Genomic DNA, 59,878 nt, shown 5'->3' on the forward strand with positions numbered 1-59,878 from the left:
TAGTACTTGTTTTTCTGCCAGGGAGTCCTGAATAATGTAAACATATGATGATGAAGATAGTGAGGAGAGACGTGAGTCACTAGACTCTTATGTGCCTGAAGGAATACTTCATAAACAGCTCATAAATCCACCTGTAACCATGCAGATTCCTAGTTGGATCATAGGCCAAAGGAAGAATGGAAGTTGATTGCCACCATGTGGTTAAGTGATGCAATCACACTGAGTAAGCTGGAAAACTCAGTTTTGTGTGAAGGCTCTTCACACTATAATTGTATTTTATTGAGTCATTGTGAAATCATGGGAAAAATAAGGGAATAAAATGTTCGCGAGACCTTTATAGAATATACACATCTGTGACTAACTGTGCTAATGAGACATAACTACCAACTCCTTTAACTGCTTTCTCCCTCAACCATTACATCACAATATTATAGTATATTATTTATTTGGACAAGAATATGACATTTGATGGAATGATATCACATTGACAATTGTATAACTGAACTCTGTAAGGAAATGGTGGAAACAGATGTGCCATAGTCATTTTAAAAAGGTGTATCTTGAAGATGATGCCAAGTTTCGATGTTTTCACTTTACATAGATATTGGGTTGCTGATAACGATATATTGATCCTGATTGGTAGGTTGTTATTTATCTAGCCATTAGAGTCTTAAACTCCATTTAATATTTACCATATACACTCCCACTCGCTTGCACTACAGAATACATGTTTCAAATATTTCTTATTCCACGTCTTATTATTGTAAACACAGTTTCATTTGTATGTGTTTTGAATGACGACAAAGTGTGCCTTGTAAATGTAACCCGAGGCTGTTTAAACTCAAGCTTGCCTTCATTTTTTTGCCAGGGAATTCCTCACACGGCAACAGATTAACTCACTAAGAGTTTGTTGGTATGTTTGTTAAATTATAAAAGAAACACGGTGTTGTAACGATCTCTCAGCTGCAGCAGAAGAAGGTTACATCAGACACATTTAACAATAAAATCAATCTATACCAGCATCATCTGTACTAGAGAGTATAAGCCACATCCTCTTGGGATTTCAGGCACACCGCTCAATGCAATGACCGTGTTTTACATCGGCAATCTGTTACAGTGGGATCTCCCCTGCTTCAATCCCATGGATGATTAAGCGTGATAATTAAGGTTTTTGGACATTTTCCACAGAGGAGCAGACGTGGCAGCTGGTGACATTCATGCATTCCCAAACACAGAGGAGGGAATTACAATGAGGCCTCCATTCATTTCAGTGATCACAAAGTCTGGGCTTGGCACCAGTTCAAAAGCAGTCAAGCTGTTGTTGAAAAGGACTATTTGTGGCACGCTTTGTAGGCAATGTACCTTGATCTATTTGGGGAGTTATAAAAGCCATAGAAAGTAGCCAAATATTTGTTTTTTCCAGCAGGGATTTTCACCTTCAATTGCCAAGGAAAGACACCATGGAAATCAAATTACTTGTTTGATATTTTAGTAAATATCTCTAATGCATTACATAACGTTACACATATTATTACTGCTTTTATAGCCTTGTTGGCTTGGTTATAAAAGTGTACTTACTGCTTCGATACATTGCAGACCTTTTTTTATTCTGCAATACAGAACCAGAAGAAACTTTCAGAGGAACCTCTCCTAAATCCTGGTTATGTTTATAAAGCCCTACTCCTCCTTGAAACAACCTGAACTGTAACTGTATGTTAATTATAAAGTAATAGAAGAAGTATTCAGATACTTTCTAGCAATACCAGATTACATTGCTTAAAGGTAGGGTAGTAGGTAATTCACTTCAGAAACACTTTTTGTTATATTCCATGGAATACTCTTAACATCCCGATAGCAATGAATACATTAAATGCTTTGACAATAAATACATACAAATATTTCATCTGTGGAAGCCGTGGCGCTGTAAAAAGCTAGTCCAATTATCTGCCCCGGCCCGCGGCAGATAATTGGATGGCCTACCTGCCTGTCAGCCTTCCATCTCGTGCACAAACTTATCTCGTGCCCTCATTGGTCATGTGCGGGTTTGTGTGTGTTGGAGGAGGGGCTCTGTAAGGAAGTCTGAAGGAAGGGGCAGATTTTTTTCGGTTGTGTACTTTCAAATTCTAGCTTACTCAAACTGGTTTCTCCATTCTTACCTACCCTACCTTTAAGTGCTGTATTTTCAATTCCCCCTCAGATAAGTTAGTGTCCTACCTGTGGCTGCGCAGGTTAAGAGCAGGCTGTGCAATAATGGCCATGGATGTTGACATTCGATATAATGTTCCTACTGCTGTTAAGCCAGACGCTGAACCCCAACATCTTCTGATGGTTCAGCAAGCCACCTGCCTGGTAGCTCCGCCGGTATCTGTGTGTGTGAAAGTGAGGGAAGGGGTTTGATTAAAGTGTTATAAATGCATTCCAGTCCATATTATCAGCAAGATATTTTTAATAATTAGTAGGTACTGATTAAACAGAATGGTCCATATTTACAGGTGTAAAACAATGAAGAAAAATCAGATAAAATCCAAAGAAAAATAAGTGCATCCTATTGGTCAGTGTAGTAATAACATCTGGAATGGATTTAAAGTCATAATCACATGTCAGAAAATCATTTTACAATCAAGAAACTGCTGAATTTGCATAACAATATCCAAAAGAAAAACATATGAATCCAATAAAAAGAGGTGTGTTCCTATTCTCCGGTACAGTTATACAATTTTGCATTGATATCAAGTCTTTACATGACATTGAATCTTTGGAAAATAAGTTTGAGTTTTCCAGAAGACACTGCTGAACGTTCATAACATCATGTAAAATAGAAGAGGCACTAAAGTCCAGTTTGTCCTGCTTGTCCAGTGTATTCACCTCACCAATAACTCAGAGCAGACTCTTTCGTCCTAGCTCCACAACTACATTACACCAACGACTCAATATCCCAGAATGCATTACCGAGCGGAAACGCTAAGGACTCCATGGAAACGGCAGACTGGCGTGCTAGCTTGGGAAAGAAAAAAACAGTAGCTAGCTAGTTAGCATTGAATCTGGGTCCAGATTTTGCCTTTCTGCAAACATGAGCCGCACACCCGATGCCAGAGTGAGGTAAGGGACACACTGTACCAGCTGACTGCTCCGGTAACGGCTGGTAACCTAACCTTAACGCATAAACAACCTCGCAGAACAGCGAGGAAGAACATAGGTTAGCTAGCTGTTATTTAACTCCTGCTTTCACGATTTACATTTATAAAGATATATCCGCAACTGATTCAACTGTTGATCATCAGTAGTGTAAACACAAGACTCCTTTAGTGGTTATGATCACAAACACGGATTGTTTTCTTTTCAGCCACAAACCGCTAAAACGGATTTCCGTTTACATTCCTCAAAATAAGCTCCCATTTAGAAACACCTTCATAAAACAGTACTTACACTAGCTGGTTGTTAATACAACTGTTTTACAACCATCTCCTAAATTACTATATGTCAATGACGAGGAAATAATAGGTGTTATAAAATAATCTGGAAAGAAAAGCACACAGGAGGTTTTTCCTATGGATGGCCTGCTTCACTTGCATGTAACAGGGGCCGGTGACTCCCAGGGGGTCCTCAGAATTACTACAGGGGTGGCTAAACTATTGTTATATCATGTATTTTATTATTTTTAAAAAGCTCATAACAGTAGCAGAAATCCAAACATATTGTTAGAAAATAACAAAGGAACAGTTCATTTACACAACACTGATGATGAACTGTTGCCCATAAATCCGCAGGCTAAATGCTATTCATAACAGCGAGGAAAATAAGCTACAGCTTCACATTTGTATTATTCTTTTAATAGGTTAGCATGGTACACACCTTAAAAAATATACCTTTATTTTTGAAACTTTAGGCCACATACACGTAAAAGAAGGCCCAGTATAAATAAGCAAATCAATTGTATACATATCTAGGATGTCCCACTCCCTGCTGTCTGTCTTTGATCTGAGACCCCCTGACCAATATTACAAGATCAAAAGTCATTCTAATTTCTTCCCAGCACAAATATGTTGGACAAATTCACTTCTGTGTCCCCTTCACTGTTTGATCACTGCTGTCAGCCTGTAAATGTTGTCTTTTTCTCTCTCCAGAGACAACCAGACAAGAAAGATCCAGGAAAACATCACCAATGTGGAGAAACATTTTGGAGAGATGTGCCAACTGTTTTCCGCATATGTCCGTAAAACAGCCAGGTTACGGGACAAGTCAGATGTCCTGGTTCGGGAAATTGGCCTGTATGCAGACACAGAAACACCAGATCTGAAGAGGGGTATGAAGCAGTTTGCAGACCACATGGCCAAGATCCAAGACTACCGCCAAGCTGAGGTAAAACCAGAATGCATTTCTTACTGCAAGTCTCAGTTTGTTTGATAAGACCGAACCTAACGTGAAGTAACTTGCATTACAGGTGGAAAGACTTGAATCCAAAGTCATAGAGCCATTAAAAGCTATGGAGCTGTAGTGAAGCGTAAAAGGGTAAGTGTTGCTGCCATGTTGACGTCTACACTTGATTCCAAATGACAATGAAAAAGCTCAATGAGTTACAACTATTGCTAAAATAAGAACAATTTCACTTCCAGGAGAAGCTAACAACTATTACTACTATAATTGTTGTACTGTGAATGCCAAACTTCTCTAGATATATTAACCTGTTGAGCAATTTGTCATAGCACTGGTGTTACTTTTCTGGCTTATCCTTGCTTGTTGTTGAGATATCACATTTTAAACACAGTTACAAATTAATCGGACCAGACAGAATATGGACGAGAGACTCAAAGACGGTGTTGGAATTGGTGAAAACGTTTGCCATGTACCCCTCTCCATATAGTGCCATAACTTTGGTCCCAGCTCCAAAAATACTGAAGCTTATTACAGAGCATGTTTCAATACTAAATGCCTGCTGACCTGCAAGGATGTCTGAGGGAAAAATGAGAATGAGGGCTGAGGGGGGCAGTTTGGACATTTTACTGTCAGTATCATTACCACTGCATGCCCACATGAGGGCAGTGTTGATTTAATGATTTAATGGGCCCTCTGCCTGCCTTTTGTGCCATTGAACCTCACAGGTTCATGTTATAACCAGGATTAAAGGAAATATTTTACTCAAATAATAGCATGTCCATTATGCCTTTGGGACTTTTTTAATAAATCAATGTATTTTAGCTATAAGTTATATCTTATCATTCGTCCATTGAGATAACTTAAACTTTTTGTAATAAATCAAATACTTTTCAATCTGCATATTTAGCACAATTTATAGTATGTGGCAAAAAACACATAATTACACCTAACTGGCTAAGTCATAAAAAAGTGAAATTGGCTTCTCTGCTAATACACTATCTCATCCTTCAATAGCAACTGTTTCATGGTAAAGAGAACACAAAAGCCTGCACTCCAGGGTTTACTCGAGGTCTTGGTCTGGAAACACATAACGTTTGTTAGATGATGTCCTGGAACACATTTATAAATAATCTACATTCATTGTTCATTTTCATAATGACTACTTTGTCCTTGTGTGCTTGTGCATCCATGCAGGAGGATCTGAAGGCGACTCAGAGTGCCAGAGACAGAGAAGCCAAACAGATGGCTCAGCTCGAGAGGACCAGACAGAGGAACCCCTCCGACAGGCAGATCATTGTATCCTTGTTTCATATTTCCCTAATATCAAACACAGAGAGACTTCTGATATTATAACAGCCACCCGTGTACATTTTAGTGCAGGCGACATCTTTCGATACAGCTTCATTCCTTGTTGGTTATAGATCAATCTATGTTGCAACAGGAAAATACACTTTAATCTGCTTTTAATGTTAATCTTTTCAAACTTTTTTCCTTGACCAAGCCTTCAGTCTCAGGTTTGTCCCATGTTATCTGTGCATCTCATCGCTGGTGATGTATGACAAAAAGGAGAAACACATTACTGAATAACAAATATGTTCCTTTTTAATATGATGTGACTCGCATTATGAAAATAGCTTAGCTTGACACACTCTCATACTCTCTGCAGTGTCTCTATTGTCACATAAGTTATGTTAATGCCAACCTGCAGCACCTATAGGACCCATATGTGACGGCAGCAGCTTTTCTCTTCTATCTTTATTGTCTAGGTGTTACATTTCTTGTCTAGAGGAGACATAAGAGTCAAACTAGCAGAAGGTTTTACATCCTCTTCCTGTTTAGAGACCATTAGCATGTCAATATCTGAATTTGCATGTGGGACAGGAACTACAGGTGTTAGACTTCTATTACTGCAGCTCTGATATTGGCCAAGTTATTAACAAGTATTTATTTTTTCTAATTGAGCAAATTAACAAGCATAAAGGGATATTGTTCATGTATATATTTAAGCACACTGTTGCCATAACCTCCTGTGTTGGTCTGATGTGTGTTGCAGCATGTTGTATATTGACTTGTTCCCCCATCAGGCTGAAAGTGAGCTCCAGAGAGCCACCATGGATGCCACACGGACCACCAGGCAGCTTGAGGAGACCATAGACGAGTTTGAGAGGCAGAAGATCCGGGACATCAAGGTCCGCTTCACAGAGCTCAAATTAAGAATCACGATTTCAACAGTTGGAATATTTGTCTGTTGAAGCAGTGGGTGGCAGTGAAGTGAAACCAGACAGTGATGATATGGACGGTCTTTTTCTTTTCACACCTGCCCACACATTTAATCCTCCTTCAGTTTTCCAACAATTTGTATTTTGTCATTTCAGAACTTATTCATGTCTAGTAGGTAGTTGTGATTCATTTGAGTAGTTCAGAAGCCTACTCAGTACTGATATTTATCCTTATATTTCCCTTTGTAGAAAATCTTTGGCGAGTTTGTGACAGTGGAGATGTCCTTCCATGCCAAGGCCTTGGAGGTGTACACCTTGGCCTTCCAGAGCATTCAAAGTGTGGACGAAGAGCAGGACCTGGAGGTGAGCTCATGCTCTGTTTAACAGTAGCCCAGTCATTATAATTAGTTTGCAAAGAAAATGTGAATTTAGATGTTACTATTGTCCTTACAAAATCATTACAGTGCTACTCACAGAGAAAAGGGATCTATAATTAAATGTGTCAGCTATAGAGTGTTTGTTCAGTCGGATAATCTCCACATATCTACCCTACTTTTATAATTTTCTAATCGTAAATCTATCGATTAGATTTATCATTCGAAAATTATAAAAAGTAGGGTAGACATGTGGAAATTATCCGACTGAACAAACCGTGATCCGTTCTCTTAAATGTGTGTCAACCACAGACCTTATTTCAAGCTATTTTCCAAATCCTATGGAGAAATTGCATTGCTTTTTTGTCGAAGGAACCCATGCACAGCTTACTTCCGGGTTTTAGGACGCGTCACTGTGGCAGTCTATTGTGCACCTGATAAACCTGATGGGTATATTTAACAAGTCAAGGCTATCATGATATTATTCACCCATTACTCATTAACCCATTGCTCATACACACTTTAGTCCACACCCTTTTAACTCAAGTGGTAACTTTAAAGTGAACTCTCCATGATTCAGTCATAGCGAGCTTTTTTCTGTTTACATTTTATTTTCTGTGACGTTTGTTATTACTAGACAAAGCCTGTAGTAAGGAAACAAAGGATCAATGATATTCGGTGAGCGAAGTTAATCCTGTAGATGTCCTTTTGCTATTTCTATCCACCCATTGCCATCTCATCTGTGTGTTTTTGCACTGAATCATCTCCCTTCCATTCATAGTGAAGCGAAACTCCTCACCCAGACAAGGCTGTTTTTCAATGAGTCATAGCACAAAGCATGGGAGATTGAATCATCTGAAAATGGCACAATGACAGGCATGAAGATAATCATGATCTAGACTTCTTTTGGAATTTATCTTTGGCATAGTTGAAGAGGCAGTTTGCCGTGTTATCTGAGGCATACCTTTTTGAGCCACTTTATTTATGCTTGATCAAAGAAAGATTGTAATTTGTTGATTTTTTAGGGATATTCCAGGTGTGTAGACATGATGTGTTTTTGCACATTTTATTTAACTGTGAAGAAAAGACAGTTTTTTCTTTTCTTTTCATGATTATGTTGCATTGCATTAAGAGAGCAAGAGTGTGTAGGCATTGCTTCCATTCTCCTGTTTTCTTTGGAAAAATATAGCGCCTACTGTCTTTGGCAGGTGTTCAGGAGTTCGCTGCACCCCCCTGACTACCAGTCACGCTTAGACATAGTGCGAGCTAATTCCAAAACCTCCCTCGATCGGACCGGGTCCTTCCTGAGTACTTCAGGGACCTTACAGGTAAGATACAGACAGTGCATAGACGCTCTCATACACAAATTCCCCCAGGAAGTTTCTGTTATGGCATTACTTTTTTTTTTTTTTTAAGATTTGACAGTTGCATTATTTTCATTGTGATGATGAAATAAAAGAATTCCCTACTCAGCCCAATAGTTTTCCTCATACCAGTCGAGGCTGGTGCCAGGGTTCATACTGTATGCAGCATCATCCCAGCCACCATTCATTTAGAACCTCCACACGTCATGGCATGCCAGCAACATCCTGCATTTCCTCCTACATCTACAGTTTACCCCAGTATCTCAACAGTGTTGCTGCACTGTTCTACTTCAGGTCTCATAGTGTGATTTCAGACATTATATCTTGTATCTAGAGATGTAAAGATTGCAGCTTGCAGAGACATATTGCAATTCTCCAATGTAATCGGAATGTGCCCTGAATGCATCTTGCACCACAACTCGAGATCATCTTTTGCTTCCATGATTAAGGTGAATGTATTATGTAGGAATTTGCAGTTGCTGCTAAACAACAAACACGGTTGCAGTCGGGTACACAGCACAGAGAGAAAAGTGGATTGGAGACCCTGTTTGTATGTAGAAATACAAATCTTTTAAAACTTGACAAAACTAGAAGTATTGTTTTTTGATTATACACGTGCCTTGCTAGAAACAATTAAAAACATTGAAGTATTCATTTTGTGCAATAAACCCAGACAGGTTGATGCAGGATGCAAAGTGGACAAATATTGACCTACTGGTGGGACAATATTTATATTAATTCAAAAAGGATCGTAATGCTTCTGTTTAAGAACAGCGTCAATAGCAGAGGTCTGTTATTCAGAAATAACCGACTGTGGAATGCCATAATTGACCAATAAAAATGTAGTATTTGGGTAAATCAGAGCTCTTAAGAGGCAGAGCGATGGGCAAAGAAACGTCCAGAAACACAGCAAACATTTCAAATAGAATCCAGGCAGAGGGCAGCAGGGTCTCTGCAGACACTATCAGTTCTAGTGGGTCATAAAAAAGTCCTATTCTTTTAATGACTACCTACTAAATGTTTTAGTAACATCTTGACTGTTAATTTGTTGTCACAGCAACAAAGGGATTGCAGTCGACAGACAAGAAGAGAGGAGGAGGATGATGATGACGAAGAGGATGAGGATGATTCTGAAGAGGAGGAAGAGGAGGACGAAGACACAGATGATGATCATTGATTTGTTGTATTGTTTTATCTTGTTTGTTTGAAAGTGTATTATTGTGTCATTGCCAAAATCATTTCACACAGTGAGTCTGAGCAGTATTGTAGTGCACGACGTGTGTTGTAGTTGTTCATTAGGAACACATTGTCCTTTACTAACATTTGTCTTTTAAATCCCAGCCAATTATTGTCTTATGTATTTTTATATAACACATGCTGAAATGTACATTACATATTTAGTTGTACTGGAACTATCAGTGCACCATGTAATTCGTCTTCATGAATTAAAAAAAGAATCAGTTTTCACATTGTGCGTTTTGTTCCCAGTGAATTGCCACTCTATAATAAGTACATGGTGTTCCCTTACTCACTTTGCATAGAAAGGGCAGCAGATATTGTTATTTGAGAAATTGTACAGAGTGTGAATCAGCCTAAGTGACAGTAGTTCTGCAGTAGAAAGTGAGTCATCTCTTCCACAGATATGCAAGAGTTGTGCGAGTGCAGCTGGGGACATTTTGCACCCATCAATGTGTTAAACAGGATATAATATATATGTAATTTTTGTGTGTGTGTGTGTTGTGTGTGGTGTGTGTGTGTGTGTGTGTGGTGTGTGTGGTGTGTGTGTGTGTGTGTGTGTGTGTTGTGTGTGTGTGTGTGTGTGTGTGTGTGTTGTGTGTGTGTGTGTGTGTGTGTGTGCTGTGTGTGTGTGTGTGTGTGTGTGTGTGTGTGTTGTGTGTGTGTGTGTGTGTGTGTGTGTGTGTGTGTGTGTGTGTGTGTGTGTGTGCGCGCAGAACAGCATGTGTTGTCTACCACAGTGTCGGCTGATGGCTCCTATGTCTGTCTCGCATGAGTCACTCAACACATTTATCCTTCCTCATCTGCCTGGGCCATTTCCTGCACATCAACACACACATTACAGGTTTTTTTCAATAGTATAAGTTGGAGAAAAAAAACACTAACCTTTACAGACATTCACAAATTCATGTAGACTTTGTGCATGCAACTACATTTTCAACTAATATAACGTCCCTTACAGCGACACGTATTATCTCAGTGACTGTGAGATAAAAGCAGCGTAGGTGGTGTGTCATTAGCCCTCTGCGAACAGCACCTTAATGCATATAAAGGTTCATGTGTACGCAAACACGTCACACACCAGTTTTACTTTGGTATACTGTGCATCTAAACGGCCCGTGTTGCAATGACTCATCCCTTATAAAGTGTGTGTTTGTGTGAGTCAGAAAGCTTTTTCCAATCGCAGATAAACCTAAAGGCTCCACTCCCTGATCACTGAGCAGAAGAATGCACGGTGACGGGTTCGAGAAGAAAAGCATATGAAAGAGAAAAAAGCATGTGAGGCCAGTGATAAAACAAAAAGACCAATCCTCAGGTTAGCAAAGAGTCAAAGGTACAAAAGGAGGCAATAGTCGGTTATGAGTCATTGACTGTAAAAAACAAAGGCTGAAAAACAAACAAGGATATCCAAGCTTAGAACCAGATGGGAAGAGAAAGGAGAAAAGAGTGACAGTTGAGAGAGGTCAGTCCTAACCCCAGGTCCTTATCGCTGACAGTGACTCATTGCCCCTCAGCGTCACGCCACTTCCATCAAATCAAACACCCAGGGCACACGTCAACCGCCGCACAGCCTCATGCAGCTGCTTTCATATGCAGCACCTTTCCCTTGAGCCTCACACTGATCTTGCTAGAAGCCCTCGAGTGCCACAGGTTTCTTGTTTATCAAACTGCTGGTACCTTCCAACACGATTGTGCAGATTTCTTCCATAACCACAAATTGTGAAATCAGCACAGTAAAAGAAACAAGCAAACAATAAAAACATGGTTTTTTTCTCTTGGGATTGAAAATGTTGTGGAAGTTCCCCTGAGTCACCACCAGAGGGTAATGTTTAAAGCTTTTATTACATCGGCTACTTGAGGAAGTGCTGATATGGAAACATTGTGTTCTTTTCAACCTGTAGATAGCTGGTGCGTGCGTGTGTCACCTGTTACCTCTCTAAAGGAAGCAGACTAATTGTACGTCCGGATATGTAATGTAAGCAACTTAAACTTTATGGAATTGTCTTGGCCTCCGCCCTCATGACAGTGCAGTTTTTGCTCCTGTTGATCCCTATCAAAACAATAACATTGTTGGTCAGAGCCAATGTGTTTTGCAAATTGAGCACAAGGAAACAAGTGGGGATTTGATATTCCTTCTCAAACAGACATATAAACTTGTGTGACATTTCAATTACACACACCTTTCCATGTTTTCCTCCACCTAAAGCTGCACAGTCTCCTGAGAGAAAGTATAGGGGATGATTCATAGGTCAAATCTAATGGAGTCAGTATCTGTGGTGCAGAATTCTATGATTGGCTCTCCTATAGATATGTCTTACAAAGTGGTAAGGATTCCCTCCTCTCCCCATCTGACTCATCTGCCAACACACTCTCACTCACATCTGCAGTCATCCCCAATGACGGGCGCACATCTGTGTGTGTGTGTGTGTGTGTGTGTGTGTGTGTGTGTGTGTGTGTGAACAAAGAGAACAGGCATGAAAGTGAGTGTTTTGTTTGTATATGTGTGCATATAAATCCTGAATATCTGTGTGCAGGCGTATTTGGCTAAAGGAAATATTGTGTGTGTGTGTGTGTGTGTGTGTGTGCGCGCAAGTACATTATAGTGTATGCTGATGTTGAAATATTTGCATGTGATCCTCAGAGTCCTTCAGTACAGTTGTGTGGAATATTAAATACAGTGCCGTGCTGGCGGCTGTTATAAAAAATCGAGAGGCAGCATAGCCGGAGTGTGACTCACACACTGACTCACTGACAGCGCTGCCTTGGCGTGTGTATGTTTTTGTGTGTGTATGTTTTGTGTGTGTGTGTGTGTGTGTGTGTGTGTGTGGTGTGTGTGTGTGTGTGTGTGTGTGTGTGTGTGTGTGTGTCTCACCCTCTGTGGTTCCTCTGGCAGACGCGCTGTGTGGTGTTCTAAGATCTCTGAACCCTACCACAATCCCTGGATTTCACACCAGCAAACAATGTAACATATGTGTGTGTGTGTTTTAGAGAATTTCTTCCCAAGAAAACCTATGTGTTGTGTGTGTGCAAAGGTTCAGCAAAGGATCAACTCATGCACCGATAGCTCCCAACTAATTTAATTTAACAGCGCAACGTTTTGATCTTAGTAGAATCTTCATCAGGTATTGTCAAATAAATCATCACTAATCTGAACTAGCAATAAATGTAGACACAAACAACTTCATCACTCAGGTGGTTGTAATGCAAGTCAATCTACTCTCAGGCTGGACCAATCAGAGCAGAGCTTTGTCTGATACACCCACACAGGGCACAACAGGGCAAAAGTTCAGAAAAACTCTAAGATAAATACTTTCCAACAACATATTACATCTATGACATCACAAAGAATGACTGCAATACATGAATCACATAACTCATCCAAAAAGATAATTGATCATAGGTTATAGTTATTTATAATAGTTCAGAGAAAATGGAAAGTAGAAATATGATAATAAGTAACTTGCCCTGCAGGGTTTAAATGACAAAAGCAAATACAAACTTACAGGCAAATTAAATCAAGCAAAAATAAATACTATTTAAAGTGCCTTCAGTAGAGATCTGCACCAGGTGAGTCTCCTTCTCCCCTCCCAACAAGAACAGTTGAATGTCATTCAATCGTCCCTCCGGGATACTTACAGTCAACAAGGCAGTCAAAATAAGAGAAATGGGAATAAAACGTTTATTGAGCTTTACTTTAGTGGATCATCATTACATATCAGGTAAGGACACACGCTTCAAAATGAGACGAAACTTTTCCTGATTTCAATCTTTGGCTTCAAACTGTGCCTGCCAATCCATCCCGCCCCATGGCTGTTGTTAATGCTGTCAAAATAATCTGCTTTCAAAGAAAGTGTGTGTGTGTGTGTGTGTGTGTGTGTGTGTGTGTGTGTGTGTGTGTGTGTGTGTGTGTGTGTGTGTGTGCGCATCTGTGTGTGAGAGAGACATCTAATAAAAAGTATACCTTTGATGCCTGGGCAAATCACTTTTTTTGTTATGGTTTAATACCTGTTTTTCTTAATTGCCTAACAAAAACATATAAAATAAAGGGTTAATTTGTGTTGATGTCTAAGACCCCGTCCACATGGAGACGAAACAGAGACGAAAACAAAAACTAATCGAATTCGATATCAAAAAAGTCTTCCGTCCACACGGAATCGGCTCAAGAAACGTGTCCGTACACACGAGACCGCTCGACCCGCTGGAGACGCTGTAGTACATATGCCGGGCCTGTAAGTGGCGCTGTACTTCCGCCACAAAATACACCAAAAGCAGCGAATAAGACCCCCCGAGCATGGTTGCCTGGTTGCCCTTCTGTTTATTCTCTCCATGTCCACTTGTTGCTGATGGTTGTGGTAGAGGAGCTGTAGATTTTGCACTAACATCTGTATCATGGTCAGTAGCGTCTGGAGCACGAAAGCAACCCTGTGATCCGCCATTGTTGTTGTTGTTGTTGTTGGCGAAACACATCAGCAATGACGCGGGTGACGGGGGGGGGTGAGCAGCAGAGGTGGGGAGAGGCAGGGCTATGGCGTCATCGTTATCAGGAAATGATCGTATAGGACGTACACACGGAGCCGCAAGCGTTTCGTCCGCAGATCTACCCACCTTGGGAGCCGTTATCGTTATCGTTATCCGCGTTTCCGTGTCGGCCTCGTGTAACCGTCTATACCAGGGGTTCCCAAAGTGGAACCCCTGGACCTGCTTGGATTTCAGTCGAGAGGGAATACCCACAGCTTTCCAAGGCCGAGATGGACGTTCTGACGCCGTTTGGCTCGCACATACCTGTGCGAAAAGACTTTCTCGGCACTGACATATATAAAAAATAAATGCAGATCGCGTCTAAACGTGGAGGATGATCTCCGAGTGGCCGTCTCGAAAATTAAGCCCAGGATGGACTTGCTGTGCTCCATGCATATTGCCCACCCGTCTCATTAGGTGAGATTAACGCTGAAACAAAGCCTACGTATTCCCCAAATGTAAATTTGCACCGCAACAATGTTCATACGTTTACTAGAGTTTATGTCTTTAAAGTTTGTACCGCAACAATGTTCACTCCTAAGTTACATGGAGATTACTTTGACTCACGAGTTCTGCTGTTGTTAAATTGCTATATGTAAAATCATATCATGGTTGTCAGGCTGTTCTGTTCTTGTGTGTTGTCGTTATGCGTGTGTTTGGATACGCCTATTAGTGCGTGCGTCCTGTGCACACGTTTTTTTTAATGTTTCAGTCACCAGGTGATAGTGGGGGGTCGCCAGTCTCTAGCACTGTTATTTTGGGGGTCGCGGGCTGAAAGGTTTGGGAACCCCTGGTCTATACGATAGAGAACGTTAGCGGATTCAACTCGTTTTGTCTCCGTGTGGACGGGGCCTAAATTGTCCTCCAATTCTGGAATGGCCTATCTCTTATTGAGCCTTCATTTAGTGGATCATTACACATGTATGGAATTAATCTAAAGACGCAAAAAAATTAGCCAACATTTTCTACAAATGTCAGTTTTGAGCCATGAGAAAGGCTTCTTTTTAGTATAGCCTATTGCTGGGAATGTCTTTTGCTACAGAAGCAGTTGGTGATCACTTCCGGCCCCTGTTCAGCGGAGTGAGGGGAAAAGGTATAAAACAGTCAATAACATGTGTTTCTCAAAATTCACTCGTCATTTAAACTGCAAGAGATCCTTGAGCATAAAGTCATAAAAAGGCCCAAAAATGAATTGGCTTATGGGTCCAGTAGTATGCCAGATTAGCTGTGGACAGACAGTTACACACAAACCGCACACACATGCATGACCAAACACATAATCTCCCTACAGATACAAATGGGATATATTAACAAATATTAACTGACCCAAATACATTCAGTGATCTGTAAAAGAGGAGTAAAATCTGTCATTCATGCTTACAAAAACTGTTGGTTCCAAAGATAAACATTTACAAAAAAAGGCTCAAGATCAAAATCTAAGTTTAAACCCTTAAATGATGGGATGTTTAAAGGAACGATAAAGAATTCCTCCCCTCTCAGAAGGATGTTGTTCATTTCCATGTGTGTATTTAAGCAAGATAGCATGTTTTCAACTGCAGAAGTGTGTTTGCGATTACCAGGATAGGAGACCTCGAGCTGCTCGGGAATGTCTTCCAACATGTATATAACAACTGCTCATCCTCCCATATCCCTGATTTATGCACTAACATGAAAGGCAGTGAGTGTACTGTACCTGTTGTCAAGAGCAGTAAGTCATAACAGTTATTGTACACTATCGTCCCGCATTCCAGGACCCCAGGTACAAACATAAATCAAGGGATGCCTGTGCTTATACAAAAGGTACAGTATTGTAAATCTGCATTAGTATGTGTCGACATTATGCTGCTGTGCTCCGTTACAGTATATCATCTGACAGAGATAACGCAGACAGAGACTTCTTATTTACTCTCCAATGCTTGATAGTGGCGTCATTTGGATATCCCCCACTCAGCATAAATCACTTTTTGCAAAGAATAAGAGGGAAGTGAAAAGCCTGTGTGTGTGTGTGTGTGTTCTCTACAAATTGATTTTTGACATGTATCAAGTAATAAATCCTTTAAGATAAAACAGACAGGGAGAAAGCCAGCAGTGTGAGTAAAAGGATTATTTATCCAGAGTTTGTCACTCAGTGTGATCATATTATACAGTGTGTCTAAAAGCATGTGCGCCTCTAAAATACAAGTGTATTCCGAGTTTCATAAATCATGTTGACTGTATGTCTTTCAGTTGAGTGAGTGCGTGGGTTTTCTTTTTTCTGTTTACCTATTATGTGTTGGGCCTGATTTCAATCTTTGGCTTCAAACTTTGCCTGCCAATCCATCCCGCCCAAAGGCTGTTGTTAATGATGTTGAAATCATCCGCTTTCAAAGAAGAGCTGTGTGTGTGTGTGTGTGTGTGTGTGTGTGTGTGTGTGTGTGTGTGTGTGTGTGTGAGAGAGAGAGAGACATAGTGCATGTTTGGGTATTGCACAAGATGCTTATCAGACCGAGCGGTGTTGTGATCAGTGAGGGAGGTCTTGGCTCGGGCCTGTTCAGGAGCTCACTGTCGCTTCAGCCTTAGATCGTGTGTGCGTGCGTGCGTGTGTGTGTGTGTGTTGTTTTTCTGCCCCGTGCCTCTCATGGGCCAGTGGCCTGGTATCAGAGGGTCATTGAGCCTGTGTGTGTGTGTGTGTGTCAGGTTCCTGCTAGGTGAGCAGCGAGTGTGTTTACAGTTCATCAACAACTTCCTAGTATAACATTAAACCCCTATCAACCTTACTGTACCTGCAACAGTCTATTACAATATCAAACTTCTTTCTTGAGCTTTGACTCCATTAATGATTTCTGAAACGTATGCAAGCTAATTCACTGCTGAAAAACACACGCAGAGAACATTGGAATTTAATCTGTTTCATAACCATTTAGTATTGCTGACAAGAGTCACCTCAGGTCTGTTTGCTACGTCCTTTGCATTTGTCGAAAAATATGCGTGCAGCCACCTGGTGCTTGTGGCCCACTCAGTAATGGATCCTCATGTGAGTCAGGAGATGTGAAGCAGAAAGACAAACAGCCAGGCAGAATACATGGTAACTCTTCTTTGTCGATCATCTTACATTGAAGTAGAGCCACGACTGACACAGGGAATAACGAATACAGTAGTATATATACAGTAGTAGGTATTATTCACAGAGAAGCCTCATTCTCTTAAGCAAACATTATAATATATGTCATTTTCTTTGTAGTCTCTACAAACAGAAGGAAGTGGCTGCTACAGTCCTCATGTTTCAAGTAAATTATAGTTCACATGAAAGTGTGAAATGGCTGAATGTGCACACCGGGTCATGAGGAGTGGAAAAAAATATTTGTCTGCCTTCTTGCACAACAAAGACATCTCTCTCCTTCCACATTCTGAAAAATCTGAACAGAGTATTTCCCTTGAACGCTGCACGCCCTCCTCTCTCGCTGTCCTCAGGCTGAAAAATAAAGTGAAACCAAAGACAGAATGTGACATGGGAAGCTGTCAGGCCCATCTGGGGTCAACCGCGGGGGGTCAAAGCTATGTCTGGAACCACGGAGTCACTGAGTGATGTGTTAAGTGTCTCTCAGGGACACTTTAGTACATGACAGCATGAAGAAAAGAGAGGACAGAGTGTGAGAGTGTGTTTAGGATGGTTCCAAGTTGAGAAGAGTACATCAGGCAAGCTATAGTCCCTTGAGTACATCTCATCCGCTTGTAGACTTCACTGACCTCCCCACGCTCACTTCCTGTGTATCACACAACATGTCAAAACATGGACAGGAAGCCTGATAGATCAGTCTAAACCTGTCTTCTCAATCTGCACACAAACACAGGATATCATAGGAGCATCACAAAATGACAAACGGAGAAGAAGGCACAGTGAATTTCTCACAAACAACAATAAGACACAAAATAGTGTGAACATATAAACAAATGCTTTCATGTACACAAACATACACACACTGGAAAAGTGGCTTTAAGACAGCCTGGGAACAGCTAGTCCACTAATGAGGTCTATCCCATGAGGATTTAGTACTGCACAGAGGAATGCAGGCCCTCCGCTCTCATGACACACACACACACACACACACACACACACACACACACACACACACACACACACACACACACACACACACACACACCACACACACACACACACACACACACACACACACACACACACACACACACACACACACACACACACACACACACACACACACACACACACACACACACACACACACACACACACACACACACACACACACACACACACACACACACGAGCTGCCCTCACACATGAATGACAATTGATAGAAGGCCTCCAAGAATAGGACACTTATAATTTGGTAGGTACTGCATTATAAACAAACATAACAAGCACACTGGGGAATTTGACACTAATTTGAGAAGAGAGCTGGTAGAGGCAGGAAGACGGGGGGAACGGGCTGAGAAAACAGAACGAGACGGAGGAATAAATAAACAGGGGCACAGAAGGGTCAGCGAGAGAAGGCACAGAGAGGAGTTATGACGATATGAATCTTTCAGTTTTATTTGCACTTAACATTTGTTCGCGGGATTGGCTCGTGCTTTGGAAGTGAGAGCCAACTTCAGTGAGTTTACTAGAACAGATCTGGTGTCTGAAGCAGACGGCCCCCATCGCTGGTGGCCTGTTGACGGAGCCGGCTGCTAGCTGATAGACGGACAGCAGGAGTCTCAGTCACGACTCTCTCAGAGAACATGGAGTGAGTTCTTCACTCTAGTGAAAGTAGAAGTTGGAGATGAATTACTTACTTGTGTGTTCAAAACTTTTTTTTACCCTAGTGCACAAGCAGTTGCAAAGCCATTCAAACCATGAAGTGTGAATACATCATTTCAAAGTAAACAGTCTCTACTGCGTTCAACTATGGCTATAAACATCGTTTTATCTTAGTGATAGATTTAGAGATTTAAAAACATTAAATCATACAATAAACCTTTTTTGGTTTTTCAGTTGGACAATGTAATAATGCTCCTAATATTGTCTTGTGAGATGTTTGGACTTTTCCATAAAGCTTAGACAGGAAGACAGTCAAGCTAGTGGCTCTGTGGCTGTATTTAGGCACAGCGATGCTTACTAAATGCTAACATCTATATCCATGTTATACGCTTATATGCTTATAGTAACAATTCTGAAATACTGATATTTTGCATTTATTAAAACATACCATTGTCACTATCTCAATTTAAAGTGTTGAATGCAAACTATTGGTCATTTCAAATAACTACAGTAGAGGTTGTTGACATTTATTTTTAAAAGGTAGTTTGAACATTTTTTAAATCAGAGGAACATATCCATTCGAAATGTCATGATAAATCACAAATGTCAACCTCGATAGGATTCAACATCTCGGAGCCATGAGAATCTGTACAAAATGTCGAATGGATAATTGAAATGTAGGTGCAGCAGGTGGATGAAAATGTAAGGATTTGCTAAAGTCTAGCGATGACTCTGAATGCCAGCTATTTAACAAGTTAGCAGTGTTGCCTTACTTTACCTACTTACAACTCTAAAAAAAGCTTTGAAACTATGTTCTGTCCATTGATATACTCCGCTTTGTTTCAGCACTACAGGACAGCGCAGCATCCGCACCATCTTCTAAAAAAAAAACACTGATCAGATTAGGGCTGCACGATATTGGAAAAAAACTGACATTGCGATTTCTTTTCCCCCCTGCGATATATATTGCGATATGAAAACATACAGGAATTGAAGAAAATACCGTTTTCTTTTCCGCAAACCATCCTTTCTTGAACTTTAATGCTATACAATTGGTATTTTTTTAACTATATTTAACCGGATGAAGGATTTTAGTCACGGACGTCTGGATTTTAAGTTATCAGAGCAACAAGCTGAGCTAGCTCGGTTAGCAGCGCCGAACTGCCCTGGAGAAACACATGAAACTACTTTATTCAGTGTTTTTACCTTTTTTCACCGGGTCCGTTTGCTTTGGAGATTTGATTGTGATTGGTGGTTTGCTGTGCATGCAGAGCCTGCATGTCACTCACTCAAGTACCCCTGACATGAGAGCCGCGCAAGTTTTCCTTTTGTACTGTAGCAAGCAGCAAAGTAATTGTAACATGACGTGTTTGAGTTAATTTGCCCACTTAATATCGCAAGTCCTAAAATAAAAATCGCACATCCACGCGATGTGAATATCGCGCATGCGCATATCGCGATTATCGTCACGACACGATATATCGTGCAGCCCTAGATCAGATTATATTTCATAAATTCTAAGTCATGATACAGCCCTACCAAAATAATAAGGATTCAACCTCCAGGCACCATGTATGTCCGAACAAACCTTCAAAATAATCTTTCTAGTTGTTTGGAAATACCGGAACAACTGTCCAACACTTATTAGTATCTTTAAAAAAGAAGATATATTCTGTGCTTCAGGGCTCTCTGTTCAGTACAATGAACTGGTTATTGTTAATTATGACATGTAGCATTAATGGTATATTGTCTGTGTGATGACGAATGCCCTTAAAAAATGATTATGCATCCACTGTGCACCCATCCTTAGAAATAAACAATGGCCGCTGCTAATCGCCCCTGTTTCATCCATGCGTAAGGCACAATCGCCGCGCATGCTGAATGCCTCACAGGACTTTGTTTTGGAAAATGTGGCCGGGGTTGCCATGGAGCGTTTGTTTGATCTATTGTAATTAACTGAGCCCATTGATTGCACAATGCTTCTTCCTGGCTCCTCTCCATCAGCGGGCAGCCCTGACTGGACGTCTAATCAAACACCACGTAAACCACCGTTTATGCAGTCGCCTCCCCACAATGATCTGTCCCTACATGGCCTAACAGGGATGAAAGGAGCACAGGAAGTGGAGAGAAGGCAGAGCAATAAGGATCATTAGAGGATTTAACAAAGCTGAGGTTTACTGCTGATAAGTGTTAACTGATTAGTGTGTGTGTGTGTGTGTGTGTGTGTGTGTGTGTGTGTGTGTGTGTGTGTGTGTGTGTGTGTGTGTGTGTGTGTGTGTGTGTGTGTGTGTGTGTGTGTGTGTGTGTGTGTGTACTACAAACCACACTTGTGAACCAAATCAAGAATCATATTTGTGTAAAATATTAATTTTTTGGCGAACAAAAATGTAATTCTTTACAAAGAACATAATTTGTGACTTTCTGCTACTTAATTATATCTTACAATAAAAGTTTGTGTGTGATAAATAAATATATAATTTAGGATATTTGTTTAGGTAGATCAATGCCCCTTTTATATGTGTTTGCTAACTATGAAGCTAGAGCCAGCCGTTAGCTAGCCTGGCTGTTTAGCAGTGAACAAAATAACCCTTCAAGCATTTTTTAAGCTAACACTCTGGCACATAATCCTCTGTAAAACCTTGTAATGTTTTACTTGTTGTACAGATTAAGCAAGTCAAACATAAAGTGTTAATTTGTGAGATTTCGTTACCTTTGGATTTAGCCTTGCTTGCTGTTTTCCATTGTTTACACTTTTAACCATCACCTGTAGTAGCTGTAGCTTTGTATTAACCAGAAAGATATGAGTTATACAGTGATCCCTCATTCTCTGCAAGTGAGGCAATGAGCCTATTTCCAGAAAAGTAGGAACTATCTTTTCAGTTGCATGGAGGGGAATTCCTGGTGTTTAACTAGCATATACTTCTTATAGCCACGGTGTTTCATAACAACTAATTCCTCTGAAATCCTGTCACACTATAAGGTTTCATACTCCGGAGGTTTGATAGGTGACCACATCTCTCTGTAAATGTGTCCCTTTGTAGACCAGTCACTGTGTCCTGATGCGTGTCATGCAGCCTGGTTTAAAGTCAATTAGCCCTGCTTCCCAACCCCAGGGGTGACAATCTGGGGCTCACATGTCCCATCAGGGCTGACCTTCACATGAGGGACGGAGCCAACACTCACATATGGCCGAGCCCTGGGGTGGGAAACTGCCTACGCTGGCCAAGGACAGGACTGTGCCTGGAGGGATGGTTGTGAGGGTCGGCATGTGATCTCCAAATAACACACAGATATGGAAACTCTAATTGTATACTTAAAAAAAATATGAATGGTTGTTTTGTTGTTCATGTGTTTGTTGTTGAATTTAAAAGGTAGGAGGGGTATGTAAGCCAAGTTCACACAATGCTTGGGTGTATGGAGTTTATTTGTGTATCTGATAAAAATGAGGGACAGCAGTTTCTCTGAACACACAGAAGTTCAATCCGAGAATTACCCACATTGCGATTTCCAGTTAATTTGATTTGTACTGTTTAGGGGCCTGTTCTTTGAACCTGCTTGTAAAATGTTGCAATAACCCTACAGCTATTTACATCACAACCATGATTAAAGCCATTATATGGAATTGAGACTATAACACGTCCCGTGACTTGAGTCTGGACTTTCCCAGAGCCGCTGTGAAAGCAACTTCACTTTTTTTTCATTTCTTTCTTGGTAATCCAAGGTGGCTCAGGGGGAGTGTATCCCCTGAAGCAACAACTAAGATCTGCTCCATGAATCTGGAGACTGGGCTTTAAATATGGAACAGAGGACCACCCGTCAGTAAGCTACTGGATATAAGGGGGTCCACCCAAGGAAGCTAATCTGGACCAGATTTTCACAAATGCAAATTTCAGTATAAATAACAAGAGCTTATCCATCAGGGGATATTCCTGTGGTGCAACATAACGTTAAGATGCATAACGGGTCTCAAGCCATAATGCACTTTTACAAGCTTATAGGGGTCAGTAAGCAGGGACTTATTATGAAACTGAGGTCTCACTGTGTAACAGTAAATGTAATAAAAGCTTGGGAATAGGTGTGTGAGATGGTTCACTGCAGTAAAACAAGGTGTTTCTAATTTGAGGGTATGTTAAATTGAACCGAATGGAAAAAGACTGCCTTGGTTAGCTTTTCCGCACACTATTTACTGCAGTTTGTGTATGTGTATGTGTACTGTATGTGTATGTGTATGTGTACTGCATGTGTATGTGTGTGTGTGTGTGTGTGTGTGTGTGTGTATGTGTGTGTGTGTGTATGTGTACTGCATGTGTATGTGTGTGTGTGTGTGTGTGTGTGTGTGTGTGTGTGTGTGTGTGTGTGTACTGCATGTGTATGTGTGTGTGTGTGTGTGTGTGTGCACGTGTGCGTGTGTGTGTGTGTGTGTGTGTGTGTGTGTGTGTGTGTGTGTGTGTGTGTGTGTGTGTGTGTGTGTGTAGTTTTGAAGCACTGGTGGCTGCACAGTTGTGCAACTACAGTCCATTTGCCCAAAGCAAATAGCAACATTCTAAGAAAGAGGAAAGGGGGGTTGTGCTTTAGCGAAGGTTTTTCGCATGTTTTTTTTCTTTTTACTTTCCACCAATGTCATTTGCGTTTAATCGGCAGGGCTTGCACAATTCTCTGTTACATTTGATGTTGAGCAACACATTGATAAAGGTCACAAACACTCATGGCACTCCTTTCAAAAACACCTCACTAAAATGCACTTGGGCACGGTTACGAATCCTATGCATATTGGTTTTATAGTGGTTTAATCATCGTCTAAAATGACAGGCTACCGCTGGTTCTTGTGATATTTGAAAAGGTCATCTGGTTTGCACAAATGCCTTGCTAAATAGGTGTTGGCTCAACTTGTAAGAGCCTGTAAGTCTGCTTGCATTCCTGCATAACCATAACCTCCTGAAGCCACAGGTTGCCAGGTGAAAGCCTCAAGCTTTAATGTGCTCACACATCTGAAAGGTAAAAATGTAAACTATGGAACAAAATGACACCTGAATAAAAACAAGTGCAGAAAAGTTGAAACTGTACAAAAAAATGACATACATTTTTTAAAATACCAAATAAAATGTGATCAAAACCAGATCAAGAAAACTCTAAAGCCCATACCTCTTCTTTTACTTATCACTAAGGAACTACATGCACACAAATACAAATGAAAGCAATAAACCTGCATGGTATATCACTGAATTTATTTTAACCTGCAGTAAAACCTGACTCAACCACAGCAAACAGGAAAGCAGAACACCTGTGTCGAAAGACAAATATGAAGCATGATGAAACAGATGTTTCTGCAAGGTAACCCTGTCAGCACAGAAGTCAACAATGAACATATACACAAGCGTATGTGTGTTTGTGTGTGTTTATGAAAAGGTAATATCCTCTCAGCCTTTCTGGTAAATGTGTGTTTACTGACAGAGCCACAGCCAGAGGGATTTTGCCAGAAGGCTAACGGCAGGAGGTGTGTGTGTGGGAGTGTTGGGGAACACCAACCAGAGTCTGAATTCAGGTTACTTGTTATATTTCCATTCCTGCTGTGAAAACGTAGTCAGAGCAAGCTGACTTCAGATCAGTGTTGAGAGGTGACATTTTCCCCCTGAGCCACCGTAACTGTTAGTACCTTTGCCAATTGGGAATCCTGTGTTTACTGACCACACAAACACCAGCCAGTGCCTGGTACCAGGATTGCTCACAGTCACTAAGCACACATATGTCAGCCTGTTAGTCAGCGCACTTCCCCGTGCGGTGACATACGGATGTCTGCTCCTCCTATAATCAGGATGTAAGACGGTCATCTGTTCAGTGGTTCTCCTCTGCCCAGTCTAATGCTGGTGGAAAGTCGTCCTGTTTATTCGCCACATGTCCATAATTACAGTCCTGTGGCAACATATGAAGATAGCTTCAAGTGCAGAAATGAGCGTTGGTGGTTTTGCAATGCAATAAGAGAATCATCCTTTGAAAACAGCTCTGTTTGTGCACATACAACCTAATGTTTATTATGAGGGGAAACACAACTTTCTGTTGGTTTTTGTCTTTTGTCTGCAAAGTTGTAATACTTGTAAACTGAGGAATGAGTTCCTCCTCATTTATACACATCACTGGCCCTCTAAGTCATTTCAAGTATTGTGTAAGAGGAAACTCATTTCTATCACATGTTGTGTAACAGTGCAATAAAGATGTTGGTGGTTTTGGATGTTTTCTTTATTTTGTTTACATTATAGCATCTTCTTTAACTTTCCTAAACTCCCTTTTGTTTTTCTAATTGTTTGCATGCAGCTCATCTCGCGTCTGGGTCGACACATTTTCAACATGTGATGCAAAATGTGTCTCATATGTAAACTGCTCCAATACTGAAACCCAAGGTCACATTTTAATTGGCTGTAGCAAAGCTGTCATACTCTCATATTCCCTGTAATGATGGGTTTTCAAGCTAAGCAAATTCCTAACCACCTCTTTGTCACTTGAGTCATCTCGCCCTGTGCCATCCTTTGTCTGCCAGCTCTACACAAGCATCACCCACAGACAGTGGAGCTTTGAAAGGCTGCAAATTTGAAATGTAAAAATGTTCCTTTTTTTTGTTTGATTAATGCCCCAGACCACACACTCTGTGGGGGAGCGGTGGAATTTTTCTCCTTAATAAGCATGTTTCAGGTCAAAACAGGCTTTTTCCCTTTCATTCATATTCATTTTGCAGTGTCTGTGAAAACAGGCATGTCTGAATCATCATAGCACATCACAAGGCGCCTGTGTATAGATGGTAACTTCAAAGCCGATGTCATTTTCTTCCCAACATCAAAATCACTGGGAAATTATATTCATTATCTGACTGTAAGGAGCATTTGGTTTTCCGAGGCTGCATTACGCTGCCGTGTGAAAGCATTCATATGGCTCTAAGTTACAGCTCCGACAAATTTGAGGCTTAAAACTTTTCTTTTTTGAACCCCAAAAAAACAAGACATAATTTTCCACAAAGCTAAATGAGCACTTTCCCTTGGAAAAAACAAGGTTGAAGTCGTAAATAAATCCCTTTTAACATTAAAAGACTTGGCTATGCGACAGAGAAACTTTCTTTGTTTTCCCTTTCTTGTCCTTCTCCAGCACTACGGCCACAGCCACGGCTCTTGGACAATAAATGGATCATCTTTGGAAAGAAATATTAACACTGGAAAGTATGCTCATTCCTGGATTGCATATTCCACCTTCACTTTTAGATATCTTATCTTGACAAATGTGTCATTACAAAAAATTCGGACAACTCGAGCCTATATTAGGAATGGAATGCCGTCCTTTATACAACAGAGAAGATGGACAGAGGATCGTTAAGTGCTGGAGCCACATTAACAATATATTGTTTCAGCTGATTTACTACAGCTCGAGCCTCGACACTCCTAAAGAGTTAACACTGGCAAAGGATTATCTTACAGGGAAACTAGTTTGTATCTCCCTCTTACTTTTCTATCTTTGCTGTATTTGTTATTATATAAACTAGAAGGGCACTCGAGCGCAGGCCTCCACCAAGGCCATTTCCATAAGGGAAAAATACTGTATGTATCTGCCCCGGGATTCAGATCTGCTGGAACATTGTATGAGTTCTTTCCTTGCCCCTGCTTCACGCTTCTATCAAGTTTAATGAAAAACAGATCAGTACTTTAACTTGAATCCTGCTGATAGACAAACAAACCAAAAACATAACCTTCTTCATGGAGGTAACAGTTTTCTCCTGTCAAAACGTCTCGCTGCAGATTTTGAAGTACACTGGAGAAGGACAAGTAGTGCAGGTCTATTCAGTTCTTCTGCTGTGGTGATATCTATTTTGAGTCAAGGATATTTTATTCACAATCAAAACTGAAGTGCATCCATAGATGTTGATCATGTTAACTGTAGTTTAGAAGGTTATATTGTCGTTTTAAGATATGTTTCCTTTGAAAAAAGAATTGCTGACACGGTTGGATTTTTGCTTAGAACGATGAGCCTAACATTTCCCGTTCAAAGAAAACAAAGTGATAAAACGTTCAGTGCCGTTATCTGCTATGTTCCCATGTACACACACTTGAAGGTTAATAGATAAAATACTAAGTTATTATTCATCAAAATGACTGGATGGAAAAATAACCAGAATATCCAAATAAAAAAACTTTTACTTTAACCAATCAAATATTCCCGAAATATATTATAAGACAAAGGGAAGTACAGGCACTGCAATCCTTAGTTTCATTCTCATAACTGTCACTATATTTTTTAAATGATTATTACCATCAACACAGCATCAAAGCCGTGGAGGTAACATTTTAAAATAAAAGATTATCTAGTTTTATGGAGCTGTGACGCTTGTAAAACTTCCTGCCCTGCAGCGCAGCTTCCACTCAACACAGAGTTAAACCATTGAGGTTAAAGATTGTTGGGATATTTTGCAGGTGATGTCTTTACACACTTAGCACGCCACTTTCCTTTGGATGAGTTCAGCGATTAGTCCATTCATGCCTGTGTTGTTTCCTCTATAATGTAACGCTATGTTATGGCCCTGACTGAAGGGAGATGCGTGCGTTTGATCTACGACTGCTTTGGAACATGTTCTGTCTATTCAAGGTTAGATTGTTTCATTACACCCCATCAATCATTCAGTGATGTAAACATCCTCTGAGCACAGCGCTTTGCCAAATGCCCCTTTAGAGAGGGAGCAGGCGGAAGGAAGAGAGACGGGATGATAACCAGAGGGAGAGAGACGGATGAAGTGAGGAGGAGAGAGACACAGAGTTATAATGAAATATCCTGAATGAGAAGTAGATGGAGTTCGGTGAGTATCCTGTTCTCCCAGTGGAAAATAATTTGTTTAGGCTAGACAGGAAACAAGAAGGTACATCTGGACAAATTAATCCAAAATACAGTTTACAATGTCTTCTATCTGTGTCTATACAGGTGCTTTTCTCCAGCGTTGATCACCTCTCTCTACAACTACAACGTTAGTGTATGTGTTCATCAATACCAACTGTTTGAATGTACACATATGCATCATGTCGACCCCCTTCCTATTTGTGCTGCTCAATTGTCGCAAAACTCATAAACATCATTGTTTTTCTCTATAGTGAGATCAGCGAGATCTAATCGCACAGATATACTTCTTATCATTAGTAATATCACTTTAGACTCACACAACTTATCTTAAACAATGTAACTTCCCTTAATAAGTCTGACGAGACAAAAAAATATGAACAGTCACCATGAGAGGATACATTTTACTCACTTATCAGAAAATCGTGACTAAAGCTGCATTTACCATCCAAGGTCAGACCATGATCAAACTCAATGAGAAACTGACAGCTGCCCACCGCTGATAATCCTTTGATATCTACTGATCAGCATAGCTTATGAAGATCACATATATAATGTATCACCAAATACACACATTAACAAAGTCAAACCGAGCTGTTTTACCGTGAACCTGATTTATACTCACCATCCTCTGCACCAAAACATTCCCTGCTTTATTTAAATTAAAGGCTCTCTAATTATGCAAATGACAGACATATCATTAAATTCAACTCCAAAATGAGCCGTTAAAGGTGGGGTAGGTAAGTTTGAGAAACCGGCTCGAGATACACTTTTTGTTATATTCCATGGAATGCTCTTAACATCCCGATAGCAATGAATATCTTAAGTGCTTTGACAAAAAATCCATAAAAAAATGTAATCTGTGGAAGCTGTAATACTGTAAAAAGCACGACCAATCATTTTAGCCGGCCCGGCTAAAATAACTGGATGGCCTACCTGCCTGTCAGCCTTCCATCTGTGCACAAACTTATCTCGTGCCCTCATTGGTCATGTGCGCGTTCGTGTGTGTTGGAGGAGGGGCTCTATAAGGAAGTGGCAGATTTTCTCCGGTTGTGTATTTTCAAATTCTATCGATCTCGAGCCGGTTTCTCAAACTTACCTACCCCACCTTTAATACGTTAGTGGATAAGAAAATGAGCAGGTGAGCACAAAAAAAGATCATCAAACTAGCTGATTTATTATTTTCTCTATACATGTTTCCGGTTGATACTGGGTTTTTGTCAAATAAAAACTGCAGGCTGTTCTTTTGCCCCAGAGGATCATTGTAGTAATAACAGCAATTCATGTAGTGAGGGCATAGGTTAACATAACCAATATATATGAGATCAAACCTTATACAGGAGTTGCAAACATTGGGAATCCCCCTTTAAAACCTCCTGTACAGTACTGTAGTCCTTTGTTTGAATGTGAAAACAATTTACTGTGTGCATTAAATGTTAGCAACCATAATGTTGACTTACAGGATGACATAAATATAGTTTGAGGTTGAGTTGACTTGCACAGGAATGGACGTGTAAAAATGCTTGTAAAACTTGTGAAAATAAAGAGTGTTACAGTACGTAAGCGAGCCTGTGGAGGTACACCAAGCAATCATGGTGGTCTCATTTAACTATCAGACACATATCATGAGATGGTGAGACAATGTCTGATCCGCTACTTTCTTGTATTCTTATGAAGTCTGCACCTGAAAATCACCAGGAGAATGCAGTTCCTCCAACTGTCTGTCTCTCCCCTTCTCCTCAGTGCGGCTGTTTCCAGTTACCTTTCAACCGGTGAAAAATATTTACTCCTGAAAATGAAGATAACTTTCCATCTCCGACACTGTTCCAGAAGACATCTGGCTTTTGTTAGAGGGGCTTTGGGGTGTGTGTGTGTGTGTGTGTGTGTGTGTGTGTGTGTGTGTGTGTGTGTGTGTGTGTGTGTGTGTGTGTGTGTGTGTGTGTGTGTGTGTGTGTGTGTGTGTGTGTGTTTCAATAATCCTAGGAGAAGTCTATTGTTTCACTGTCTGTACTCTCCCACAGGGGAAGTCAGCTGCGGTGAAATCGCACATGCACACAAAGCCACAAAGCATCCCAACAAATAGCAGACACAGACACAGACTCACACACACACACACACATGTGTGAGTGTGTGTCACATCCATTGTGTGTACTGTATGTGTAGGAGGAGGTTCTTGCTATACTTCCTCCTCTCTTATGAATGCACACACACATTCAGATAGGATCCACTGTTGGATTCCCCATTCATTCATATACCACTAACGCAAGGTCAATCACGATGTGTATACAGTCTTCTTCCTATTGCACCGGGGGATTGGCTCTGATCCTTTCCTCGTCTCCTCAGCCAGCCTCTTGCACACTAAACTCAACCTTCGGACCATGAACCAGCTCACAGTAAAAACCACATGGTTGAGTAAGTCTTACTGCTGACAGCTTTCAAATAAACAGAGCTCAGTTCGTTAGTGATCCGATCGTCTTCTCCAAGGATTCACATCATGTGTTTATAATCGTCCTTTGTGACAGAGATGTGTTCTATTCATTGGTATCTAATTATAAAGATAATAAACTTTCTGGATTTGTATAGCTGTGATTGTAAACAGTACATTTCTGTCAAACTTTGGGTTTTGGTTTACTTTTGGTATTGCTCCATACAGTAGAGATGGAGTTGCGAAAGGTTGAGGAATATTAACAGTCCGTCAGGGTTTTATGAGGTTATTTAAAGGTTTGAGATAGACTATCATGCCTCACAGCCACCTGCCAGCAGTAGAGTCATGAGCAGGTTGCGGGGGTGTCATTTCGGCACAATAGATACATATAACACGAAAACATTGTATTTTCTGTGAAGTGATTAAAGGAATTGTTGGCACTTGTCCCTGACCACACAGCCCTAGAAAGCCTTTAAGATCCCCTCCACTCAAAGATGTATTTTTCTGTCACTATGTTGGATAAGAGTTTTGATACCATAGCATAAAGACTGGTAATACTGGGAAACAGCTAGCCTGGCTCTGTCCAAAGGTAACAAAATCAGCCAATCAGAGTTTTTAAAGCTCACTGATTAGCACAATATTTCTTGTCTGTTTGATCAGTACAAAAAGTGCAAAACGAGAATTTGATAGCAGCCAGCTGAGGCTCCAGGAAGTCACTGGTCCCGGCCAAGAAATGTTCCAGTCATGTGCCGGATTGATTGATTGATCTTCATCCGTTCCCAGTCTTTATGCTAAGTTAAGCTAACCGGCTGCTGGCAGTAGCTTCATTTACCATACATACATGCGAGTGGTATTGATCTTTACATCCAACTATTGTCAAGAAATGTAATAAATGTAGTTGAACTATTGCTGGTTTCCTGGCAATCTCACAATGACTACAAGACTTGTGAGTTCGCTGTGTCTGGCCAAGAAATACAGAGGCATTTGTCTACCTTCAGAACCACAACTTGTCCATTTGGTTTGTTTTTTGTACCTCTGTGAACTGTTACCTCCTTTTATTTTCACAATGAATACTAAGCTACTGGCTTTAGCTTTATATTTACTAGCTATAAGAGTGGTGTTGTCTCATGTAGCTGCTGCTCGTAAGTAAGGACTAAAAGCATCAAGTTTTTTTTTATCTCTGGCATTTGAAAACTGTTGTTAGCCACAAATACATTGTTTCTTCTTTCTTAGCTTAAAATGTAATTAATTTGGCTTCTGGTTTGAGCAGATTAAACTCTCGAACATTGATTGGGCTTTCCTGACATATTGTTAGTCAGACCTCAGCAGCTACTGTGTTGCACAAGTGTTTTCCTCCTCCTTTTCTCCACACACCGTGACTACTTTGGCCATCATTTCCAGGCAAGCCTCCACACAGGTTTTAGCTGTTCTCTCAGATGAACAGCCAGGCGCAGTAAAGTATAATAATAATATGTCAAAGAAGCTCACGACAGCAAAGACCACTGAAAATAGAACACGCCTGAGGGTGGAAAAACACTTCAAGATCTCTTCCAGTGCTCTTGAATTTATTAAGTGCCAAGACCCTTGCCTATTGCTCAGAATCAGGGGGACAACAAGCGGAAAACAATGAGGCACGACTTCCATGATGACCTTGCTATGCTACAAGTTAACTGTATGTTTTATCAGAATTACTGATTGCTTTTTAGAATATTTGTATAAAAACATATTTCTCTGCTGTCTTAGACCATAAGTAACATCTGAATCAGTTCTCACATGTGAACAGTATTGAGACAAATATGTTAAGTTCTGATTTGGTGTGATTCATTGTCAAGTCGAATGAGATTTGTGGCCAAACAAAACTGTTCACACAACATTAATCTAACATAGTGCACTGTACTAGCTGTTAGCAAAGCATTTACTATCTGCAGAGAAAATGCAATGTGTAAATAAAGTACCTTAAGTTAGCCCAAATAGTAATCTGTTCCTGTTTCACAATTCATTCTCTATGGCTTTGGGCTTGGTCTATCATCTGTGAAAACAACTTTCTCTAAACCCTCACAAGTCTCCTATTCCATTAGTTATAACACCGCTCAACTTGTATTAAAAAAAAAAAAGGGACCGGATCAACCTAACCCCAACAGAATTTACCCTCTGGGAAAATGACATAACACCTTACTCTGAGGGAAATCAACACAAAACATTGAGTCAGAGCTTGGTAACTTGCCTAACACCTAAGCCCTGCCTCAAAACTGAGCACAGGGCTCCTCTTAAGCCCTGCCACGAACACACGATCTCGTTGTCGTTTTGTGTGATTGTGAAGGCCCTATCACGACTATACTCACTTTAGTGTCCCTTTTGTTGTGCTCTGAATGGAAGAAATTAAAGAAAAACAAGACCGTATCAGAAATGGGACACACCATTCAAAGCACACATGCTAAAATAGGTCAAAGAACCATTTGTTTTCATTCTAAGTGAATCACAGACTGAATCATATTTGTCATACTCAACAACATAAAAGCATAAAAATAAACTCATCCAAGCGCATAATACTTTCCTGTTGTGAAGAGTTTTTGTCAAAGGAACCAACTTGCAAAAAACATACTAGAAACACACACATACACACACACACACACACACACACACACACACACACACACACACACACACACACACACACACACACCCAGGGGCTGTTGAAGCAGCCGGGCATGACAGATCACGCTGCTTCTCCATTATTACGTCGTGTTACGATTAATAATGCATGTTTCCTGACACCTTAATTACCTCCGCCCACACCCTAGACACACACAAATGCACACATACAAGACTTCAGTCGACACCAGCTCGACCACATCCACACACACACACACACACTCTTCTCCCTGCGGAGGGAACACATCAACAGCACCCAGAACAGTGGACGAGGTACTTGAAGTACCTGCAGCTGTCTGTCCCTGACCACACACTGCAGGACGTGCTGTTCAGAGGCTGTCACGCACTCATAGTGATCCTGTCACACTGACTCACACCGAGATCTGCAGCATTAAAAAGACAAAACCTGTTTCCTGCAGGTCTGACTGACTGGGTTAAATTTGGTGCAATGAATCACCATTGAACAGAATTGTGCATGACTATAATGTCAATGGGGACTTTTGACCTGGAGGAAGAGAGCTGCAGTAAAGGGCTATATACTGATGAGGTGTTTAATGAAGGCAGTCTGACACGCTTTGGTAAATGTTTGTGAACATTTGCAATCCTCATGCACCTTGTCCACCTTATCTGATGTTTGACTGATAGTGTTGCAGAGCAAAAAGAGGAAGCACATCGGTGGGAACTGCTACCATTTTCCCATACTAACCCTACTTCAATCCATGCAGATACTTTCAGATTGATTTGGTAATTTTTGGGGAAATATCTGTAACTGACTCAAAGAGAGATTTCACCACAAAATCTAAAATCCATATTTTAGATTAAAATACACAGACCTTGTTGTGTGCACTATTTTCTTTCTAGCAAACTACACTAACAACCAATTCACTCATGGACAAGAGGCTCAATTGGAAAGGGGGGATAGGATTTTAGATGATGTTTAACCATTCAACAAGTACTTTGGTTATACAATACAGACACCTTTATTCACCCGAATACAAACTAACTAAATATCATTTTATTTGAGGTGTTTAAACCATTCTCATTTACCAATGACGCAGCAGCTTCATGCCTTTTCACAATACATTTTTGTGATATATATTTTTACCTTTGATTATCTTGTGTGAGTTGGATATTTATTGCATCTTTCTTTTTTTAAATGTCACTTTCACTTCTCTGACTACCGCAAAAAAAAGTATCCTTTTATATTCATTGTGTTGCAGTAGTGACAGAAGGCTTAGCAATACAAATCTCAAATCCTTAGCTAATCACACCAACAGTGTTTACATAATTAGACACCACTAATCCTAAATCAAAGAATATCTGTATATGCATTTATCTTTGATATTGATGCTCTGTAGGAAAAATGGACAACAGACCCCAGTTAAATCTGTCTTGCAAAAAAATTAAACAAGTTCTGGATGAACAGTCTCAAGCTTCTCACAGCTCAAGACGTTTTGGGAAATCATTTGCTACCTTATGATCTACTATCCCCCCCCCCCCCCAATTAGGGAAGTTATACCATCACAATTCACCAGGGACACACACTATGAATGAATTCCTTTGAAAGATTGTAGTGTCTGTTTCAATAACATCATGTGTACTCCTTTATGATGACACTCTGCTGTTGAAACTCAAACTTCATGAATGTTAACCCACATTTTCCACATCCTTCAAAACTGATGAAACGCCAAGAAACGCCGGGCCTAATTTTCGGCAGCCACGGAGTCTGCAGTTAATGGACCAACTCTCTGCTTTCATCTTCCTCCCGTGAGTTGTAGTGCAATCATATCATTAGAAGCTCTGCGTTAGGTAATTTGTGAAGAGTGACAGGTTGTTGTTGCTGGCTGAATAGTTAGTGTGTATGTGTACACACAAACACTTTCTTTTCCTCCTGCTCCACGCTTCCTCTTCCTCCCGCTGGCCTAGCCCTGGTTCAGGCAGTGTGTTCTAATGCATGGGAAATAATTGGTCATCCTTTTCATCACGGGATTATGAGAATAAATCTCCTTTTGGAGCGGAGCAGCGCTCACATTCATTCAAATCCTGTTACATGGGGTATTATCCTGCAATTAATTGCTTTTTCCAAACGCTAAGCTCTTCTCTCCCTCTTGTGTTTGCACACTTTGATAAATGTACTACCGGTTGACTATCTCCAGAAAGAGGTTGGGGGTTATGGGACTTCTTGTGACAAATAAAAAAAAATTCGCAATCAAACTTGTGGTGTCATTAATGATGATTCAACCTCTCATGTTTTGGCTGGAGGTTGTACTTTGTGTCCTGGCTCATTGAAGAGAAACGGAGGCTCTGCTCACTTCAGAATATAATTTAGTGTTGGTTCGTTTAAAGCGGACGCCCCTTTTGAACTGCTGCTGGAGTTTATCTTTCATCAAACAGCACAGAGGAGATTAATGTTGGATGACACTTTCATGTGACATCCTCTGGGGCGATGTTGGTAAAAGAATATTTTTAACAGTCTCTGTAAAATAAATCAAAAAGGTACAGACAACTGGGGGGAATTGTGAGTGAAAAAACACTAAGAACAACGGAAAAAAGTAAGAAAAACTGTTTGTGCAGCAGGGTGTGGAAAGTCCCTCAGTAGCTTTAACACTTTGATTCAGATTGATTCATCTCAATATTTCTACCATGACTTTGTACAGATATGTATGCAGGCAATGTAACCTGACTTTGGTGATGCTCTTACATTTATTTTAGCGCCACCATGAGTTGACATTTTGGTGATTCAAGCGAAAAATCTTACTGAGCTGAGCGGTGTTAAATTCAGATTAGACAATGTTAGCATGGCCTGGCTCTTGGCCATAACAAAAAGCGTGGGAAAGGACAAGAACATATATGAAAAATATATTTATTAACAAAAGGTTGTCATAAACAAAGAAAAACTAACACAAAGGAACAAGCCAAAAAAGGCTAAGCAACGTGGCTGCTCCGTGGTCAGGTCCTCTGCGGGAGAGAGAGATCGAGAGTCTGCTCAGGCCTTTTAATCCTCTGGTGCCAGCAGACAGGTGTCCTCAATCAGCGCTGACACAACAGAGGGAGAACATTAAATATGCTAAAATATAGCGGTGAACATGGTTAACATTTTAACTGCTACAGAACAGATAGCATTGAAACTGCATGCATGTTAGCATACTAGAGTTAGCAATTAGCTCAAAGCACTGTCATGCTTAACTACAGCCTGACAGAACGCCAGTGGCTAACACTATAGCCTGGCTGTAAGTCTTGTTTGATTTGTTGTGGATTCAATTACAATTATTCATGATCCTCCATCAAAGCAACTGATCTTGTCATTCGCACTTTGATCTTAAATCTATCATCTATCCCTCCTATTTTGGCTCAAAGGTGAATGCTCACCAAACATAACAAATCTTCCTCTTTATTTCTCAGCACAACAATACATTGATTAAAATACTTCTCGTTTCCTTTTGTCAATCTGTGTTTTCTTGTTCCACCGAGTGACATCATACGCTCGACCCGGCTGAATGGAGACAGCTTGTGTAACCTCAGTGATGTGCTGGTGACAGTATGGTGGTGACGTGTGTGTTGTTTTGGCCACAGCACACACACAATTGCCATGCACTTCCCATTAGCAACAGGAAACCCCTTGAGTCATCCTGGAGTGGAGCTCTGAGTGTAAGGCAACTATTTCAGTGAAATCATGTGTTGAAGAGGGACTGACAAAGGCCGAGTTATGAAATGATGTTCTTGGGACATGAAGGGAAGTAAGCTGATCTTTTCAAGTGAAATTCTGCTGATGAGGGCTTTAGGGGGCTGACTTTTCCCAGTAAAGAGGGCAAAGATGGAAATAGTTGAATTTTATTTGATCTTTGGTGGATGTTGTACAGTCTTCCAACAACATTTATTAACTGGTCAAACTAAACATTTCAATGTAACCATGTTCCTGTGGTTATATAAACATAATCAATAGAGATGCTTCTTCATTGAGAGCATGTGTATTGTTTATAAAGTATGAACACCTATATTGTAGACCAATGTGTAAGATGGCTACTTAGCTCAAAACCCTTATCGGCTCTTCTGGAGGCCTGTGCTGGACCAACACCTTAATGACACATTTGTACAGATCACAATTCAAAGTACAACCAATCACCAAATATGTATACAACTATAGTGACATGGTTATGTTTGTTTTGTGTAAACATCCCATTGAAAAATAATTGTGTCAATAATTCATAACTTTGATTGACCCTGGAGACTTAAAAATATCCATTTTTACTTTCTGCATGTTCAAACAACATTAGGCAACGGAGCATCTTGTAATTATGAAGCAAAAAGGTCAATAACTAAATAGGAAATGTAATCATAAATATATTTATGATTTCTGAAACACTGGGATTGTCAATAGGAATCAACATTTCCATTTAACATCTGAGTAATGGATTGTATACTGCATATATCTCTGCTCACAGTGAATGCATTGTTTTCAGTGCGTCACCACATTTCACATTATTCATTACAAAATGAGGAATTTTATTTTTCAGCTGAAGCTTTACAACTTCTTAAACTCTCTGTGCTGAGCATGACAACTCCCCTGTGTGAGAACAAATGTTTTCAATCAACCGGGGAGCAATGTGTAGGTGTGTGTCCTGGTGTACGAAGCTATTAGTGGCTCTTGTGCTGTAAAATCAGAAAATAGCATATTGTAAAAATGTAATTCAGTATTGTACATGGTTTTGAATTTCAAAAATCCTTTCTGTTGCCAACATTCAGTCTCTCCTTCCTACCACCTCAGACTCTGTCAAACAGATCAAAGAAATAGTGAGTGACAAGTTGGGATAACAAGCAAAGGAAGGCAGACATTTTGGGCCAAACTACAGTCTGGAATCCATCCACATGAAACAATCCCCCATCTCAGCTCCTGGTTTGATTGATTGTCCTTGAGGTCAGCCAAGGTTGTAAAAATACAGAGCATATTCAGTAGAGATGGTTATTGCGGGGTGATGACTAATTTTGGATGAAACCTCACTTGAGTTCATACAGTTCACGGTGTCTAGGAGCGTAAGATATACAGTAGAATGAAGGAGTATCACATACTTCTAAGACCTGCTATCTGTTGTTCTAAAGGCAGAATTCTTAACATGAAGGAAACTCGTCATCACTCAACATTTTTATTGCTAGTACAAAGTTCAATATCAAGAAGCCCACTTCTATCGGCACTTTAATTCTACATTCAAATAAATGTGTCAGCTATCCAAACACAATGATAATGGCCTAAAGACAACTTAAAAATATATATATTAAAAATGTGCCAGTATAATACCAATAGAGGAAGATGGTGGACCTGTAAAAACATTACTGTTGCATACAGTATACTAGCGTCCTTCTTTTCTCAAATGCCCTATTTTAGATCATATATGTGGTCAAAGTTAAGCTGTTATTTGAATAATACACCATAATATTAAAACATTTGGAGGTGCAATGTGCCCATGAAACATTGTTTTGCTATTTTAGTGTCCTGGTGTTTTGCCTGCTGGGTTACTGTCACATTGCTAAGGCTAACGCAGCATCAATGTCAAATTGTTCAGACCGTAATTATGAGCAGCCAAGACGGAAAAGAAATATCAACACAAGCCTAGGTCTTACTCCGAATTGGAGGTTAAAGGATTATTTTACTATGATGAGAGAAACAAATGAGAGAAGTGTCAACAAACTTTGAGTGCAGTATAGTTTTGTGGAAAATGTTCATCATAAAAACATCTATGTATACCCTATATTTGATGTCATGTATTATTTGAAGATATGCCATGATGGTACATGTTGTTGGACAATATTGTTCGATAAGCTTAGTGTTGTCTTGTTTAACCAAATATATATGCAGTTTGTCTGTTTGATGTCCCTAGTCGTGTATTTGAATGCAAAAACTATCAATAAAAGGTTAAGTGGTTTTACTTCTAACTAATCAACATTTTACTTCTAAGTCAAGTCTTGCGCCAGGCAAGTTTCAATTGTTAATTATCGTGACTAACTGTTCATCTGACTCAAGTTAAAGTCTCGTACAGCTCTGCTCAGAGAAGCTCAAATGAAGAATAATTCACAGCGATGGCTGGCTGTCAGCCAGATCAGATTGAACTATTCTCAGAGCAGATCAATTCCCAGCCTCTCTTTACCGCTGCTGGTGCTGAGTGACTCCGCTAATTATAACAAGGAGAGAGCATGCCCTGAATACTGTTTTCTCTTCCAGCTCACTTGCATGGGGACTCAGCCACACTCCTACTCAGTCGCTGTATACACACACACACACACACACACACACACACATATATATATATATATATATATATATATATATAACACACACGTACACACTACAACCTGCAGTCCAGCAACATCTTTCATAAAAGTAATATCAGCTCATACATGCAGTAGGTGACATGGTGTAATGATTAAAACATAAACTACAAATTAAGCACAGACAAATCGTCATGTCACACACATGCAAAAGACACTGTGACTTTTACACAGCCTACACAAATAAGTCACTGTTTCCAGTGTATACCTCAACACTGTTTCACACACAAACAAGCAACAAACATGCATCATCACTTTGAAGCACTGACACCCCAGGCCCGGACTATTGTCAGATAACAACAAAGCTGCAGGCCTTCCACAGCTCTGCCGCCCATTCCCACAGTGACTGTTCCTCCTGCTTTTTGAACTCCTTAAAAAGAGTGTGACAGACCAGAGAGAGAGAGAGGAAACCTGTTCCTGTGCCTGCTCGACGGCATGACAAACACACTTGCTCACAGAGACGCACGCACACATCAATCAGTTGGTGAGTCACCTTATTCATAGGACGACCACTGCACAAAGAAAGAATGCAAGGCCTAAAAATAACAGTCATCATTTCTATGGAATCTGCAGCTCATCCATGTTTGGTTGGCCGGCAGAGACAGGTTCACATGACCCCTCTGAGTCAAGTTGAGCTGAGCTGCTGTGACCTGCTCAAGTGTGTGACCTCTTGGGGAAGGAACTGTATTGGAAATGTGGAAAGAAATGGTTTGGAACGGCATGCTTCTGTTTGGCAGGAGGGGTTGTGCAAAAAGAGTGGCGATAGTGCTCAAAAACACACACACACACACACACAGGCCAGCTGGTGCAGTGTGTTTTAGTGAATGCTCAGTGAGCCTCTGTGCTTGTGTGACATGAAGCAGTGGAAAAAGAGAACTCTTGCACAACCAGACACATGGTCACGCGTGTGTACACACCCCAACAAACACACATTTATAATTACCTCAACACAGGAATATTTTTCAAACCCACTACTGTATTTCACCCTTTACTCTCTAGTTCTTACATTCTTAAGTAACAGTTCATAGTTCACTGATTATCCTTTTTTGCAAGAATATTGCATAATTTTTCACACTGATTGCACAGTATTGGCTTGCTTGTTTTTGTGTACACGTAACTTGGGATCAGTGTCTCTGGGAGCCCAGCTGCTATGATGTTGTTTATGGAGCCACGCTGGCATATTTTATGTGAATGCTTATAGCCCAGCACCACGAAAGGCTTTATGGGGGTGAGTCATATCCACATAACAAACAAGCCCAGCATGGGAAAATATCATGGTGATGTTAAAGCTAGAGTTAAGGCTCATACACTGAGGCTTTGTACAAACTCGTTCACACTTGAGGCCTAACATTTGGAGAGCAAACACCTCAGGTGCCATACAGGAGGTCTGTGGAGAGATTGTTGCAACAACTGGTAATAAATGGCAATAAGAGCTGAACATTAGGGAACAACTGAGTCAGAGAAAGAGTTTTAAAGATTGTTAATTATTGTCTAAAACATGTGCATGCTTGATGAGGCAGCCATGATAAGTAGCAGATGATTTCTTCATTCCTCTCACATGGTCGGGTTTTTTCAGTATCAGCAAAATCTCAGAGCAGGAATTCTGAGATCCATGACACCATAAGAAGCACGGGGAAAAATGACATAAATGTTTGCACCATATGCTTGCGCAGTCTTCTTTGAAAGGTAATACAGGAGGCAGTTTCATCAGAGCTGAGCTGGAGTCGGTGCCGTTACAGGATTGCTCAACGTGGTTGTGTGTCAGCAGGAGGCTGGACTGGTCGGGCGGAGTGTTCGAGCTCTGAGCTCAACATCACCGGAGCTCACTCACTCTCCCTCTCTCGTGAGTGTGAGGCGGTCTCTCTTTCTCTCTCCTTTTCTATGTCTCTTTCTCTATCTCTCTCCCTCTCAGTCTAGACTCTGAGGGGTAGAAATTTTCTCACCAAAAGTACACAGACCTCAAAGCCACGGGCATTCACTCCAAAAAAGGATTGGATTATCGCTGAAGTTTCATTTCTAATGAATCTCACACTGGGACATGGAGTACACAGTTTGTAGTTTGTTTTAAAAGGACTCATCCTAAAGCAGTCGGGGTTTCGTGTTTGCTTTGATGGTGAATCGGTCTATCAGGATGAACTTGCAGTGGAGCAGCCCGGCACCCTGCATCCGCGCCGGGAGAGTCGCGCACAAGCGGCTGGACTCTGACGATCAGCCGCCGGCCAAATGCGCCAGGCTGAGCACCGAGGTGGGGGACACGCAGGGTCTCCTTGGCACCTCTCCCGGATCCCCGGTCAGCCCCGTCTCCAGCCCTGTCCCGGCGACCATCCAGGGGCCGTCCAGGATAGGACCGTTTCTGCTTCTACCTCTGACAGACCGGGAGAGCGTGCACAGCGCGATGAACACCGACACAGGCGACGAGCTGCTGTGCAAGGTATGCGCAATCCCGTCATTGTGCAATTTCTTTGAATGAATGGTGTTTCGAGACATCGCGTTGCTCAATCGCCTGTCTGACATGTCATCAGTATTTAGCCGAGTTTCCCCCCCCCCCCCCCCAATTGTCATTCTCACGCGAAATTGCAGCAGCAGTGTTGCTTCATTATTTTGAAATCATGAAATTAAATTGTTATTTTACATCTGTTTACAAAACCCCAAAAGGCCAGGCAACCACTTTCGCCTGTGCCGTGTTGTGGATGCTTTTAAAATCCACCGATCTCCACACCACAATGTGTCTGTCAACTCGGCTCATTTGCATACACGTCACTGCAATACGCCATGCTGTGACACACAAAATGCAAACATGAGGGGCAAAGAAAGACTCCAGTGATAAGGATCTGCTTTGATAAGGACAGGGTCTTTCCACTGTTCCACATCCTTGTGTTTATTTTCCATGATAGACCTGCAGGCGTTTGGCTTTGTTGATTAATAAAGTTAATCACTGCATGCTTTGGTGATTCATTTGTCATGCTCTTGCAAAAGCAGCGTATTGAGCTGGAATCAAAGCATATTCTATACGCCTGATTTTCTTTTTTAACTCACTGCTAAATTTGCACGCTTGTACCCTCAGATGATCATTACGAACACACTGACCGATTGCCTCATCCCCCCTCACACAAACTCTCCCTCCCTCCTCCCTATCTTCCTAATTTCCATCTCGATCTGTGTCCCTCATCTTCTTCTACTCTCCTCTCCCTCTCAGGTCTTTGATATGGCGGTGTACCAGGAAAAGATCAGAGCCTACGGGATCCTACCAACTCACAAGAATGTGGCCGGCTTCAGGGACATCATCCTTGGCGAACGCAAAGCTTACGTGTTCTTGGACAAGGACTTTGGGGACATGCACACCCTGGTGAAGAGCTGGCGCAGGCTGGACGAGGATCACGGCTGCAGGCTCTTTCGTCAGGTGGCTCTGGCTGTGGCACACTGCCACCAGGCAGGCATTGTGCTGGGTGACCTCAAACTGCGAAAGTTTGTCTTTGCTGATGAAAAAAGGTGAGAAAACACACCAACACTAAAACATCCTTTATCCACTTGTTACGCATCACATTCCTTTTTCTCCGTTTCCTTCAGCGCTTATAGTATCAGTTAACTTTATTTGGATACAGAATTGAACACATGCAGTGATGTGGGACGAGCCAGTGAAGGCAGCAGCTGATATACACACAGGCCATGTGTGCAGATAGCAATGTGGGCACAGATAGAGTAGGAGGTTCTGTACTTGTGGAGGCAGACTGAATAGCTTCCCAGATTTTCGCCCTCTGTCTGTCTCCCTTTCTCACTCTCGATACGCTTCTTTGCATGTCTGTTGTGTGTTTGCTTTGCATGCGTGCGTGCGTGTATGTAGTGGGTGGCTGTTTGGCAGAGCTGCGAGACGAGGCTGGTGAATGAGACAATCGTCCCCTTCTGCTGTCTATATATTTATTACTCATTATTTATTAAATAATTACATCACAACTTTGCTGCAACAAGGATTCATTCAAACACACTGGCTTCCATGCAAGGAATTCAAAGCACTCCCGCACACATGCTGCTTAATATTTGCATGCGTTGTGTGTACTACACATTATGTCCATGAACACACACACAAAACCCCTGCTTACAAAACTATTTGTCGGCTCTTTGCCCTTGCGTCACACTCTTTCCTGTAAGCGCCTGCTGATGGCAAACAACCCACCCCCCCCCCTTTCCAGGTTTCCAAAGGCCCTTTTTTCATGGAGACTTTTCAACAGTAACATTCTCCAGCCATGACCTCTGGCTTTGCGGGGTCACCCTGGATGAATGAGAGCAGACAGCCAGTGAGAGAAGTTGAAGTCCGTTGTGTCCCTCTGATAGCTATACGGCTGCAGAGCGATGAGTCACAGTGTATATGTGCAGAGGGGAAGAGGAGGGGGGCTGCATGGCTCATTTTCTTTCTTGGCGTTTGTGCGTGTGTGTCCATACATGCATGTTTGTATGAGCGCTGATTACACATTCAGAGCAGGCTCAAAAGCCTTTTTTCACCTGTAATTCACTATTTTGTTAGCGGGGTGACAGCTTTGCAACACTGATGCTGCCACAAGACCCATTTGACCCTGGGGTTGTGGGATGACATCTTCATTTTGAACTTCTCTTTACACTTTGTCTGGAGACATCCTGCAGTGCCACTACAAATAACCTTTTTGTATTGCAACTGTAACAAAGGCTGCAGATTCTTCTGATAGCGTGGAACTTAGAACACCTTGGAACTCATCACACACACAAGTTTCCTTGAAATGTTGGGATCATTTATCCCATCATGCGGTCTTTCAAATTCACAATCAGGCATCTATCAAAGCCCAACTCGCTGTGATGCAATGCACCGGCCAACAATGCAGCACTCGAGCCAGAGCGAGAGAGAAAGTCACAACAATTTGTCAAATGCTATCTACATTTACACACACACACACACAGTGCAGTTGGAAAAGCCAGTTTAGGGAAGGTGACTAGCACTATGAAGCATGCAGCCTTCCCGTGCGTCACTGATGTGGCAACAGCCATTTGAGGGTAATTATGGGATGGCTGGCGCCGTGAGTGTGGGACCCAGGTGCAGATAGCCGCCGCTCGAGAGAGAAAGAGAGGAAGATATGTACTCTCAACAGAAGGATGAGTCACTCCTTCCACCCCTCTAACTCTCTCTGTTCTGTTTCCTTTTCGGTCTGCGTCTCTCCTTCTCCTCTCCTGACTTATCTCCTTCTCTATCTTGGTGTTTGAATATCAGTTCCTTCCTATCTTGGTCCTCCTGGCTGTCACTCTTTTCATCCGGCTCTCTGGCTGTCCATTTCCCTCTCCAGCCACTCTGTCTGACAGCTGAAGGGTCTCTAGATTAAGCTGTGTGCGTTTGAATTGATAAAACCTCAATCAGCGTATTAGTCTGGGGAGCACATCTCGAGAGGCACAAATTAAATTGGAATCAAAAACACATCACGTTTGTTGCTGTAGATGAGAATTAATCACCCATTTTTCCATTCCCATCAATCATTTTGTAAGAGCATTTCAGTGGTAATGTCTCTATCTGCAAATACACACTTTCACAAGCTCAGTTGCTCTGGTGCTGTCCACTCATTAACATGGCTAAATATAGCATTGTATGTGTGAGCAGGGGAGGAGGAGGGTGCTAGAGTTGTATATTTATATGTGTGTTTATGTGACCATGTGTGCCAGGAAGTCGTTGGAAATGTGCATAGGCAGCTCTGATTCTCAAACGGGACTAAATGTGGTCCACTTAGGTCATAGTGAGTTCACTGGTGTGTGTGTGTGTGTGTGTGTGTGTGTGCGTGCGTGCGTGCGTGTGTGTGTGTGTGTGTCCATCTGTTTGTCTGCTGTGCTGCTTAAGGCTCAAGGAAGGATGCTTGTTTTTCCATGATGCAATCAGTGACTTCCATTTAACAGCTCTCTGACATGTTTGACAGTGTTGAACAAAGTCTCTGTTAGATATAGACTCACACACACACACTCAGTGGTGCACTCTATCAAGGATTGTTTTTTGCTTTAAATATTGTTGTACATGGGATATCTAACGATACCATTTCCAACAACAACTTGACATACTGCAACAAATATTTTGTCTGATAAATGCAGATTTATGTGCCGGGATCAACATTTAGTTCTTAGGTTTTAACATGTGAGTAAGATAGCTGTAGCCCTAAGTAGTACTTCATGTCCTTTTGGAAAGGAGATTCCCAAATGTTTTGGGGAAATAGTTACAGTTAGTAAGCATGTAGCTAAGATAAAGCTATTTAAATCACATAATGTTCCTTAGAAATGTCCTGACCTTCTTTTGCCTTTCTCTTCACAGGACACAAGTGAGACTAGAAAGCCTTGAGGACTGCCGCGTCCTAGAAGACCCAAACAACGACTCCATGTCCGACACCCACGGCTGCCCTGCCTACGTCAGCCCAGAGATCCTCAACGGCTCAGCACCTTACTCTGGCAAAATGGCCGACATGTGGAGCCTTGGGGTCATGCTGTACACGATGCTGGTTGGCCGCTACCCCTTCCACGACCCCGACCCCGCCACGCTGTTTTCCAAAATCCGCAGAGGCCAGTGCTGTTTGCCAGAGGGCTTGTCGCCCAGGGCCAAGTGTCTGCTCCAGAGCCTGCTGAGGAAAGAACCCTCGGAGAGACTCACGGCCAATGAGCTGCTCGCTCACCCGTGGTTCCACCAGCCGCCATCGTCGCAGGAAGTGGCGCTGGGTGAACAGGAAGTGAGTTCGGCAGAACAGATGGTGCCATCCTTTGACGTGGAAGAGCAGGATGATCTCTTCTGCTGACGGACTCGATTAAGCTGAGTCTGGCTAAAGGACCAAATCAAAGATTGCTATAAGGGATCCATCGTTGTCTTTTTACATTGGCACTTTTTAGAAAACCCATTTGTGTACTGTTGAGTGTACATACACCCTCAAGCTTTCTACAAGAACTTACTGTACTGTATTTGGTTGTCGTATATGTGTTACTTGTTAAGGGCATTGTTCACAATGATAATACATTGTGTACGATTTTGAAAATATTTGGTGCTAAAAGAAACGACGAGGACTTTTCCAGATTATGTTCACAAAAGAATCCCTTCAGGCTACTATGAGTGTATCATAGAAAATGAACCCAAGGCTAACAGTCGTCACCAATGCTTGCTCTCAGCCTGGACTGACAACGCTTCAGAAAGCATTACAAGAATGCTGCTCAACGGGAGGAGACGTGATGTTGTTCCTCTCACTCCCTGACCGGACTGGAGGCTCCGCCAGCTGACTCACCAACCGGCTCGAGGAAGGCCTCGCACAAACTTGACGTCTCGCAGCAGGCGGTGTCATAGAGTGAGAAAGATGCTTAGCGGAGGACTGATGTGTCACACTCAGCGGGGATGCTAGGAAGGTCCCTCACTGCCAAGCTGGCAACGTATCAGCAAATGGAGAGCATTTACAAATCTCACACCAAGCGCAGAAGGTTGAGAAAGGCAGGGTGTTACTGGAGTAAAATTCACAGAAAAGTGTGGAAAGTTTGTCACACACACACACACACTTCACAATAATCAGTGTCACTGGGCCGACACAGAAAACGGTACAAAACTCAGTAATTTATTTATTTTTAACAGTTAAAACTAAAGCAATTAAATTGTTGAATCAAGAATTCATTATAATAAAGTTGCATCAGCTATTAACAGTGCAATTTTAACTGTGATCAATCTGTTTGGCTCTTCTGTAATGCTGTAATTAGCCACAGCTAAACCTAACACTAATGCCAGTTTAAAACTTAATGCAGTAAGTAGGCCTGGTCACATGCCCTTGCAGCAACAGAGATGATTGGATAAATCTTACGCCTCAAGGCATGATGCAACAGTAGGAATTAAGTGGGGAAAGTAAAAACACGGAGAATGTATATGGTACTTCCTCCTGACGCAATACGAGTTAACTCTCAATCCAACAATGTTTGTATTTTTTAAGAAATGTGTCAAATATCCAGTTAAGCCATCAAGTCAAAAAGAAACAGAAAAATTAAGACTTCCACTTAGAAGTTGAACCTGTTTTTGTTCATTTCTGTTGGAACATTATGTCAAGCTGAGTTGCTTTCACAGAGCTGAGCTGTGCCGAGTGTTGTGCCCGTATCACTGTGTTTCATAAACTGAATGGCTCTGAATCAGTCGCAGTCATATCATATTTGATGTTGGTTGTCTGATGATGACTCAACACTCGAGCGTGTCTGCAGTGAACAGTCCTGACCTTGGCTGGAAGAATCTGTTCCGACTGTTTCGCTTCTTTAAAAATGGTACTTCTTTCCCCCTTCCTTTTTATTTTCCCGTTGAAAGCTGCGGATCCATGGAGACTCGTCATATAGTTAGTGACATGAATTTACTGCATTCTAAAATATGTTTTATCGTGGATTGTGACAGGCGGATGAAGCGCTTCAGTGACGTTTATCCTCACAGGCTGTAGACCTGCAGTTAGCTACATTTGTTTTGACCCTGGTACTAAATGTGGCATATCTGAGAAGCACTGTGCATTCAATTTTTCACACAGTAGGCTGATAAAACATCTGTTGCAGTTCTCTAATTATTTTCTCTCATCTGCTTGAAAAACCAGATGGTAACCGACTTGTGACAATCTGAATTGTTCCTTACAGAAAAGTAATTTAAGAGATTTATGATTTTGTTCCCGAATCATATATGTAAATTGAGTCACACATTCATGTGATACGTAGAGTAAACTGACACGGGTGCACAAACTTCATATTGCACTGTGAATTATGTATTTGTGACACAACCTAGAGGCTTTTAAAGGTCTAGACAGGTTACACAGGAAATATATTCATTGTACAAAAGATGTAAATATGTATATTTCAAATATGTGTGAAGATGTTGAATAAAGATCACATTTTTTCATATTCACATTGTTTGTTTTTTCATTAATGATCATTGTATGTCTCCCACACATACCCATGCAAACACCTGCACATTTCACCGCTTGACTGCATGCCTAGAAGTCTTTCCTGCAAGAATTCTCTCCACACAGCTCTTCATCACTGCGGAAGAAAACAATGCATTTTCAATTTCCTCCTTGAAAAGGAAAAAAACAACTCTCCCTCTCCCTCCATCTCTACCTTTAAACATTTACTCTTCTCTGACCTTTGCGTAATGTAACATTTAACTCCTCAAACACACAAATGTCAATAGTGGGTCAGTGTCTTTTCCTGGAACAAGGGGGAGCATGAACCCCCTTTGTCCTGAGCTTTAGCAGTAACCGGTGGAACTCATCAAACACTGAACACCAACGTTATTAAATCTCAAATATTTTCCTTTTTTCTATCTAATCCACTTCGGCTTATGAATCATTGTTTGACCTATAAGAGCTTGGCATGTCTCCACCGTCGTTGTGTTATGACTACCTTAGGCATGGCTGGCTGTGGCTTGCGTAAGCGCTGTGTGCGTGTGTTAATGTGCATACCTGCCTGTGTGCGTGTGTGTGTGTGTGTGTGTGTGTGTGTGTGTGTGTGTGTGTGTGTGTGTGTGTGTGTGTGTGTGTGTGTGTGTGTGTGTGTGTGTGTGTGTGTGTGTGTGTGTGTGTGTGTGTGTGTGTGTGTGTGTGTGTGTGTGTGTGAGCAGAAAAGTCAGATTAGGTATCAACAGGTTAGCTGGTGTGTCTCAGTAGCTGGGAAACTGCCAAACTAGCGATTGCTTAACACTTCAGATCCGGGCTCCTCGGGGGGATGTCTACACGGCCACCAAAAATGAGGTTAGCATTAGGTCAAGTAATGAATATCTGAAGAATCGTGTGTGTATGGGAAAGGGTTTGTTTGAATAAAAGAGTTGGTTGAGATAAGGTGTGTGAGAAAACGTTATACATAAAGAAGTCTTTCATTGAAGGCTTTATAGGTTTAAAGATAGGGAAATCGTTTTGGGAAATAGGCTCATGCCCTTTCTTTTTGCGAGTTAGATGAAAAGATTGACACTAGTCTTTAGTTTGTAGCCAACACTTAATGTAATGCTGGATGCTGGTTAGCTTAGCTAGCATAAAAAAAGTATTTAAAGTGACGCTGGTGAGCAATGTTGTAACTTTAGGACAAAGCCATGTTAGCTGTTAACAAGTTTCCAGTCTTTATTCTAGGCTAAGCTAACCGGTTCCTAGCATTAGCTTCATATTTACGGTACAGAAGTGAGAATCATCTAATTTAAGCAAGACAGTGAAAGAAAAGATTTTCCAAAATGTCAAATGGTTCCTTTAAAAAGGGTTATAATAGAAAAGGTCATGGTTAGAAATCAAACAGTATAGTCTTTTGTTGTGAGGAGTAAAATAAATAGGTGTTCTCCATTGTTTGTCTGTGTGATCTCATCCTGTCTAGTCCCTTGACCAAAAGTGTAAACTTTATCCTTCCTTGTGATCAGGAATCATTTAAGTTTCCCCAACCACATAAACCTTTACATAACACAGTTCACAAACTTCCTTATTGGATAGACACACACCGGAGTGTCATCGGACACTTCCTTGATCCTCCATTAGCAAACCTCTTTTGATGAAAGAGAAATTACAGAGAGAGAAGTTTCTGGTATTTCAGGGGAAGTTTGAAGCCATTTTAGGGCAAATTGAAAATCTGCAATGCTACAGTTACATCTTCTATATAAAAACATAACTTTGACAAATAACTTTTTTTTTTCAGAGGAAACCTATTTTAGTTGTTTAAAAGGTGGACCACACACGATCAGGGGATCACTGTGTCCAAAGGCCCTGCTTTACACACATAAACCACACAGGGAAGTGAAGAAGCAGATCTGAGATTTGAAAGTGGAGCACCTGCTTCAGTCTGTGATGAGGTTAAGTATTGTGTTTCTTCCTGGAACTCTTTGGCACTGGCAAACACTCCACTGATGCAATGGAAACGGTCTCCACTATTTAAATAAGTCTTGACCTGATTTATTTCATTATACAAATCCCTGATGGAATGAGCGCTATTGTGTTGATATTAGTTTGGTGTGGAGTCTGACTGCTTGTAATAGGGTTGGTATTTACAAGTGTAATCTTAAATCTCAAAGGCATACCTTTATTTAAATCGTGTCAAGTTGTGATATCTTCTGCCATCTTGTGGCTGTAAGGCAAACTGCAGCTTTGTGGCAAAAAAACATGTTGTGCTGTGATACGTGTCCTTGTAGGGTAAATACTGTTACACTCCTCTGTTGCTCTTCCCGATTGTCCTTCTAATGTCTCCTCAGTTAAAATGTGTTTTTGTTCTTGTTATTTGTTTATTTCTGATCTGAAACGCTTTTAAAGAGGACTTTATTGGCCATTATTAAAGCCATTTCTTTAAAAAGGCATTTCTAAGTTTGCCTTATTTGGAAAGTGCATAACAAATATTTGTAATTTCTAATACAGTTCTGAAATGAAACTTTTTTTTAAAATGAAGCCTACAGAAGAAATGTGAGATATGGCTGCTTTTCTCATTTTATATTATGGTGAATTAAATAGCTTTGTCAACCATACAAAAACAAGCCATCTGAAAGTTTACACCTTGGACATCTTGGATATGTAATGCTATTTTCTAATGATTAATAACCCAATCAATCAATTGATGAAAACGGGCTCTTTTGGAGTATTTCACAAAGAAAAGTGATGTCCTTGAGATGTAACATGTTGAAGGCATTTCTTCCTTCAAAGTAATTACATTGTTTTGAACGTTTTGAAACCTCTATTGTTTCAATTCAAGCTAAGGATGTTGTTCTTCAATGATTAAGTTGGCATTTTGCTGCGATCCTTTCCACATTACTGCCACCTGTTGAATAGTGAAAGTGTAATAATGGGAAACCACTACCAGACGTTTGTATTGTGTTCACTGTCCACGAAAACAAACGGGAACACACCCATCCAAACATAGCTTTGAAGCCCTACAAATTGTCAGAAGCTCTTTTAAATGAGAAAATAATCAGTCAGTAATAAACACAATCGCTAGGTGTTGCCCGAGTAAAACGATCAAATAGCATTATGTTTCTAGACCAGCGCGAGACTCTATTGGAGGTAAATAAGAATCTTGAGTGTTGTCTGAGTCAACAGGCTCTGACATGAGGGGAATGTTTGTCTGAGGAGGTTATTTTGAGCAAAGTGGCCCCTGAAGGCTCTGTCTGTGTCATCACCATGATTGTGTATTCAGACAAATAAATGGAAACCGAAAAACATTCAAATGTGACGATAACAGAGCCCTGGGATGACCGTTTTACAGGCTTTGTTTGCCCTGACTTCTTTAACTCGTGTTAATCTGTAATTCAGTGCTTGGCAGGTTCCCCTGTGTCTGAGCCCTAAATCATGCCTGGACATTTAAAATATATAATAATGCCAGCTTGCTCCTTAAAGCCTTGTTGATAAAGGTGTATATTAAACAGAGCTTACACTAACTTGATACGTTAAGGATTCCCTCCCCACATCAGACTCCTGAACACAGTTTATGATGACTTTGTTATGACAACAAAAGTCCAGGAGAGGGCGATGTTTTCATGCACCTGGCCTGGTTGTTCTTCATCTTTGCAATTTAATTACCCTGTTTTACATTAGAAACAGGTGGATCATAAGAGCAATATATCATGGTATGGAATTTATAACAAACAAGCATTGAAATACAAAATAATGTAGTTTTTTTAATAGGTAAACATGCACATGTGTTATCAGCAACAATTCTTCTGATGAAATCTACATAACTAAAAGAACATCTGATCACTGAGGTTTTTTTTATTATAATAGGCTGGATGATTGGCAGTCATTCTTTCCAAAGCAATTTAAATGCATTCCCATCTATATTGATATTTTAGGCAAATATGGTACTACCTCAGATTTGAGCTCTATGGGGTTTTGAACAGCAGCAGACCAAATTCGTTTAAATTGTTTGGTTGTAAAATCGTCCATCTGTCAGCCTTTCTGGCCTCAACTGGCGACAATTTAAAATTGTCGCCAGATTATCCAATCAGCGTAAGAACACACAGAGCTCTAATAAAGCAAATGAGAAATATTTGAAGAATTCTCAGCGGCACCTTTCTGCTGTATTCTGCTCTGCAGAGACGTGTGTGATGTGAGTCAAGGATAATTATACAACAATTATTGTCCAATTTTATTTTACTCTTCAGTGTCAGAGTATTTTATTAGCAGATCCTCAATTTGGCCTTGAAGAAAACTTAAATGTAAGATGAGTTTAGTTTATAGTTCATTGTACCGGAGTAGTGTGTGCACACCTTATGAGTAATGTCCTTTAATGTTCTATGAAATCTAACCTTGACTGGAATAAAGAGACTGAATGGGATTGTCAGAAATGTATATGGTGTGCCCTCAAATATTTGACCATATTTTCCAGGAGACTATTCATTTAATTCATTTTTCTTATTCACCGTTTGTCTTTCATTATCATACTATCAGTAGATTTCCTCATCTATTGACATGATGGGACCTCATATGTGCATGCATTCACACAGTCACTTCTCAACACACACACACTCTCACAAACACTTGACCTCAATGCCAATTTTGAGTCATATTGGGCAAAAACTGTGGCCACCATTACAGAGCTTAAAAAAAGTCTATTTTCACACACACCTATCGCTGTCCTCACCTTTCTGTATTATTGAGTCTATCGCTCAGTTGGACATGGTTACTGAGCCTGTTTCATTAAAGTAAATGTGTCTCTGCTGGGTAAAAGAGACGAAACAAAGATAAGTGATTCTAAGTGCTAAGCAAACAACACATCCCACAAGTGCTCATCATTACATCCATTCAGTTCTGTACGATTCGCTGCAGATTCCTGGAAATGTGTTATTCTATCACCGGCTTTGTGCGCTCTGCCTGCCATGTGAACACTGACATCACTGACTGCTGCTAATGGGGCCAATGGAGTGAACCAACGCTTCTCTAAAAGGCTTTGTGTCATTCATAAAGCCATACTGTCTGACAGCTTTGAATAATCTGAATTTTTTATTTGGACACTTTCTACTTATAGGGCCAATTTCTGGTCAAAGTCATGAGGAGGTCGAGCCCAGCCCAGCATGCACTCATCGGAAGGCGAGGAAGCATCAAAAACACGCTGCAAAACCATCATAAGACCAACATAGATCGACTCACAGACACACACACACACACTGATCTGACTTAATAAATGGCTGTGAGAGAATCCTGGACACAAAAAAATATCCAACCTCACAACAGGAATAAACAAAATCACAACTGAATCTTTCAGGGAATCTTGCAGCTGCGACACCATGCCTCTTATATTTGTCTAATTTTCTAAAAGAAATCACTTCAGCAGGAACTGTCTTATACCAAAATCAGGTGATGAATATTACACAATTAAGACAGAAAACAAAGGCAGAAACAAAATGTTCTAGGCCTCTCCTTGAGCACAGTTGTATTTTTGTCTTTTGGGAATTATTTAAATTAAGTACTCCACTGCAATCCTGCAGGGTGTCTTCACTCAAAAGCATCCTCTTGCATGTCACTCATGCTTCAAGGAATGAACAATATCTTATGCTTTCAGGGCTCCCTTGTTCAAAAGCAACAGTTTCAACCGACAAATTCCTGACTTTTTAGTTTCCTCCTTCAGAGTGAGTGCTTTTACACAATCACCACCAATCTCTCTGCAATTAGGCCCATCTCTGTGAGGAGAATAGAAATGAAGAGGCTTTGTGTTCATCATTCATGGTACGAACTGGAACTTTCGCCAACCAGGAGTTGATTATTTCTCATAGGAAGGCAATAAAGATCTTGCTAAATATAAATACTAAACCGATCAGGGAGACCTGGCATTTGTATCGTATAGTACAAGTAAAAGCTGCTTGATTCTTAACCTCCTCTAAAATGATTAATCAGCACTTTTCCTTACTGATAGCATAGAGAAAATGGTGCAAGAGATTAGCTCAGAATTGAACAAAGATCACAGTGGGAGTCCTGCCACACAGGACCATGTCGTCTAAATGAGTACACAGTGGCTGTGGCTGCAGCCTTTGTGGTCTTTCATGCCATTGAGCTTTCTAATTATTCTTATTCTCTAAAAATGCCCATTAGCCAACGAATTGTACGAAAGTACACAGATCAGTTCAGCGGCATTAACCCTTGTCCTTTTCCTATACTGGCGTCCAAAATAGCATGCTTGAGAGTTGCCCTGTGCCTGTGGATGTAACAGTAAATACAGTGGTGGAACATCACCTTTACCTTTCTGGGCTTTACTTTTACATAGTTCATTTTTTGGAGGACTTGTATTTCAACATTTTAACATTACATTATGAACAATAAGTACAGATGGAGCCTCTTATTTTGGACGCCAGCATACAGCTTCCTGCCTACTGCCAGCCAGTTACCTGCCTAAGACCTGCCAAAGACCAGTATCCAGGAATGTTAGGCCCTCCCACTATTCTCCAATTTCAGGGTTTAACCAGGAGATGGCGCTATATATTAAATAACTAAGACTTAGTTTTTCACAATAGAAAATGCAGATATTATATAAAAAACTAAAGTTAAAATCTTGTTTTTAATGCCCCAAGAGCAATAACATCTTGTCACAAGCTTTTTGGAAGAAAAAGACTGACCCAAGAGACCTGTAGTTGACTAATTACAGGCCTCAATAAAGTTCTGCCATTGGTTGTGAAAAACAACGGTGGACATAGTGGAAAGTGAAATTGACATTGTCGAATTTAATAAAAATACAAAATAATGTATCTGTATACGTGTTTTACTATGTGATCTGCACTTATCAAACATCTAATTAAAGAATGGTAGCTGTACCTCTCAAACAACCTAAACTATAATGTTATAAATGTTTATTTTAAATAAAGTCTTTATGACTCGGAATATGAATAATATGGGACCGTTACAGTTTGTTTTCATCTGATTTCAAATAAACAAAGTCTTGGCTTTCAGAATAAAAAGCTACTTGGCACTAAGAGTACAGATATGTCTACCCTTTCTTTTCAGAGTGTAATATCTGCATTTTCTCTTTTGGTTTGAATAGGAGAAGGGCAATGGTTATCGATGGTGCTTTTAATGCCTATTGTATACGAACTGTGTGATTTATATTGCTTTTCAAATGCATATAAGCCCCCCATTTACACTGCACTTCCCCGTCAAGAAAATGAATAGCACTTAGTTAGATCACTTTACAGATCAGGTTGGACCAGCCCTGTCGCTACTCTCTGCATTTCCTACTGCAGATTAAAAAAAAGCTACAAATATGTATTTCTTAATAAACTAAATAGGCCACCATTGGTAGCAGTTCTCATTATATACTTCTCAGTAACTGCTCCCCTTAAATTAAATGTATTCTGTAGAGAAATGTAAACGTTCACCATCCCCCACCCGCCTACTGTATGTTGCTTTTTGACATGTAAATGGTGAACTACCCCCCTCTGAGTGAATACCTGTTGTACCTGTCCGGGGCTAAGCCCATAGGACGATGCTCTGATGTCATCACCCTCGCACATTGGTCATATGTTTACAAAAAACGATGTTAACACTTTCTCGTTCTTAATATATGCTATATTTAGGGTCGATATGTGTTGAATTTACTGTAAAATAGCAGATCACTGTGATTCACTTCTCCGCGGCTCCTCCGTGCAGAGAGGCCCCCCCCCGTTGACAATTCACGAGCGTCTAACTCTCTACACACACACACACACACACACACACACACACACACACACACACACACACACACACACACACACACACACACACACACACACACACACACACACACACACACACACACACACACACACACACACACACACACACACACACACACACACACACACACACACACACACACACACACACAACACACACACACCACAGCACACACACACCACACACACACTACACCACACACACACACACACACACACACACACACACACACACACACCACACACACTACACACACACACAACACACACACACACACACAGCACACACACGACACACACACCACACACACACACACCACACACCACACACACACACACACACACACACCACACACAACCACAACACATCACACACACACACACACACACACACACACACACCACACACACACACAACCACACACACACACACACACCACACACACACACACACACACACACACACACACACACACACACACACACACACACACACCCCCCCCCCACACAACACCACACACACAGAGTTTGTTGGTAGGAGGGACAGCACAGCAAAAGCTTCATAATTAACTATGTCTGAGAGCAGAAGTTTAGGGCAAATAATTTCAAATAATTGAAAGTCTCTTCAGTGCGCATGTCACAAGATGCATTGTGGTACATGTAGTTTATGGACATTGTGCTTCTGTAAAGTGGCATGAAACCGTATAATAAACATATTATATGTTTTGAAGCTCTTGCGGGCCAAATCAAATGAAGTCGGGGGCCGGATTTGGCCCACAGACCTAGAGAGTACCAAAATACAGTGAGTCCTAAACACAAGTAGTCAGGGTTCATTTATAACGCTTATTTTGATTTATTTTTCTCAAATGATGCTGTATGTTTCACTTTCTGAAAGCGTTAGAATCGCACATGAAAAATATTGAAAGCTGCCAGCTGCCCTCGGCCATGTCTTTGGCGGTGATCCAAGCTTCGGTACCACAGTGGATAAAGTTAGTAATACATTTATACTGATCAAATGTCAATACATTACATAAGTCTTATTCTCATTCATACTTAATTTATTTCTTCTTCTGTCAGTATGAACACAAAAAACTAACCGGTATTACATTTCATTCTAAAGTTTACGGTCTAAAAAGGTATTTAAAACAGATAATTTGTCGTTGCTTTTGGCATAAGCAGTCAGAGGAAACATAACGTTCTCAGTAAGATTCCTTGAAGAACTAGAGCACAAGAACCAAAGTAAGCTTTACTTTCAATGAACCTTCAATATAGACCTAACATGTGAAGAAACATACTTTATTTAAAATAAACATTTATAACTAGTTTAGGTTGTTTGAGAGGTAATTGAAATAGCTAAGGGTGATGATCTGCGAACACAAACTACAGACTGCTGGAGAAGAGATATCACAGGGGGGGGGGGTTGGGACACACACATTCCGATGGCCAATTCGTTTTAAACAAAGAGTAGGCTATACTCAACATAGTGGGGTGGGGGCTGGTGAACGGTATGGTCAATGTTTGTAAACACTGACATTTTGACTTTATTTGATAATTTCAGTTAAAAACTAACGTTCATATTTCATATTACTGTTTTGCCTGGCTGGACCTGTAATTTACAGGAAAGGAGTGCACGCTACTAAAGAGACACGCTACCATGGAAACCAAACAATGGTGTTGCTGTATTGAAGTCCGAGTGGAAACAGTCATATTTGGAGCGTTATGTTAGAATGAAACAGCGAGGTCGTGACTCACAAAAAAAAAGTGTTACTTCACTAACTGTAAGCTTGTCACTCAGAGTAACCTACAGTTAACTTAACTGTTGGAAAAGAAAGATCAGGGGGGGGGAGAGAGCTGTGATGGGCCATTAGGAGTGTGAACACACAGCTGAGAGCTGCCGTTTCATTCTGACTGTTTAAAAAACGGTAACAACGGACTATTTTTCTTAGCGGATGCATGTAAATTCAAATCAATACATACAACTATTTTTTAAATCAATAAAAATATTTTCTAAATCCATAAAAGCATTTTAATTAATATTGGGAGTCATGTCGTTACTTTGTTGAGAATGTGGCCATGTAATAAGCGGGATAATTTGCAGCGACTTGGTCATTATGGGGAAAAATAACACCCAGGGATCAAGATCCCTCCGCGACGCGACGCGGAGGGATCAGTAATCTTTAGTGAATTACTGAGTTTAGGCACGTTAATAACATTTTAATGAAGTTGAATACAGTATATTCATATTTGTCAGTGATTTCATGTCAATTCGGCGAACATAAACGATTAAATTAGGATTAAAAATCGAGAGCCGGCTGCTGTTCGTTTTTTTTTCGACTAAACAACATTATTTTGTTAAATAACAACATGGTGATGTTTTGTAAATGATTACATGTCTTATTTAGCACAGACTATGATCCTATCCGTGACATATGGATCTTAACAAAGATCCGCTATACATTAGTACCAGACATACTGTACAAGACTCCACACATGACTCCAGTGTGGAACCCCACTGCACCCCCTGGTGGATCAATGATCCATTGCAGCTGGCTTCACAATAATTACATTTATTTATCACGGGGGCGGTATCAAGTCAGACTGGGGGCCGGCCGGCCATCACGGAACGTGCACGAACCGATCACGACCCTCGCATTTTAAACTGTCCAAAATAAGACGCTTCATCTGGAAATTCATAGTGGAAGTTTCCAACTGTGTTGAAAAAAAGTTACAACTCGATCCATATCAACCAGTGGATGAGATTTTCAAACTTTTGACCATGGCTTGATCAACAATAACAAAATAATATTAAAAGACTTCATAATTTAAAACTCTGGACCACTCTTAATAACCGCTAACCTGTGAAAACAACAATAAAATTACATAAAACTACTGTATCAAGCTATACAATACACTGGTTTGCTTATTTACACATCCAAAAGATACAGAGCAACAAAGGCATTCATCTAAAGTCTTGTTTCTGGTAAACATAACTCAATAGTTCCTCTACTTTAGAAATAAATGATAAGGTTGCTACCAAAGTAATAGGAGGTTCCTTTAAATGTCAACATAGCAAATCCACTTATTGGGAAACATCTGAAATATGGCCTCTGATGTCCAAACCGACATCATTTCCATTTCTAAGGAAACACTTAGCAGCCTGTTCATAAAACTGATGAACAATTATACAAGTGTATAAGTGTAGCCTCGCTAGAATTAACTAAATGAGACAAAACACAGACTATTAAAATGACGGACATACATAAAAGACTATGGATGGATGCCCAAGCACAATTAGGCCACAGAAATTAACAACTTGACACTATTTAAATCAACAGCATAAAGCAAGAACACGGATGTGTGTAAACAAAATCACAGCAGCAGCCACAAAGCAACACAGTACATTAGATGTTACTTGTTGGACGCTTTTATCCAAAGCTACTTACATACGCAATACTGTGGGCAATCCCCCACAGGAGCAATTTGGGGTGAAGTGTCTTGCCCAGTGACACAAAGACATGCTGACTGCAGTGGGGTTTGAACCTTTATACAGTCTATGGTTTGAACCTGTGCGACCCTGATCCGAACGCCAACGCACTAGTCCACTGCGCCACAGCCTCCCTCACATAATCAAAGCCACAAAAACACAGCATATTAAAAGGAAAGTAACTACACAATGTTTAGACATTTCGTAACACAAATCCGTTACTAGGGAACGCCGGTGGTTCCTGTACAGTTGCAACAAGTTACAGATATTCACAACAATAAGCCAGTTTGCATTGTAGTAGGGCTGTGCGATTATGGCAAAAATCATAATCACGATTATTTTTGGTCAATAATTGATATCACGATTATTAAATATGATTATTCATTGACTTTGAAAACATCCATTTATTGAACTTTAAAACAAATACAAATAATAATTTGAACAGTATCTTTTTAACTGTTGATTACCCTGAACGTATAATTCAACTGAAAAACCAATACAAAAATAAATAAAATAAATGATACATTTATATTTACATTTAAATAAATAATATCAAAAATAATAAATACCAATAAACAAGATCAAATATTTTGGAGCGCACTTCAACGAGCCACTAAACATATGTAAATATGATAAATACAAATA

At 40.7% G+C, this 59,878-nt stretch overlaps 2 protein-coding genes across 2 annotated transcripts; both read left to right on the forward strand.

Annotated features, from left to right (window-relative positions):
• The first annotated feature begins 4,101 nt into the window (after positions 1-4,101).
• Positions 4,102-9,798, forward strand: cibar1 (CBY1 interacting BAR domain containing 1). The gene is given in 9 exon segments (XM_034124237.1): positions 4,102-4,359; positions 4,442-4,478; positions 4,481-4,509; positions 5,569-5,670; positions 5,883-5,888; positions 6,459-6,563; positions 6,843-6,956; positions 8,176-8,295; positions 9,389-9,798. Coding segments are annotated over 9 exon segments (891 nt in total). The 3' UTR covers positions 9,509-9,798.
• A 31,089-nt stretch (positions 9,799-40,887) lies between these two features.
• trib1 (tribbles pseudokinase 1) lies at positions 40,888-47,997 on the forward strand. Its single transcript, XM_034124899.1, has 3 exons — positions 40,888-41,538; positions 42,304-42,596; positions 45,418-47,997. The coding sequence occupies exons 1-3, from the start codon at positions 41,218-41,220 to the stop codon at positions 45,890-45,892; spliced, it is 1,089 nt and encodes a 362-aa protein (XP_033980790.1). The 5' UTR covers positions 40,888-41,217; the 3' UTR covers positions 45,893-47,997.
• Positions 47,998-59,878: the final 11,881 nt, after the last annotated feature.

The sequence above is a fragment of the Trematomus bernacchii genome, unplaced genomic scaffold, assembly GCF_902827165.1.
Source record: "Trematomus bernacchii unplaced genomic scaffold, fTreBer1.1, whole genome shotgun sequence".
Taxonomy (NCBI): Eukaryota; Metazoa; Chordata; class Actinopteri; order Perciformes; family Nototheniidae; genus Trematomus; species Trematomus bernacchii.

Bases quoted from the DNA above. Each gene is read 5' to 3' on its own strand.
- trib1 (XM_034124899.1), top strand. From the start codon at position 41,218: ATGGTGAATCGGTCTATCAGGATGAACTTGCAGTGGAGCAGCCCGGCA. The intron at 41,539-42,303 runs GTATGCGCAATC...TCTCCCTCTCAG, and splicing joins GCGACGAGCTGCTGTGCAAG to GTCTTTGATATGGCGGTGTA. The intron at 42,597-45,417 runs GTGAGAAAACAC...TTCTCTTCACAG, and splicing joins GTCTTTGCTGATGAAAAAAG to GACACAAGTGAGACTAGAAA.